This window comes from Cryptomeria japonica, chromosome 3, assembly GCF_030272615.1.
Source record: "Cryptomeria japonica chromosome 3, Sugi_1.0, whole genome shotgun sequence".
NCBI classification, from domain to species: domain Eukaryota; kingdom Viridiplantae; phylum Streptophyta; class Pinopsida; order Cupressales; family Cupressaceae; genus Cryptomeria; species Cryptomeria japonica.
This window is the reverse complement of record NC_081407.1, coordinates 985,879,483-985,951,571: the sequence shown is the minus strand read 5'-3', so window position 1 is coordinate 985,951,571 and position 72,089 is coordinate 985,879,483. Positions and strand designations below refer to the sequence as shown.

The window sequence follows — 72,089 nt, the reverse complement described above, 5'->3', positions numbered from 1 at the left end:
AGTACATGCACCATAATTGATCTTCATTTTCTTGGATGCAGGATTTAATTGGGGTGAACTCTTCTATTTTTGGCTTTATTAATTTCACCTTAAAATTATCCATATCTGATTGGATAAAGCATATTTTCTCAATAGGTTTGATATCATCAATACTATGAGAAGAACGAGGCTCTCTTTCTATTTTTACTTCATGTCCATTTATTGGTATGGTGGCATATGACAAATCCAATTGGACATGTCCACCTATCAGATTTGACCATTGTTTAGATAACAACATCCCATAATTTGGGGGAACATCTACTACTGCGATATCTGTCTTGTAAGAGGCTTCGGGGCATGCTGCCAACTTGAATTCTATATCTCTCTTGACACCCACTACTGGAACGGATCTGTTATCCATATCATAGCATTTACCAAATGTAGTGTCTACACCCATTCCAAATTCTCTCATAACTCCAACGTGCATAACATTTATTGCTGCCCCTGAATCTATCATGCAATTCTTAATCCTTTTGTTATTAATTTCCAAAGTTAAATAAAAAGGGTCTACTTGAGTAGGAATTTTTGTTAATGTAGATCCTAAATATATAATTGGGGCTGGATCAACCTCACTACTTTTGTTCTTATCATCACGTTTGTGCTCTCTTACTTTCTCCTCCGGGATATTTGTAATCATCTTCAAAGTCTTTTCTCTATATTCAGGGAACATCATTTCAAGTAGAGGAACAAAAACCTTCATTTGTGTCAGGGCATTAGCAATGTTAAATGATGTGGTGGTAGGTACCATTCGGACTTTTATCACCTCATCCTTTTCACTCCTTTGCAATTTTGTAGCTTTATGATCCTTCTCTTTAGTTTTTCTAGAATCTTCTTCTTGGATCTTTTTTGGCTTAGTTGTTTGCTTGGGTACTTTGTTATTTTCTTTCATGAACATGCCGGAGGGATTTCTTTGTTCAGGATTTATAGTTCTATTTCTTAGATTATAAGTCATCTCGACTTGTAATAAAAATTTTGGCTTTTTTTTGATGAAAACTGTTTGGGTATTTTTTTAATGAAACCGGACATTGTAATAAAACCCTAAAAAGGCCGACTTTGTTTTTGCCCTGAAAACGCATGTTATAAGCAGCTAGGATGCTTAAGGCATTGTAATGTTGATGTGCTATTTTTGCTAGATGATAAGAAAGATTGGATGGCTGTGTATGGTGGACGTAACCCATTTTGGGTGAACCACGTTAAATCTCTGTGTTATCTGTGTCCTGTTTTATTTCTTTATCTTTTGTATTTAAATCTGCATATAATTGTTAGTTCATATTTGCTTCGAATCTGCTTGAAACCCTAACAATTGGTATTAGAGCAAGGTTTTCTGTAAATTGGCAGGACTCTCAGATTTGAGTGGGAGCAATGGAGGATTCCAAATTCAAGGTTGAAAAGTTTAACGGCCAGAATTATCAGTTATGGAAAATGCAGATGGAGGATTACCTGTATCAAAAGGATTTGTGGCCGCCATTGGAAGGAAAGGCAAAGAAAGAGACCACAATGTCAGATGAAGAGTGGGACATTTTAGATAGAAAGACATTGGGATCCATTCGATTGTGCCTTGCACAGTTTGTAGCATTCAATATAACATAAGCAAAAACGACTGTAGATTTGATGGCGACATTGGCAAAGTTGTATGAGAAACCCTTGGCTTTGAATAAGGTATTTCTTATGAAGCGTTTGTTTAATTTGAAAATGAGTGAGGGAGGATCTGTAGCAAAGAACTTAAATGAATTTAATACAATTACCTATCAACTATCTTCGGTAACAATTACCTTTGTAGAAGAGGTTAGGGCTCTCTTGATTTTATGTTCTTTGCTAGAAAGCTGGAATAGCTTGGTTATGGTTGTAAGTAACTCTGTCTCTGGTAAAAATACTTTGGTATTTGATGATATTATTGGTGTTATCCTAAGAGAGGAAATGCGAAGGAAAAGCACAGGTGAGACTCCAACATCATCAGGTAGTGTTTTGAATGTGGAGAATAGAGGAAGATCAAAGGAAAGAGGAAAAGGCCCTGGGAATGAGAAGTCGCGAGGGAAGTCAAAGAAAGGACACTCTCAATCTAGAGGAAAGAAAGATTGCTGGTACTACGAAAAGCCTGGTCATATAAAGAAAGACTGTTGGTCTCGAAAAAACAAAGAAGGAGACAAAAATGAAAATGACAGTAAGGAAGCTAATATTGCAAGTAATACTTTACAAGATGCTTTAATCTTATGTTTGGATAATGTTAATGATCCTTGGGTAATAGATTCTGGGGCTTCATTTCATGCTACACCCCATAGAAAATATTTTCTAGATTATGTTCAAGGTGATTTTGGACAGGTATATTTGGGTGATGATGAGCCCTGTCAAATTGTTGGAAAATGAAAGATAAATATCAAGTTGCAGAATGGAAATGAATGGTTTCTGCAGGAGGTAAGACATGTTCCTAACTTAAGAAGAAATTTAATTTCTGCAGGGCAACTAGGTAGTGAAGGTTGCATAGTTACCTTCTCAAACAGTATCTGGAAGGTCAGTAAAGGATCATTAGTAGTAGCTAAAGGTGCAAAGGTCGACACATTATATCTGTGTACTGGTAACACTTACTCTACCTTAGCTGCTACAAATAAAGTTACTGTAGGGACAACAACAATAGATGTTGCAAGAATAGATTCGATAATGTGGCACCATAGGCTTGGGCACATGAGTGAGAAAGGGATGAAAATCCTTCACTCCAAAAATCTATTGCCAGGACTAAAGAAGATTGATTTAGAGTTCTGTGAAAACTGTGTTTATGGCAAACAGAAAAGAGTTAGATTTCTCAAGGTTGGGAAAGAGAAGAAGAGTGAGAAGTTAGAGCTTGTGCATTCAGATGTATGGGGACCGACTTAGGTATCATCTCTTGGTGGCTCTTGTTATTATGTTATTTTTATTGATGACAACCAGAAAAACATGGGTATATTTCCTAAAACAAAAATCAGATGTTTTTGAAACTTTTAAGAAATGGAAAGCTTTGGTTGAGAATGAGACAGGAAAAAAAGTTGAAGTGTCTCAGATCGGATAATGGAGGTGAGTATTGCAACAAAGCATTTGAAGATTACTGCTCCTTAAATGGGATTAGAAAGTAGAAGACAGTTCTAGGAACTCCATAGGAAAATGGTGTGTAAGAGAGAATGAATAGGACTATCATGGAACACGCGAGGAGCATGAGATTGCATGCTAGATTGCCCTTACATTTTTGGGCAGATGTTGTACATACTGATGTCTATTTAATAAATAGAGGACCTTCAACCCCTTTGGATGGTGGTATTCTAGAGGAGGCATGGACTGGTAAAAAGGTAAATTATTCTTTTCTGAAAACCTTTGGTTGTGAAGCTTTTGTCCATGTTGATAAAGAAAACAGAAGCAAGCTTGATGCTAAATCTTAGAAATGTACCTTCATTGGATATGGGATAGATGAATATGGCTATCGGTTATGAGATTTTGAAAATAAGAAAATAACTAGAAGTAGAGATGTTATATTCAATAAGAAGGTTATGTATAAAGAACAGATGCAGGAAAATAAGCATGAATAGGACAAGCAAGAATATGTGGTGTTGGATGAGATTCCTAAAAATGAAATGCCATAGGTACCCGATGCTTAGCAACAACAGAATGTCCCACAAACTCCTGCAAGTGTTAGACGTTCTACGAGGTCAAGTAGACCCCTTGAAAGATTTTCTCCTTCTTTGTATTATATATTATTAACTGATTCTGGTGAACCAGAAGAATATGAAGAAGCAATGCAGGTGGATGCCAAACAACAGTGGGAGCTAGGCATGAAAGAGGAGATGGACTCCTTGATGAAAAATAAGACTTGGGACTTAGTCCCTTTACCTGCAGAAAAAAGAGCCTTGCCTAACAAATGGGTTTATCGGCTGAAGGAGGAGGAAGGAGGTTAGAAAAGATATAAGGCCAGACTTGTGGTAAAAGGTTTTGCACAGAAAAAGGGTATAGATTATGATGAAATATTTTCTCCAGTTGTAAAAATGACTTCAATTAGAACTGTACTTAGTCTTGTGGCTGCATATGATTTACATCTTGAACAATTAGATGTGAAAACAACTTTTCTCCATGGAGATTTGGAGGAAATTTACATGTTACAACCACAGGGATATGAGGTCAAAGGTAAGGAGAACTTGGTGTGAAGGTTGAAGAAAAGTTTGTATGGCCTAAAGCAAGCACCCCGACAATGGTATTTAAAATTTGATAGTTTCATGGCTGAACACGATTATCGTAGATGTCATTTTGATCATTGTGTATATTTTAAGAGATTGGATAATGGCAATTATATTATCCTATTGCTTTATGTTGATGACATGCTTGTTGTTGGTTCTAACATGGAACACATAAATGATCTTAAACAGAAATTAGCCAGGTCATTTGCTATGAAGGATTTGGGTGCAGCTAAGCGAATTCTGCGTATGAGGATTACACAGGACAGAAAAAATAGAACCTTGAATTTGTCCCAAAGTGAATATATAAAGAAGGTGTTGAAAATATTTAACATGCAGGATGCAAAAGCAGTTAGTACACCTTTGGCTAGTCATTTCAAATTGACTAAGGAGATGTGCCCAAAGGCACAGGAAGAAGTAAAGAAAATGTCTAACATCCCGTATTCATCAACTGTTGGCAGTCTGATGTATGCAATGGTATGCACAAGGCCAGATATTGCACATGCAGTGGGAGTTGTGAGCAGGTTTATGAGTAATCCGGGTATGGAACATTGGAATGCTATGAAATGGATCCTTCGGTATTTGAAAGGAACCACTACGAAGGCAATATGTTTCAAAGGATCTAATGCTACTCTGAGTGGATTTGTTGACTCTGATCTGGTAGGTGATATTGATTCACAGAGGAGCACTACAGAGTATGTTTTTGCTATAGGGGGAACTGCAGTCAGTTGGATTTCTAGGCTACAAAAGGTTGTTGCACTTTCAACCACTGAAGCTGAGTATGTTGCTACTACAGAAGCCAACAAGGAGATGATTTGGTTGCAATGTTTTCTAGAGGAATCGGGTCAGACACAGGAGGATCACCCATTGTATACTGATAGCCAGAGTTCCATTCATCTTGCAAAGAACTTTGCTTTTCATTCAAGGACAAAGCACATTCAGCTCAGGTACCACTTCATCCGGACTGTTTTGGAGGAGGGTCAGTTACAGCTTGAGAAGATTTACACAAGTGAGAATCCTACCGATATGTTCACGAAGGCAGTTCTATAAGAGAAGCTGATTTCTTCATCAGTTTCTGTTGGTCTTCTTGATTGATAATTGTGGAATTTATACCAGTCGAGTCCTAGTGTTTTATCTAGCAGATGTTGCATGTACAGTGGTGTCGTGTAGTATCAGTCTCCAAGTGGGAGATTGTTCGGTGTGGAGCCTGATCAGTCTCCAAGTGGGAGATTGTTGAAATATGGTGACTGATCAGCAAAGTACTGTACACTCAGCACGTATCCTTGCTGGGGTCTGGGGTCGAGCCAGGCCTCGGGCAGGGGTTTGGGGGTGGGAGCCCCTGAGAAATTTTTTTTTTGGGTATTTTTTTGATGAAAACCGACATTGTAATAAAACCCTAAAAAGGCCGACTTTGTTTTTGCCCTAAAAATGCATGTTATAAGCGGGTGGGATGCTTAAGGCATTATAAGGTTGATAAACTATTTTTACTAGATAATAAGAAAGATTGGACGGTTGTGTGGTGGATGTAACCCATTCTGGGTGAACCACGTTAAATCTCTGTGTTATCTATGTCCTATTTTATTTCTTTATCTTTTGTATTTAAATCTGCATATAATTGTTACTTCATATTTGCTTCGGATCTGCTTGAAACCCTAACAATTAGCAATGTTAAATGATGTGGTGGTAGGTACCATTGGGACTTTTATCACCTCATCCTTTTCACTCCTTTGTAATTTTGTAGCTTTATGATCCTTCTCTTTAGTTTTTCTAGAATCTTCTTCTTGGATCTTTTTTGGCTTAGTTGTTTGCTTGGGTACTTTGTTATTTTCTTTCATGAACATGCCATAGGGATTTCCTTGTTTAGGATTTATAGTTCTATTTCTTAGATTATAAGTCATCTTGTCTTGTTCAACTGCAGCTGTTGTAATTCTTTCTCTTTCCTCTTTAGTAGGGATCCTGAGCTTGACTTCATCTTCCTCATCTAAAAATATCTGTTGTACACAATACTGTTGACTGATTCATTTGGAATTTATATCATATTCCCCTTCCTCTTTAGATGAGTTGTATTCTTCAAATGATAACATGTTTATAGTTTGATCATTGATAACATGTTTATAGTTTGATCATTGACATACCCTTCATAGATTTCTTCTTCTTCCTATAAATTCTTCGCTACTATACATTGAGAAGGATAATGGGGCATGTCACAAGAAAAATACCATATACTATCATCTATCATATGATTCACAAGTCTCTTCAAAGGATTTGGGGGCTGCATAATGTTTGCCAGATGCTTTTCCACCGGTTTTCCATCCTTCCATGTAGTATTGTAAGGCATATCGTGTAATCTGGGTCTATCAGGATGGAAGAACTGCTGCTTTTAGTTTTGTTTACCTTCATAGATAAATCTTTTAAAGCACTCAATACTTTATCCATCTTGTCTTCCTCCTTAGTTTGCTTGGGATCTCTTGGATTAAACAATCTGGTATCATCTCTGTTCCCAACCCTTCCAACAACTTTCCTGTTATTCTCTATGGTTATAACAACCTTCATTACCTCTTGAAGAGTTGTAGGGTTTTTTCACCTGAGTTCATAATTTGTTTTGCTATCAAAAGCATTTATGTAATAAAGGATACTCACTTCAGGTATTGGTTTTATCCTATTAGGAATTATGCTCATAACTTTGTTAAATCTTTTGTTGAACTCAACCACTGTTTCATTTTGTTCCTTCTTGATACTTATGATTTCGTGTAATGCAAACTCGGGGCTATTACGATCCCCATACTATTCAAGGAAAATCCTTTTAAATTCTGCAATGTTTCTTATCAAAGCATCAGGTAATGTTCTAAACCACTTCCTTGCATATTCTATCAGTGATTCCATGAACAACTTCATTTTGACATCTTCATAAGAAAGGAAAAAATCCTCCATAACTGTATCAAAGGCTTTGCAGTGCGCTTCTCCAGTGATAGCATTACTACATGTGAATTTTGGAATTGAAGTTCTGACTTCATTTGGAATGGAGTGAGGACAAACCATCATTCCCAAGAAATCAAATTGTCTGATATGTTCTGTATTAACCAATCCAAAGCCTACTTGGAAGTAATTCCCATAGTTTTGGTTCGCATTGTTCTATGGATAAGTAAAAGAGGAAAATTGATTATGAGGCTGATACTAATTTTGATAGGAGAAGTTGTTAAAATGATTATACTGTTGTTCATAAGGTATGTTATTATTAACATGTGTGAAATTGTTCATCCTTTGGCTGTGTGTATGATATAAGGGATTGTCATGTGTTTTGAAATTTTCACCCCTTGTATTTGCTTCACCTTTGGGATTTTTCTCTTGTTTCAACCCTTAGGTTGTATTAGTATTTGTAAATGTTTTTTTCTATTTATTTAAATCATTATCAATGTCGTCTTCATCAATTTTGATGCCTAATTTAGCACACAATTCCAAAGCTTCTCGTGACCTCCTAGTATTTTTCGTTTCCTCAGCCACCTCATAAAGCTATTTCAAAAGTCCTGTAAGACGTTCTGGTGCATCTATTCCCCTTGAGCTAGATGAACTTGTTGAGTTTGTTCTTGAGTTTGAGTGGTGGTTTTGAAAACCAGGAGGAACTTTATTTTTTCCTTTTTCTGCTTTGTTCACAACTGCTAGATCTTCACTTCCTTGGCACACAGGAATTGTATTGTTCTGTTTATTCCAAGATGAATGCAGATTAGTTTCAGAGTAATATTGGTTATATCTCTCATACATGAAATCATCCATTGATATGTTTAGTGATTCTTTCTTTTGATTGTTAAGGATTCTTTTCTTCTTGAATGCCAGCTGAACAATAGGATGGCCTTGTGTTAATGACCTTCTTCCGTACATAAAATTTCTTATTTCAGAGTTGCCACCTTTCTTCTTGAAAGGAAATTGTATTTTGTGTATAAGTTCTTTTCCACAACAAAGCTTTTCTTAAATGAATGTTCTCCCCAACAGAGTTGCCAATTTGTCGTCTTCATCAATTTTGATGCCTAATTTAGCACACAATTCCAAAGCTTCTCGTGACCTCCTAGTATTTTTCGTTTCCTCAGCCACCTCATAAAGCTATTTCAAAAGTCCTGTAAGATGTTCTGGTGCATCTATTCCCCTTGAGATAGATGAACTTGTTGAGTTTGTTCTTGAGTTTGAGTGGTGGTTTTGAAAACCAGGAGGAACTTTATTTTTTCCTTTTTGTGCTTTGTTCACAACTGCTAGATCTTCACTTCCTTGGCACGCAGGAATTGTATTGTTCTGTTTATTCCAAGATGAATGCAGATTAGTTTCAGAGTAATATTGGTTATATCTCTCATACATGAAATCATCCATTGATATGTTTAGTGATTCTTTCTTTTGATTGTTAAGGATTCTTTTCTTCTTGAATGCCAGCTGAACAATAGGATGGCCTTGTGTTAATGACCTTCTTCCGTACATAAAATTTCTTATTTCAGAGTTGCCACCTTTCTTCTTGAAAGGAAATTGTATTTTGTGTATAAGTTCTTTTCCACAACAAAGCTTTTCTTAAATGAATGTTCTCCCCAACAGAGTTGCCAATTTGTTGGATCTGAAATCAACAGATTGGATAGGTTCTAAGGATATGCCAATTCCTATTGTTAAACCCTCCAATTGACTTGGACAACTTATAGAGTGAACCTATTAGGTTGCTAACTCTCTCACTTTAGGTTCTGTAGGACCTAGGCGGGTGTACCTCTTCAATAGTAACTTTTGATGACTAATGCTTTTATAGTAGATTAATTATCTCAACTTAGTTTACCTTATCTCAAAATGGCATAGGTTCTCAAGACAAGTTATTTTTTATGACTTATTTTAGATTGTAGTTGTGGAAGCTATTCAATCTTTGTGCTTGAAATACTTACACTAGTGTTAACTAGTTTTTTGTATTCTACTTAACTAATCCTATTGTTTAAAGGTATAATGTGATTGGTTTTGATATAAGTTGTTGTTGATAAATGATCAATGCCTTTCCCTTTATATGGGCCATAGAGTCCTATACTTCACCAAGACTTTATGTATGACTCTATGAGACAATTTTTAAATCTACCCCTTTGGTAAATTTGTCAGTTACTTTCCTTCAAAAAAGATTCTTAAACTATTTTATTTTTATAATTTGCTTGAATGAATTTAACCCTTACTTTAAGAAACCATTCAAGAAAGAATTACCAGGAACAATTACAATTCATAAAAGATTTGTGCTCATAATTTCCAATTCCTCTTTCTTGATTTGTTTACTTTTTTAAAAGATTTATGACAATTTTTATTTATTTTTCAAATTAATTCCTCTTTTTGATGATTTGATGGCAAATTGATTTATTTAATTAAATATGCAAAAGATATTTAATTAAAATAAATAAGATAATTGTTTTAAAATGATTTATTTGGAATGATTTAATTAATTAAATATTTAATTAATATTGGTTGATTAATTTGCCATGTGACATTGATGATTTTAGAAATTAATTGTGTGCTCAAGATTGATTTAATTGCCTTTGGTTAGGACCTTGGTGATGTTGTCGAGATTGGGGGCCCATGGTTTAGATGACCATTTTTAGGGTATTACATTTGCCCCTCTTTGAATTAATGTGCGAGCAGCGCGTTGGTTCAAAGAATATTTGATGTCTAGGAGATACCAATTCTGAACTTGATTGATCACGAACTAGATTCAAAGCGATGCGTTAAGCTTGATTCAAAGCGACGAAGTTAAATGAAGTCTGATTAAAGCGATACTGATCCCGAACTTGATTGAACTTAGGAATGATAGAAAACAAAAGATACCGAACTTGAACTTGATTGATCAAGAAGCGGATCTTACTGATCTAGAACTTGATTGATCTAGACACAATGAGTGATGATAAAAAAATCGATCTTGAACTTGATTGATCAAGACACGATGAAGATAAATTGTCCAGCTTGATCAAGAAACGATGAAACTGAACACCTGCTTAGATTTAGTGTGATCAAAGAAACTCTTTAAACCCTTGATTGAGTTTAAACGAATAATCAACTTGATGAAAAGCAATGAAACTGATTAACGTTAAGAGATTGATTCAGATAAAAGACAAATATCAGCTTGATTTGAAGCGATGAAACTGATATGCCGCCCCTAAAAATTGATTTGATTCAGATAATCGAGAGATCTCCACTTGATATAAAGTGATGAAGTTGAGATGCCCCTAGCGATGAGGTCTTGTTTGATTTTCTTTAGTTGAAAAAAAGGTTTGTTTGCTCGACTTTCGATGAAGTTTTAAAAAATTTCTTGACATTTGAGGTTGTAAGGTCACGAGTATGCCCCCTCAGGAGCGAAATCGAAAGATAGCTAGTGTACATGATGATAGGCAATTTTTTAGCGATGATAAGTTGTTTTGAGCACAAATTGATTCAGAGGAATTTTTGAAAATTTTGGCGTTGATTGATAAGAAATTGAGCGCAAAGTTGATTTGTAGAAATTAAATTGAGATTCAACGTTGATTCATGAGAAATTGAGCGCAATTAGAAGAGAGAATGAGTTTGTGATGAAAGCGCTAAGTGGTCAACATCATGAAATTTCGATGAGAGAATTGACTTCAGATTTCGATTTCGATCTCGAAAATGGACTCAAGACAGTCGATATACGAGCTCTTGATTTGATTTCATCGTACTTGTGTTGATTGATTATGAGATGTTGTTCTATATGCTTTATTCTATATGTATGCATATCTTTTCAGTAGGGATGAATGAATGCAAATGGAATATTGGTGTTTATTTTTGTTTCTTTTTATATGCAAATAAATGAATATGAATGAGTAATGAGTAATGCAAATTTTTCATTTTTCTATGCAATAAGATGCATGCAAATGAGTAATAACGAAATGTATGAATCTATATAAGATTCTTATGGATGCAACTAAACATCTCAAAACACAAGTACTCGATCGGAGAAATGGTGAAGAAGAAACCACTTAGCTGAGAAATGATGATGCTTCAAACTCTCATTCAGAAGATAAAGAGATTATTGTTATCATACCGAAATCACTCTAAATTCACAAAATGCAGAATGACAAGCAAAATGAGATGCAAAATGAAATGCAACCTAATCCTAGTCACTGGATTTGAACAGCTTAATTTTCATCATTGAGCATTTTACAAACATAGCAGGAAGATTAGAGTTCCTTTCTTTTCATGTGCAATATTAATTATCTTGTCCGCAATGACCCTTTTTTCGTTCATATCCTTGGAAAGATTTCGCAGGGACCTAGATTGCATGATAAAGAAATTCCCTCAAAACAGACAAAGAAATGATGGGAACCTCTCTGTAGCATTCAAATAAGAAGAGTCGAGGTATGTGTGGTGATTCCACCTTAATGTGAAGGCACTTATCACAGACACCTAGGTGATTAGATGTTTTCAGATCATCGGAATCATTCCTATAGGCAGAAAACAAAGAAGATATTATGTCCCCAATCCTCGCTCCTCTTAGTCAAGATAGACTTCCTCGAGTTACTCAGAGGGATAATAATTGAAAACCAATATAAAAGACAACACACAAAGAAAATTTTCATTCATAGCTCAAACTTATTCGCATTATGTGAACCGGTATGAGGACATAATGACATTGGATGTTGTCATTGATGTCAATATGTTGAAGAGGTGAGAACCGGCATATGAGAGAACTGGCATAACACTGTGAACCGACATTTGTGCCAAAGTGAAGCGGTGTGCTTGTTCAAGGTGAACCGGCATATGGTTATGGGAACCGACACATGGAAGCGTTGTATGACTACCGGTTGGTAGTCTCAACTTTAGGGTTTCCGGTTGAAGTGCTTCAAGCCTGTGTGGCTCAATCGGTGACACTATGTGATGAGTTAGCATGATAACAAAGAACAGATCGTGTTCCCACGTAAGCCTTGTGCGCGTGAAGGATCTTGCATGAAGAAGATTGTTCCTATCTACCTCGGGAATGTGAGAAGTCTGTAAAATGATGATAACGTGTGATGGGTTATCAGCTGCCACAAAATCAGTGGAAATGGATGATGGAGAATGTCTTGAGATTGGATCAAGAACTGTTGCATTTAATGTAGTGTGCTCAATGGTCAGGATTTAACCATTTGAATTCCTTAACCTAACAGGTTTAGGGTTTAGGATTTATGCTACTGACCTATCTGTTTTCCTATAAGGTCGATGTTGTGTCTTTTTCAGAGGTTGTTGGCAAAAGTTGTGTGTGTGTATCCAAGAGAAGGGATACATGATTCTTGGCAGACCAAAAGGAGAGAAGTGATACCTGCAGAGTGTAAGTGCAGAAGGTGAAGAGGAGCTTAAGTGGATCTGCATTGGCATTGAGTGTTGTTACCAGATCATTGTAATACCTGTTGATCTCTAACCATCTCAATAGTTGGAAAATCCCTTAATAGGGTAGCCTTAACCGGCGTGTTGTACATCCTTTAATAGGGTAATTCAAAGCTATTGAGTTCAAAACCCTTTAGCTATTGAGTTCTTGAAATCCTCTAACAAGGTAACCTTTAACAGGGTTTAACCCTTACCCGAGTATTGTAGCCATCCCTTAACCGGGTGATCTCTAACAGGATCGGTTCCTAGCAGAACCTATTGTAATGTCTCTAACCGGACAAGGCTCCTAACAGGGCGGACTTCTAAAAGAGTTCAAAAATAGCTTGTGGGTATTCATCCCCACCGTGGTTTTTCCTAGTTGGGTTTCCACGTGAAAAATATGTGTGTCATGTGAGATGCTTTTATCTTGTGATGCTTTGCTATTGTCTGTCAAGCATATGATGGTTCTGTGTTTTATGCCTATCAATAAAACATGTTGAACTAGCTGTTATTATGATCTGATGATAGATTACCTATTTATGCATAAGGGTGAAATGGTAGTTTAGTCTTGAGTTGAGTGAAAAGCTAAGTGAGTAACCGGTTAATGCTTGTCTCAGTTATTCGTAGCTTTACCAGTTGCACTTTGTTTCAAACCGGTGTCACTGTTTGCCAGTCATTTGAAGTGTCTATTGTCAAACTGGTTTAGGATTGTATTTTTGGTTGTACTGATTCACCCCCCCCCTCTCAGTACCGGTTTGGTACTATTTGATCATCATTGAGTTATCAATTGGTATTGGAGCATCCTCCAGGTCCTCTGTGCTATAAGCTTAGCCGCTTGAGGTAAAGATCCTAGTCTAATGATGAAGAGGGAAGGTCCAAAGTTTAACAGAGAAAATTTCAGTATATGGAAAGACAGAATGAAGATACACATCAGAAGCATGGGTGCTCAACACTGGAGCTATGTTGAGAATGCCTATGTTGCTCCTACTGGTACTCTCACTGATGATCAAAAGAGAGAGATGCAGGAGAATGGGCAAGTCATGGAAGCCCTAATTAGTAGTTTATCTGACATTGAGTTTATTCATGTTCAGGATAAGGTAAATCCCAAAGAGGTATGGGATATTCTTGAAAATATCTATGGCGGTGATGAGCATGTAAACCAGGCCAAGGAAGAAAGCCTTAGAGGGAAGTTTGAAGATATGTGGATGGTTGAAGGTGAGACCATTCAACAGTATGGAATAAGAATCAAAACCGTTGTTGGAGATATCAAGAGTGCAGGTGGTAAAATAGAAGATTCTACTGTGGTTAGCAAAGCCTTGAGATCCCTATTGCCGGTCTATGCAATAAGGGTTGCTACTATTCAGGAGCTAAGATCAATAGACAAGACTAAGGTATCCCAAGACTCCATTATTGCAAAGTTGATAGCCTATGGGCTAAATAGTTTTGATGACAGTGTTCAAAAGACTGAATCAGCTTTTAAAGCTTCTGTAGTACCATCTAGAAAAGGAAAAGAAGCTAGCACTAGTGGTGAACCAAGACAGGGCAGAGAAATGGATGATGAGGAGATTTTGATGGCATTTGAAGCTCTCCTTTCTAGGAAACTTCCAAAAGGAACTGACAAATATAGAGGTAAGCTACCTTTGAAATGCTTTTCTTGTAATCGGATAGGACATATTGGTGTAAACTGTCCTAATGGCAACAACAAGGACAAAACGGAAAGGTTCAAGAAATTCAAAGGAGGAAATAGGAGAAACTGTTTTGTGGCAGTTGATGAAGGTGTCACAGATGATGAATCAGAGGATGAAGAAAATGAAGATATTGTGTTTGTTGCTATCAAAGAAGATGTGTCAGACAAGAAGGCTCTTGTCTCCCAGTTTGATAATTCCAATGAGTGGATCATTGACAATGGCTGTTCTCACCATATGACTGGTGACCGAAGCAAGTTTCTATCCTTGGAGGAGTATGATGGTGGTGTGGTTCGCTTTGGCAATGATGCACCATGCATGGTCAAAGGCAGAGGGTCCATCTCTCTGAATGGAAAGAGTAGTGCTAACAATGTGTATTGGGTTGATGGTCTTAGACACAACCTTCTGAGTGTTGCCAAGCTGAGTGACAGTGGCCTCACTCTAGAATTCAAGAACGGAGTTTGCAGAATCAAAGGAAAGAATGGTGAATTGGTGGCCACTGGCATGCAGACCAAAGGTAACCTATTTCATCCAAATGCAAATATAAGTACATGTCTTATGGCTAAATTTGATGATAGATGGATATGGCATAGGAGACTCTGCCATGTAAACTTTGATAACATTGTGAAGGCTAGTAAGATCAAGGTAGTTAGAGGGTTGTCGGTGCTAAGCAAACCAGATAATACCTTGTGCAGAGAGTGTCAATTGGGGAAAATGTCTTCCTCAACCTTTAAAGGTAAATCTTTCACTGCTGACAACTTGCTTGATCTTGTGCATACTGATTTGTGTGGTCCTATGAAAACTAGAAGTGTGCAGGGTGATAGGTACTTCATGATTCTCACTGATGACTGCTCAAGGATGATGTGGGTCACATTATTGAAAGACAAGTCTGAAGCCTTTGTAAAGTTCAAAGCCTTCAGAGCTTTAGTGGAGAAGGAAAGTGATAAAAGGATCAAGTGCCTGAGAACTGATCAAGGAGGAGAATTCACTTCCGGTGAATTCAACAAGTACTGTAAAGAACATGGCATCAAGAAGCAACTATCTGCTCCCTGGACTCCACAATAGAATGGCCTAGCAGAGAGGAATAATCAGAATGTGGTTGAAGCAGCTAGAACCATGTTGATTTAAGGAAAGGTAGCTCACACCTTTTGGAGAGAAGTGGTGAGCACTATAGTCTACATAATGAACCGGGTACTCATCAAGAAAGGTAAGGATAAAACTCCTTATGAGTATTGGACCCGTAAGACACCTGTGGTTAGCTACTTTAGAGTGTTTGGTAGCAAATGTTACATCAAGAGGAGTGAACACTAGAGAAAATTTGATGCGAAATGTGATGAGGGAATATTCCTAAGATATTCTACCAAGAGCAAAGCTCTCAAGTGTTTCAACAATAGGACTCAGAGAATTATGGAAAGCATCAATGTAAGAGTTGATGAAACCTCTGAGAAAACTAAGGAAATCGACAGTGAGCAAGCGATAAACGAATTGGTTGCAACCTTTTGGGAACCGATTGACAACCAACCGAGTACCAGTAACAATGTTCCTACACCAGCAAATGTAGATGCTGATATTGATGGAGATGAGGATGAAGAAGAAAAGGAAGAGGAATCTATCAAGACCATTCCTCGGTATGTTAAGCTGAATCATGATCCTAAGCAGATCATAGGAGATAAGGATGCAGGAATCCTTACAAGAAGAAAGGTCAGAGAAAACTCATGTATGATCTCTGAATTTGAGCCTAAAACAGTCAAAGAGGCACATAAAGATGAAGATTGGATCAAGGCAATGGAAGAGGAACTTGAACATATAGAGAAAAATGGTACATGGTCTTTGGTACCCAGACCAGAGCATAAAAATGTCATTGGTACCAAATGGGTCTTCAGAAATAAGCTGAATGAGGATGGCACAGTGATTAGAAACAAAGCCAGATTGGTATGCAAAGGATATGCTCAAGAAGAAGGAGAAGACTATGGAGAAACCTTTGCTCCTGTAGCTAGATTGGAAGTTCGTATGCTCCTTGAATATGCAACTTTTAAATATTTCAAATTATATCAAATGGATGTTAAATCTGCATTCCTAAATGGTGTACTTGAAGAGGAGGTGTATATTGAGCAACTAGATGGGTTTGCCCTATTTGAAGACAGTGACATGGTATGTAGGCTACATAAGGCCTTATATGGACTAAAGAAGGCACCTAGAGCATGGTATGAACGTCTGCATTCCCATCTTGTGAAGATTGGATTTGAGAGAACAAGTGAAGATAATAATATCTACTTGAAGTCTGAAGGAGATCAGATCCTGATCTGTGAGGTATTTGTTGATGACATTATCTTTGGTGGAGATGACAAGATGAGTCATGAGTTTGCAGATGAGATGAAGAAAGAGTTTGACATGTCACTCATAGGGGAGATTAAATTCTTCATTGGACTGCAGATCCAGGAGATGAAGGATGAAATCTTTATCACTCAGTCCAAGAATGTCAAAGAGGTGTTGAAGACCTTTGGCATGGAAGATAGCAAACCGGTTGGTACTCCGATGGTGACCGGTTGTAAACTATCTAAAGAAGACGACTCAGAATTGATTGATGAGAAGGAATACTGATCAATGATTGGTAAGTTGCATTATGTAGTGCATAGCAGACCGGATATTGCACATGCAGTTGGCATTACTGCAAGATTCCAGAAAAGCCCAAGAGAATCTCACATGGTTGTAGTCAAGCGGATTCTTAGGTATCTGAAGGGAACTGTTGACTATGGATTGTGGTATCCTTATAGCAAGGATTTCAACTTGAAAATATACACAAATGCTGATTGGGCAGGCAATATAGATGATCAGAAAAGCACAACCGGTGGTGCATTCTTTCTTGGTGGTAGACTGGTCTCATGGATGAGTAAGAAGCAAAGTTGTATCTCTCGGTCTACAGCGGAAGCAAAGTATGTTGCAGCTTTCATGAACTGCACTCAGACAATTTGGATGAAGCATGTATTAAATGGCTTCAAAGTTCCTGTATCTGAACTGGTAAGTATATTTTGTGACAATACTAGTGCAATTAATATCTCCAAGAATTCGGTTTTACATTCTAGAACCAAGCACTTTGAGCTTAAGTATCATTTCTTAATGGAAAAGGTTCAGAACAAGAGATTGCACTGGAACATGTTTCCAGTAAGGAGCAGTTAGCAGACATATTCACCAAGCCTCTCCCAAAGACTACATTTATGTACTTAAGAGGTGAATTAGGGGTGTTGCCCCTTCAGGAGGTAAACTAAAAGCATATGCTCCACATCAGTCAGGTATTGCATAGTCAAATTTATTTTGGATTGATGTGTTGAAGGATGCTATTCCTCAGGGGGAGCAACATAATGGAATAGGGAAGCTTGTGCCTCCACTTTGGCATTGTTGTCAAAGGGGGAGAAGATGTGAAGCAGAGAAGATATCTGCAGAATTTGAGGGAGAAGATGTGAAACGGAGAGATATCTTTGTATATTGCCATCAATGCCAAAGGGGGAGTTTGTTGGCATTATGTGAACCGGTATGAGGACATAATGACATTGTATGTTGTCATTGATGTCAATATGCTAAAGAGGCGAGAACTGACATATGAGAGAACTAATATAACACTGTGAACCGACATTTGTGTCAAAGTGAAGCGGTGTGCTTGTTCAAGGTGAACCGGCATATGGTTATGGGAACTGGCACATGGAAGCATTGTATGACTACTGGTTGGTAGTCTCAACTTTAGGGTTTCCAGTTGAAGTGCTTCAAGCCTGTGTGACTCAACTGGTGACTCTATGTGATGAGTTAGCATGATAACAAAGAACAGATCATGTTGCCACGTAAGCCTTGTGTGCATGAAGGATCTTGCATGAAGAAGATTGTTCCTATCTACCTCGGGAATGTGAGAAGTCTGTAAAATAGTGATAACGTGTGATGGGTTATCAGCTGCCACAAAATCAGTAGAAATGGATGATGGAGAATGTCTTGAGATTGGATCAAGAACTGTTGCATTTAATGCAGTGTGCTCAACGGTCAGGATTGAACCATTTGAATTCCTTAACCTAACAGGTTTAGGGTTTAGGGTTTATGCTACCGACCTATCTATTTTCCTATAAGGTCGATGTTGTTTCTTTTTCTGAGGTTGTTGGCAGAAGTTGTGTGTGTGTATCCAAGAGAAGGGATGCGTGATTCTTGGCAGACCAAAAGGAGAGAAGTGATACCTTCAAAGTGTAAGTGCAAAAGGTGAAGAGGAGCTTAAGCGGATCTGCATTGGCATTGAGTGCTGTTACCAGATCATTGTAATACCTGTTGATCTCTAACCATTTCAATAGTTGGAAAATCCCTTAACAGGGTAGCCTTAACCGGCTTGCTGTAAATCCTTTAATAGGGTAATTCAAAGCTATTGAGTTCGAAATCCTTTAGCTATTGAGTTCTTGAAATCCTCTAATAAGGTAACCTTTAACAGGGTTTAACCCTTAACCGGGTATTGTAGCCATTCCTTAACCAGGTGATCTCTAACAGGATCGGTTCCTAGCAGAACCTATTGTAATGTCTCTAACCGGACAAGGCTCCTAATAGAGCGGACTTCTAAAAGAGTTCAAAAAAAGCTTGTGGGTATTCATCCCCACCGTGGTTTCTCCTAGTTGGGTTTCCACGTGAAAAATATGTGTGTCATGTGTGATGCTTTTATCTTGTGATGCTTTGCTATTGTCTGTCAAGCATATGATGGTTCTGTGTTTTATGCCTGTCAATAAAACATGTTGAACTAGTTGTTATTATGATCTGATGATAGATTACCTATTTATGCATAAGGGTGAAATGATAGTTTAGTCTTGAGTTGAGTGAAAAGCTAAGTGAGTAACTGGTTAATGCTTGTCTCAGTTATTCTTAGCTTTACCAGTTGCACTCTGTTTCCAACCGGTGTCACTGCTTGCCAGTCATTTGAAGTGTCTGCTATCAAACCGGTTTAGGATTGTATTTTTGGCTGTATTGATTCACCCACCCCCTCTCAGTACCGGTTTGGTACTATTTGGTCATCATTGAGTTATCAAAACTGTTTAGTGAGTGTTTTCCGGTATGTTGTTTTGCTTGTTAACTCAATGATAAAACTCTTCAGTATTCAAGAGACAGGTAACTGACTCAGAGTGGACGACCAGGTTTCACTGATGTAAGGTTGACTTGGTTGATACTGCTTAGGACATGTAATGTGTTCTTGTCAATTACCTAAGACTAGGACAATGATAGGTTTCGAGCCATGAGGGTTCCAACGAACCAGGATGTCACGAAAGTGACCAAAAGATATGTACAAGCAAAAGCAAAGATGCATGAAAGCAGGAATGCCAATGTTGCATTGATAGATGGAGCGCTTGAGTACAAGAGGTGCCTGTTTGCCAGGTTTTCACTTGCTTGATAGAGATACATATATTTTTTACCAAGGTGCCTGTTTACCAGGTTTTCACCAGGGCATTTTCTTTGTCTTTTCTTTTTTTCTTTTTCTTTCTTTTTTTTTGAATTTCTTTAGGACTTTTTCTGATTTTTAGGATTTCTTTAGGACTTTTTCTGATTTTTAGAATTTTTGATGTTTGCTCCTAGTGTCTAGCAAGGCAAAAGGGATTTTGAGCACATGAGTGGATAAGCGAATGATGGTGGAAGCTTTCAAGGATTATCTCACAACGTTAATCTAAGCACAGGGACCTGATATAGAAATATAAACCAAGGATTTTAGCGATGTAAAGCAAGGATATAGTGTAATGAAACTATATGGTCCAAAGAAGTGGCCATGTCAAGAGGTTTGTGGAAAACATGTTTTTGCATTTTGTCCATAGTGTTGATCAAGATCAAGGGATAGATTTGGATAGGAGGCATATATGACAAGCAAGATCAAATGAGAGTAATGAAGGATGTAAGCGAGCAATGGAGAGGAGCTAAAGAGTCTGAATCAAGTGTAATAGATAGGACACATGAAGCCTACAAAGATCCTTAACCTTGTCAAGATCAAAGGTGGAAAAGGGATATGAATGTAGATAGAGCGGATGAGGGATAATGGAGGATGAAGGATAATGGAGGAAGAAGGATAATAGATGGATGTACATGGATGGAACTTGCCCCTAGTGTAAAGTGAAAAAGGACAATGGATTACACATGATGCATGTTTGCTAGGTTTTCATCATGGTACTTGCCCAAGGCGCCACAAGAAGTGGTTTTCACTTGTGGATGAAATTTTTTCTCTTTACTTTTTTTTTGTGATTTTTGTTTTTCATCATTTTTTTTTTGGAAGATAATGGAGGCATGATAGGGGATGGAAGAGGGACCCCAATGCCTCACTGCTTTAGATGGTACCCTTAGAATATGAGTTGCAATAGACCATGGATATGAAGGTATGCTCAAAGATGTTGGCAGGATAATGAAATGAAACTAAGGCAAGGATTTATGCAAAGGATTGGATAAGAGGGATGGAAGGGTGAAAAAAAGGTGTTGGATAATGGATGGGGTGTTGGAAGAATTGTGTATGGGTAGATGGAAATGCTGGAAAGATCAACATTGGCACACATCTTGAGGGATGATGGACATATGGAGGAGAAGTGAATCTGAAATTTTGAGATTTGGATGGAGGAAAGGTTACAGATTTTGGGGCATAAGAACCCAAAATGGATGAAGGAGGTGATGGAGGAATAGACTTGGAAGGTTTGGATGGAAGAACAACAATTTTGGATATCAATTTTGATTTTTCTTTAGATTGTTGTGCTTCAAGCAGCCGCTTAGGGATCCACATGGTTTTTGATTTTTCATGCTTTTGTAGTTCCTTAGAGCGCATTGCTTGTACAATTGCCTTAGGAACCCATATAAATTTTGACTTTTCTTCTTTCTTTGTGGGCCTTTGTGGTGTTTTGTATTTTTCTTTTTCTTTTTGGATCATATTTCACTTTGTTTTGACATGTCGATTAGATTGGACATGTTGATCCTTGAATACATGTGGATTACATGACTTATGACTTTTATGCTTGGCATCCAAATTTATTGGAGGGAGATGTGTGGGTAGATAGGAATGATATGGAGGTCTTTTAGATGGATGGAAGGTACTTGAAGATGTGTGCCTTTGTTGATCCTGCATAAGGGGTGGAGGGATATAGGGACCTAGAATGGATGGAAGAGGTGAAGGGGAAAGCATATATTTGGATTTAACTAGAGAAATATAGGATTTATGAGGGATACCAACATCTTGGGAAATTTCCCTAAGGCCATGACCTTTAACATTTTCTTTAATATGGAGGGGTTCTTGCTTGTGTAGATCTATCCCTTTGCCTTTATAAATATTTTGACTTGTAGGATACACTTTTCTTTGGAAAGAAGGCACGAGTCCATTATGAGATGGAGGTGGAAAGTAGGGAATGATAGGATCATGAGAGGGATTTGTAGGCATGATGGATCCTTGAGGTGAATATGAAGGATTATGACAAGGAGATGAAGAGATACTTTGATCTTGACATGGAAGAGGACCATTGGATAGGGTGTTTGACTCTTCATTTTGAATAGGATTGTTTGAAAAGGTGTAAGAGGCATCATGATCTTGTTTAGGAAGTGGATTTGGAAGGATGCTTTGTTCTTGAGATGGAAGGGGGTCATCTTGGAAGAGATAGAAAGGTATAAGGGGATCATAATGGGATTCTAGTGAAATAGGATCTTTTTTATTCATTAGATGGGATTGAGGAGTTTTGGTGTCTTGATCTTGATTTATGGTAGGACTTATTTTTACATTTTCCAGATTATCCTCTTGACATGAAGCCATTTCTAAGGAAGAGGTAGTGTTTTGCATAGGCGTAGGGGATTCTTGGAAGCTCTCCATATTTTGGCATGATGGGGAAGCATTTTGAGTGGGACTCTCTAGAGTGGGTATTGTAAATAGGAAAATGTGGAATCATCAAAGCAACATAAACATTAGCCTAGTTCAATCACGAAAACTCAATTGCAATGATAACAATCCTAATTACACTCAATGAAAACATGAAAACAAGACATTCAAGATTGAAAATTAAGCAAACCAAATGCAGATGTCTTCTTCATGTGGCTCCATTGTCCTTCTTTCTCCTTCAAATAGCTTTGTTTGTGGATCTCACCTACTAGTGCATAAGCATGATGTGAAAGCAAGTAGACAAGACGATAGCGCAAGAATACTAGACGTGATTGATTCGACCAGGGACCTTGATTGAAGAAATTCATCCAATTTATAGACAAATTGGAGAAAAGACAAGATTAGCATGAATTTGATTCAAATGGAAATTGCAAATCAAGAATGACAAACGTGACAAAATTATGACAAATTTGCACTTTCTATGCAAAATTGATTGATCGATAATTTTGACAAAATTATGACAAATTTCTATGTCAAAATTGATTGATTGACAATTATGACAAATTATGACAAATTTGCTATGTCATTCCCATGAAATTAGGAGAAATATAGGAGAAAATTGAAATTAGATGAATAAGAAATTAGGAAATTAGACATGAGGAAATTAGGAATTAGGAAATTAGACATGAGGAAATTAGGAATTAGGAAAATTAGAAAATTAGGAAATTAGGAATTAAGTGAATTAATTAACAATTTTTCATTTATTAATTAATTCACAAAGAGGGAGGAATTAGTTAGCCAATTAAATAAACATTTAATTGTGACAAGAAGACTTAGGATAAATAAATAAATTATTTAACCTAGAGGGAGAAATGACAAACAAGGTTAAATGAATAAATCATGAAACCCTAGAAGATGAATTAGAAATGTAAAGATGACAATTAGGTCTTGATTGAAGGATCGATTTGATCATGATTTTGACTTGATAAAAGACCAATGCTGATAAATGATTTGGTTGATAAATGCGCCAATTGACGAGGAACAATGACTAATTGATCCAAATTGACATGATTGAGAAAGATGACAATCGATGACAAATCGATCGCAAAATGACAAAATTGACAAGAAGACAAGGATCGATGACAAAATAGATTGCAAAACGACAAGATTGAAAATGACCACGATCGATGACAAATCGATCGCAAGACGACAAGATTGAAAATGACAAGGATCGATGACAAATCGATCGCATGATGATAAGATTGAAAACGACAACGATCGATGACAAATCGATCGCAAGATGACAAGATTGACCAGAGGACAAGGATCGATGACGAATCGATTGCATGATGATAAGATTGAAAATGACAATGATCGATGACAAATCGATCACAAGATGACAAGATTGATATGAGGACAAAACCCTAATTAGGATTGACGATGTCCAAAATGAAATCGAATTGACGATGTCAAAATATGACAAATGAGCACGCACATTGATGCGACAGGATAAGATCGACCAAAATCATGACTGAAGATTGCTATCAACAAGACCAAATTTGAAAGTGAGACAAATGAAGAATGCGGAAGAAAGACTCGATGCTCACAAATGATAAAGACCAAGTGCGAATCATAGGAGAAATGTTAATGCGACGCAAAAACCCTAAAATAAGGCAATGCGCAAATGTTAAAGTATGATTCCGCAAGCGTTGACCAGTTTTAGATGTCTACAGGTACATTTGGAATTGGAGTGCATAATGGCATAGGATCTAAGATTTTTAAATCTTTAGAGGAACTTGTATCAATATTGGCATTAACTTGGATTTCCATAAGAGATAGCCTTTGAGGGTCAACATGAGAAGTTTCATTGTTTGAAGGAGATGGTATGGATTTTTGCTGAGAAGTCTTAGGAGATGAAGGAATCATGGAAGGGATGGAGGCTACATATGGAGCCTTGCTAGACATAGGTTCATGATTTTGATCATGATTAGAAGTAGTTCCTTCTTTTTCTTTAGGTGAGTCATTAGGATCTTCAATTTCAATGACACCATTATCAATGAGATCTTAAATCTTATGTTTTAATTCTATGCAATGCAAAGTCTTATGTTCATTTTGTCTATGATATGCACAATACTTACTCAAAAATTCCCATCCCCATGTGGTCTTTTTAGGTAATATGATAAGATTGTTCTTAAGAAGCTCTTCCAAAGCTGACTCAATAGATTGTCCCAAAGGCGTAAACTGTCTATCTAGGGAATATTTGGAGGAAATGTCTTTATGTATTGGTGAAGGTGTCTTGTGAGCTTGTTTGAGATTTGGTCTTTGATTGTCAATTATTTGTTGGTATTTTCTTGTCAAATCACATAATCGTTTTAGCATTTCTTGAAGTTTCTCACACTTGATATCATACATTTGTTTTTCAAATGGAGTCATTGATTTATTTTGTTGGATTTCCATGTCTTATATTTCTTCCTTGATATCTTGAAGTATTTGAGAAAAGGTAGCCATGGGAATTGGAGCTAAGGTATCCATGAGATTCTTACTTTTGTCAAAAAAAATTAGAAGAGCTTCTGGTTTGAACATGCATTTACAACCGATGGGATCGAGAGATATATGTGTTGCAGAAGTCTAGATCAAATTGTAGCTAGTTATTCGTTTAACGTAGTGATTGAGAGAAGTTACTAAGATCTGGTCTGGTTTCAAGAATGATCTATCCTGTGTAAGACATTATCTAAGTTAACTTAGGTTTGATAAGATGTTATTTGAACTTGCTGAGAGATGATCGACAAAATTGTGCAATGCAATGACAGGGGTACACTATCAAGGTTGTTTATGCTCAGGAGGATGATAACCAGTTTTAGGCTTGTTGTAGACTATTTTAGACAATTTTGACTGACAAGATCAAGAATTCATATGATAGAGGATTGGATAGAGACAAGATTCTGACAAACAAAGTTTCAATGATTGACGACTACCATTTTTTGATGAGGATTGATGTTTCAATGATTGACAGAGACCAGTTTGGACACAAATAGAGTTTATCATTGAATTGTTTGATATTGTTTCATTTGTTTTCTCCAGTTTTAGTATTTCATTTTTCAATTTCAGGGATGAAAACACAGAAAACATGCAAGATATATAATAATTCAATCACAACACGCTAACCCTATGGAAGTTGTCTTAGAGAAGAAAACCTTTGCTTGCTGACTTAGGTACACACCCAATAGCTAATCAGAATATGGCCGTTGAGTCTCACGCAATGGATTTTCAACACCGTATTAGCCGACTCCAAATACTAATGGGGGCACGATATGGCAAGTGTCTTGGGAGAGTTACTATCTCTCTTGCACAAAGATTATCAACCTTTCGGAGGTGAATCAGGTAGCTTCTATCTTATAGTTCTTAGTCAGGAATTCTGTTTGAAATTACCCCTTGAAGTCACACAAGCATGATTGAGGCCTATAGCCCAACAAGGTACCGAAACAAGATGTAGTCACGTAAACATGATTGAGACCGCGAGGCCCTACAAAATGCTCAATATGAGAGATCTCAAAGAGAAAACTCAAATAATCCCATCCTCTGAGACTTTAATCACCAGAGGCCTATTTATTATAGTGAGTTGGAATGCTCAGGTCCAGCTGTACTCACTTGGGCCGTTCTCACAGGGTGATTACTTTTTCCCACTGTGACAGGCCCGCTAAAGGTACACAAATCTCAAAACTTAGAAAAAAGCTTCGAGGGTCTAGATTTCTGATTGTCTGTAAAAGACAAGAGCATACTCTCATACCTCTCAAATTTTTCTGAAAACACAAAAGACAGATTTGTTCTTTAACCAGATAGCAATTCAAGTACCTAAGAAAAAACTAAATGAATACACAATGTTTAGTCGATTCTCCTTAGGCAACCTGCAAAACCAATATGTCAGTAGTCATTTTCTTCTTGATTCTTTAGCAGACGTATGTTTGATTGATAGATACTTTGACAAGCATCCTGGAAACATTAAAAGCCCAAAATTAGTTTCCAAAATAACATAAAAAATAATTATCAAAAGAAAATTCTAGCATGCAAACTGTAAATTAAACTAATCTAACAAGAATTTCCATTTTTTATGACTATCCTAGTTATGATAGTTTTGATAGTACTACACTCTATCATTTATAACTTTTTCACTAGAGATAATTTAGCAAATCTCTTCGGTGGAAATGTTTAATACTTGGTTGTACAAAACATATTAACATTTTGTTTAGATCCAACGGATAAATAAAAAATTATGCCCTCTGAAACGAGACCATTTTTGACTGTTATAGAAAAATAAGTAAAATGATAGTCCTGCACTCTGCCAATCATAACTTTCAAACCCAAAACTCTTTAGGAAAATCCCTTCGGTGAACCTGTAGAAAAATTGATTTTAAACACTATATAAAAAATTGGTTGAGATCCAATGGTTCAATAAAAAGTTATTCTCTCCAAACCGAGACCATTTTTTACTGTCACAGAAGAATAAGTAAAATGATAGCCCTACACTCTGTAAATCATAACTTTCAAACCAAAACTCTTTAGGAAAATCCCTTTGGTGAACCTATAGAAAACTTTATTTTAAACAACATATAAAACATTGGTTGAGATCCAACGGTTTAATAAAAATTTATTCTCTCCAAACCGAGACCATTTTTTACTGTCACAGAAAACAATAAAAAAGAAAGTTTTTTATTTGCAAATTTAACACATGTTTATTAGTTATAAAAACCAAACATTAAATTTGTTCAAGAAACATTAGAAATCTTGTAGTTGTGGGTTCAAGCCCCACGGTGGGCACCAAAAATGTGTGTGTGAAAAGTGGACTTGTATCTTTATGTGCAATACACAACACTTCAATTAAGTCATTACATGCATGGTTAGACAGATATAATCAATGAATAATAAAACCATAACAAATCAACCCATTGCCTTCTAGTAGATGCGAGTTTAGATTGCTCTCAGATTGTTAAGCTATCCAGTGACTAGACAACACCTAAATGAAGGATTTAATCTATATGAGCATGATTTCAAGCTAGATGGATGCAAGATTAATCTAACATGATTTAAGCAATAAATGAGATAAATGATCTAAATATGTATGCAATAACTAATATGAAATATCTCAATGCAAACTCTTAATGAACCTAGAGCAAAAATGGCATAATAACAATATATTCTCCAGGATTTTTGAATGAGAGATGAGAGCCTGAATTTATAGAAAATTCAGAAAGAAACCAATGGCTGAGATCAAATGATGATGAGTGGTCAAGATTTTCCAAGAGGAAAAACAATCCAGGTGAATTGATGTGATTGGATGCTTTTCTTAGTTTTAAAGGAAATTGAACTAAAATTAAGATAAAATCAGGAAAAAAGTGATTTATTCTCTATTTCATTCAATTTTAATATTTAATTGTTTTAATTGCTTTCTTTGAGATTATCTATCAATTTTTAATTTGTTTTTTTCAAGATTATCTCCAATTGATTTCTTTTCTCAAATTTTAATTCTTTTTTGTCAATTAATTCCTTTTTTGATTTATTTCCTTTTTTAAAGATTTGTGCTCATAATTTCCAATTCCTCTTTCTTGATTTGTTTGCTTTTTTTGAAGATTTATGACAATTTTTATTTATTTTTCAAATTAATTCCTCTTTTTGATGATTTGATGGCAAATTGATTTATTTAATTAAATATGCAAAATATATTTAATTAAAATAAATAAGATAATTGTTTTAAAATGATTTAATTAATTAAATAAATATTTAATTAATATTGGCTGATTAATTTGCCATGTGACATTGATGATTTTAGAAATTAATTATGTGCTCAAGATTGATTTAATTGCCTTTGGTTAGGACCTTGGTGATGTTGTCGAGATTGGGGGCCCATGGTTTAGATGACCATTTTTAGGGTATTACAGAGACTATTGCTCCAATCCAACCTCACAAGTAAAACACTAAATTACAAGGATTTAGGGCACCAACCGAAGGAGCACCAACCCCTTCACCAAGCTCCAACTTGGTGATGTATATTGAAATACAATTTAGATATAGTTATGGCTTCTTGTTGCAAATGAATTCTGCAACTCTTTGGTCAAATAGATCTCTGACGGTTAACAATCTTCTCTTCTTTACGGGATCTCACAATGTCAATTGTGAGATCACTCTCTTTGATTCTTGGCCTCTGTGTGTGTGTGTGTGTGTGTGTGTGTCTCTCTCTCTCTCTCTCTCTCTCTCTCTCTCTCTCTCTTTGTCTCTGTCTCTGTCTGTCTGTCTGTTTGTCTGTCTGTCTGTCTGTCTGTCTGTCTCTCACGTAGTCTCACAACTCATTGTGTTACACTTGGATGTTGCCTTGCTCAACCACTCCTCACTGGTTTTCTCGACTGTTCGACCTGCAACGGTTATACCAGTACTCAATCACTGTCGGTTAAACCCTCTCACTGGTTTGCTTGTTGACTTACTCTGCAACTTTCTTAGAATAAATTCTAAGGAAGATGATTCTTCTCTACACTCAACCTCTCTTTACTCTTCTTCTTCTCCTCAAGCATCATCCTTTTCTATTTCAAGATCATGGATTCCCACCAAGAATGCATTCAAACACTGCCCTGTTAGGTTTTCCTTTTCTAGCTCAATCCGAATCCCCTTTGATTCGATCTTCTTTTTAGGGATATGATCTTTATGACAACATTCAATCACCAACAAAAATTTGCATTCCAATGTGCATTTTCTAAATCTGGAGATCTGCACCATGTTTTTCTGCTTTTCTCTGTCACTCACCATTGATGGCTTTGCTGTTTCCTTCACCTAATAGGTATGAAGATCAAATCTTCTTGTAGGATCAGTGCAGTAGTTTTTATAGATTGTTGTGTCGATGCACACTCCACCGACTTGTGCAATACCTCCACCTGACATCCAGCTGTCATGCTTGTCGACATCCACCTTTTCTTAGATTCCTATGTCGGTTTGACATACTTTGTCATCCAAGGTTGACTACTAGTTTAGTTTATCTTATTGGTATGACCATCAACCATCCTTTCTATTCTGTTCACTGGTTGTTGTGCCTTCTTAACACCCAAACAACCTTCATCCCAGTTTATGCCTTACCGGTAAGCCTTCTTTACAAATAGATGACACAAGTCACATTTACCAGTATCCTTTCTTCTGTCTGCACACTCTCATGTGTATTGCCATCATACCGGTCACCTTGCCAAACCGGTTGACATCAATGACAACTTACCAAATTGCCAACAATCTCTCCCTTTGGCATTGATGTCAACTTACTGCAAGACACTTCATAACGGTACATTTCTCCCCCTTTGACACAATGACAAAGGGTAATGTACTCTCCCCCTTAGATCCATACCGAGCTCCCCCTTAGACTAGTATGAGCTCCCCTCGAACCACATAAATCCTTCCTTTCTCAAGTGCATAGATGACACAACTCCCAACTTGTGTCTTAGGTACTCAAAGGTGCTTACCGGTAATGGTTTAGTGAAAATGTCTGCTACTTGTTCTATAGTAGGAACATAATCCATGCTTGCTTCTTGTCCTTCAACCTTCTCTTTGACAAATTGATACTTGATAGCAATGTGCTTTGTTCTGGAATGCATCACCGGATTCTTTTCTATGTTGATTGCACTTGAATTATCACACTGGATGAGAATAGGATCTGTGATGTCCACTTGTATGTCTTTGAGGGTCTACTTCATCCAAAGCACCTGAGAGCATCATGTAGCAACAACAATGTATTCCACTTTAGCAGTTGATAGGGAGACTGAGTCTCGCTTCTTGCTATGTCATGAGACCGACTGGTCACCTAGAAAGAATGTACCACCACTTGTACTCTTCTGGTCATCAATGCAACCTTCCCAATCAGTATCAGTATATGCTTCCAAGATGAATTCCCCTTGTTTAGGGTACTGTAATCCATAACTGAGTGTCCCTTGTAGGTACCTAAAGATTCTGCTTACAACATTCATATGTGACTGCTTAGGTGCAGCTTGAAATCTGGCCACCATGCATACTGCTTGTACTATATTCAGTCTAGAAGTAGTTAGATACAATAGACTGTGTATCACAGATCTATACAATGTCTGATCCACCACCGATGATTCATCATTCTTGCTTAATTTACTTCTGGTTACCATGGGGTTACTTACCGATTTGCAATCCTCCAGTTGAAATTTCTTCAACATTTCCTTTGCATACTTGATTTATGAGATAAAGATTCCCTTATCTTGTTGTAGTATCTGTAAACCAAGGAATTATGTCAATTCACCAAGCATTGACATCTCAAATTCTGACTGCATCTGATCATCAATTCTTTGCAGAGGGTGTCCTTGTTGCCTCCAAAGATAATGTCATCTACATACACAACCACAATGATCATGTGGCTTCCATCTTTCTTTATGTACAAATTGTTGTCAGCACTCCCCTTTTTGAATCCCTGCTCCTTCAGGTATTGATCTAACCTTGAATACCATGCTCTAGGAGATTGCTTTAAACCATACATGGCTTTCTTCAACCGGTACACAAATGTTTCATCATCATGTAGTAGAAACCCTTCTGGTTGCTCCATGTACACTTCTTCTTCCAAATTTCCATTCAGGAAGGCAAATTTTACATCCATTTGATATACTTTATAACCCTTGTAGGTAAAGAAGGCTAGAAACATTCTAATTGCTTCTAATCTAGCTACCGGTGCAAATATTTCTTGAAATTTAATTCCCTCTACCTGAGAGTATCCTTTGCACACTAGTCTAGCTTTATGCCTAACAATTGTTCCTTCTTCATTCATCTTATTCTGGTAGACCCATTTAGTGCCAATGATGTTATTATCTTCCGGTCTAGGGACTAATTCCCAAGTCTTGTTCTTCTCAATTTGTTGCAGTTCTTCTTCCATGGCATCCATCCATTCTTGTCTTTTGTTGGCCTCATTGAATGTTTTAGGTTCTACTTCAGTCATGAGGGAGAAGTTGACTTGTTCATCATTCCGGGCAAGTCTTCTTCTAGTTTGCACACCATCACTCTTATTTCCTAGAATTTCCTCTTCCGGGTGATTCAAACTGCACATACCTATTGGGAGCCTTCTTGGATACTTCTTCCGGTTCATTATCTGACTGAGCTTCCTCACCTTCATCACCAGAATCATCATACCAGTTAACCAATGGGTGACTACCTTTGTTCATATCCTCATCAACTTTTACATGCACACTCTCAATAGTCTTTTGTTGTAACATTTGTAAGCCTTTCTATTAGATGAGTAACCAAGGAAGATTCCTTCATCACTCCTAGAGTCAAAACTACCTAGACCATCCATACCTCTCTTGATAAAGAACTTACTTCCAAATACTTTGAAATATTTGACTGATGGCTTCCGGTCATACCACAACTCATAAGGTGTCATTCCGTTGTTTGTTCTTAATTGAACCCGGTTCAAGGTATATGCAGAAGTATGAACAACTTCCTTCCAATATGTGTCTGGTAGACTAGCCTCATTTAACATGGTTTTGGCCATCTCCTTAACTGTCCTATTCTTCCTTTCTACCACACCATTTTGCTGTGGTGTCTTAGGGGCTGAGTATTGCCTTCTAATTCCATGTTTTTCACAATAATCTTCAAATTCATTTGATGTAAGCTCTCCACCCCGGTCTGATCTTAGGCATTTTAACTTGCACCCACTTTCTTTCTCCACCATCTTCCTAAAGATCTTGAATCTGTCAAATGCTTGTGACTTATCTTGCAGGAAGGTGACCCATGTCATTCTTAAGTAATCATCAATAAAAAGCATAAAATATCTTTCACTGACTAGAGCTCTTGTCCTAGTTGTACCATACAGATCTATATGCACAATCTCAAGTGGTCTGGAGGTGTTGTGCTCTTCTATCCTGAAACTCACTTTAGTTTGCTTTTCTTTCACACATTCATCACAAAATGTGCTTACCAGTTTGATGATGGGTGGAATATTCCTCACACACCCCTTTCTACTTACTGCAACTAGGTTATCAAAGTTTATGTGGCCTAATCTTTGGTGCCACAACCAACTTTCATCAACCTATCCTAACATGCATTGGGACTCATAGCATTCCTTCAGATTGTAAACATTGCCATATGTTCTCTTTCCTTCGGCCACAACCTGACCGATACTGTCTTTCTTTATCTGACAACCGGTTGAGTCAAAGGTGAATTTATAACCTTTGTCACACATCTGACTCACACTCAACAGATTGTTCTTTAGGCCTTCCACATAATATACATCGTGTGCCTTCATTTTTCCATCGATACTTAGACTACATTTTCCCTTTATTTTGATGGAAGAGTTGTCTCCAAATCTTACTAAACCACCATTCTGGTCTTCAAGTTTGATAAATTTCTTTTTATCATCGGTCATGTGGTTGGAACAACCACTATCTACAACCTACATATTTTTCCTTTCAGCATGTAAGGTAGTCTGCACTATCAGACTTGATTTTGCCTTTTCCTTTTCTTTCTCAATCCATACCGCTTTGGTTTCCTTCTTCTTGTCAGTTGCTATTTTGAGCTCTAGATCAGCTGCCAATTTTGGATCAAGATTTGTCTTTTTCTATTTGATCTTCCGGTTTTTACAAATTTTTTCTATATGTCCATACTCTTGACAATTATAACATTTCACATTTTCATTTAAGGGTAAATCCTTAAAATTATTGTAGGGCACCGCTTTATTCTTCCTACATTCAAAACTCCTATGACCATATCCATTGCACTGATAACAAACAACATTTATATCCCCAAGTGCATTAAAAGGATTTCTACTTTCATAACTCATAGAGGGCTTATTGGTTAATCTACAGTTAGCTATTCAATGCCCAAATTTGTTACATCGGTAACAGTAACCATGAAAGTTTGAAACATACTGGTTAGGTTGCCTTGGTCCTACAAAGGACTGCTTCACTGGGGGTCTTCTCTTCATGTTGTTGACTCTGGTGAATCCTTCAAGGTCAACCCTTTCATTTCTCCTTGAATCTGCATGTTGGTACAAAGAGTGTGGCCTCCGGTTCATGGCTTGTGCATACTGGTTTATGTGGTGTTTTCCAGCAACATCTGCATATATCTTTTTATCGGTATCCTTGCCTATAGTGAATGTCTTCTTTTCTTCACCTTCATTTGAAGAGGTGAACTTTATTTCTTTACTGGATGTGTCTTTGCTATTTGAACTTTGACCTTCTTCAAAGCCTAAGCCACCGATATCTTTGGATTGCTTCTGTTTTCTCAACATCTTGTCTAAGGCTTCGGTGTTGTCTTCATATTTGCTCGTTTTGTTTCTTCCTTACTTTCTTCAAGCTCCTTTTTGAGCTACACTATTTCTGCTTCCAGATCTTGATGCTCCTTTTCCTTCTCTATCAAATCATAGGATGTAACTTCACATATTCTCTTGGTTTCTTCCAGCTACAGTTTCAAGTCAGATATGACTTGACTGGACTCATCTAGGGATTTCTTCAAGAGACCTTGTTCATCTACTGCATCATGCTTGAACTTCTTGAGTTCTTTTCTTATTTTACTCAGTTCCTCAAGAGCACTTATAAGCTCTCCTTCCAAATCCACTTCAACCTCAATATCCTCCTCTTCCTCATCTTCACCAACCGGTTCATAAAGTGCCATAAAGAGATTAACTTTTATGTCATTCTCATGGCAGTCATCTTTTGATGCACTTTCTTCATCTGTGGCATCATCTTCAATAGTATAGAGGTTGTTCTGCTTCTGGTAGCCTCTCCTTCCTTGTCGGTAGACATTTATTTCTTTATCTTTTCCACCAGATCTGCTAAGACCTCTTGACTCATCTCCACCGATTTCATTATAAGGACATTTTGCAGCAAAGTGTCCAACTTTACCACAGTTAAAACATTTTAGTTGTATCTTTCCTTTATACTTACCGGATCCTCTTCTGAGCTTTCTAACAAAGTTTTCCACCTCTGCATCAGAGTCTTCAATGGATCCTTTATGAGCAGCTACTTCTTTGCCCTTGCGGGTGGTGTTGAATGCTACCTCTTTCCTTAAGGAAGCATCACCAATTGTTCTCATTTCATAGGTTGTTAGTGAGCCAAATAGCTCATCCATTGAAAAGACCTTCAAATCCTTGGCTTCTTCTATGGCAAACACCTTTGTATCATACTTAGGTGTAAGAGACCTAAGTACCTTCTTGATAAGGATCTCATCTACAATATCTTCTTCAAGTCCTTTGATAGTATTCACAACTTCATCAAATCTGTGAAGGAAGACTGTAATATTTTCATCATCCTTCATCTTGATGCCTTCAAGTTGGCCCCTTAGTGCTTGTAGCTTGACCTCTTTGACTTTTGCATCTCCTTCAAATAACCTCTGCATTTTATCCTAGGTCTCCTTGGCAGATGCACAGTGCATGACCTTGACAAACTCATTATCAGACAACCCACTCAAAATAACATGTTTGGCCTTTGCATTGTTCTCATACTCCTTCTTGGCATTCGGATCAGTGGGAGGAACACTAGGGACAACATACCCACTCTTGACAAACATCCACACATCAAAACCAAGGGAGGAGATATAGGTCTCCATTCTTCTGCTCCAAAAGGCATAGTTGGATCCATCAAACATGGGGGCTTTTGAGGAAGCAGACTCATTTCTTTCTATTGTGTTCTAAGTCCAGAATCTACCCAAGGTTTGTAAATAACCGAGAACCTAAGCTCTGATACCAATTGTTGAACACACAATACCACTGAGAGGGGGGTGAATCAGTGGTTCCTAAACTCTTTACTTTTAAGGCAACTTCAAAATATCGATTGTTATCTTAAGCACAAAACAATCAAACCAGTAAAGCAAATGAGGAAACCAAAAAGGACAATCACACAAATACAACTCACAACACCAGATGTACGAGGAAAACCCAATATGGGAAAAACCTCAGTGATAAATGCTACTGGAGACTACTGCTCCAATCCAGCCTCACAAGTAAAACACTGAATTACAAGGATTTAGGGCACCAACCGAAGGAGCACCAACCCCTGCACCAAGCTCCAACTTGGTGATGTATATTGAAATACAATTTAGATATAGTTATGGCTTCTTGTTGTAAATGAATTCTGCAACTCTTTGGTCAAATAGATCTCTGTTGGTTAACAATCTTCTCTTCTTTACGGGATCTCACACTGTCAATTATGAGATCACTCTCTTTGATTCTTGGCCTCTCTTCTCTCTCTCTCTCTCTCTCACAGTCTCACAACTCACCGTGTCACACTTAGATGCTGCCTTGCTCAACCACTCCTCACTGGTTTTCTCAACTGTTAGACCTGCAACAATTATACCAGTACTCAATCACTGCCGGTTAAACCCTCTCACCGGTTTTCTTGTTGACTTACTTTGCAACTTTCGTAGAATAAATTCTAAGGAAGATGATTATTCTTTGCACTCAAGCTCTCTTCACTCTTCTTCTTCTCCTCAAGCATCATCCTTTTCTGTTTTGAGATCATGGATTCCCACCAAGAATGCATTCAAACACTGTCATGTTAGGTTTTCCTTTTCCAACTCAATCTGAATCCCCTTTGATTCGATCTTCTTTTCAAGGATATGATCTTTATGACAACATTCAATCACCAACAAAAATTTGCATTCCAATGTGCTTTTTCTAAATCTAGAGATCTACACCATGCTTTTCTTCTTTTCTCAGTCACTCGCCATTAATGGCTTTGCTGTTTCCTTCACCTAATAGGCACAAAGATCAAATCTTCTTGCAGGATCAGTGCAGTAGTTTTTCCAACTTGCCTTCCTTGAGCCGCAATCTTCTGGCATCCTTCGTGACTTGTGGATTCCTCATTAAAGCCGACCTGCTCATAGATTGTTGTGTCGATGCACACTCCACCGACTTGTGCAATACCTCTGTCTGGCATCCAGTTGTCATGCTTGTCGACATCCACCTTTTCTTGGATTCCTATGTCGGTTTGACATAATTTGTCGTCCAAGGTTGACTACCGGTTTAGCTTATCTTACTAGTATGACCATCAACCATCCTTTCTGTTCTGTTCACCGATTGTTGTGTCTTCATAACACCCAAAAAACTTCATCCCGATTTATGCCTTACTGGTAAGCCTTCTTTACAGATAGATGACACAAGTCACATTTACCGGTAGCCTTTCTTGTGTCTGCATACTCTCATGTGTATTGCCATCATACTGGACACCTTGGCAAACCGGTTGGCATCAATGACAACTTAATGCCAAATTGCCAACAGCTTAAGCTACTCCAGGGTAAACCACTTTCCTTGTTGAGCAATCTGCCCTGCTCGAACCACTTTGTACAAATAGATCTGCTGATGTTTAAGTATTTTCACCATGGTGTCCACAATCTGATCACATTGGAATGGAGAAGCTGCATATGGATTCAATTCTGTAGTGGAAATTGTTTCTGCCACATCTGCAACATCTAATAGTGGGGGAAAATATGGCTTCAAGATTTCCACATTGAAGACTAGACGAAGACCCAGAAAGGGGGGTAAATTGAGCTCAAAAGCGTTATCACCAACTTGCTTGATGATTGTGTATGGCGCATAACGCAGAGGAAGAAGCTTCCTATTGGTACCCTCTAATCGTTCCTTTTGGATATGCAACCACACCTTGTCCCCGACTTGAAAATTATGAGGAGTAAGATGCTCATCCCGTCTCTCCTTATATTTCTTATTGGTATGCTTTAAGATTTCATGAACTTGTTGTTGCAGATGATGAATTCTATCAATGAACTGTGCTGCCTTATCTTCCTCCTTACCAACATGTGGAACCATATCAGGTTGAATAAGTGGTATGGCAACATCCATGGGTGAAAGTGGTTGATAACCAAGACGAACCTCAAATGGGCTGTGACCAGTCGAACTGTGAATTGCCCTGTTGTAGCTATGTTGAACATATGGAAGACTTTCATCCCATGTGCGGGGATGTTTTGAGTGATACATGTGTAGGATGTGAATGATCATATGATTCACTACCTCTGTTTGGCCATCTGTTTGAGGATGGAAGGCACTAGACTTTGTTAATTTTGTGTCCATATTATCTCATAATGTAGACTACAACTTACTAAGAAACCTGCTATCCCTATCTGAAATAATGGTATTCAGCAAACCAAAATGAACCCAAATGTGTTTAAAGAAAAGCTTTGCAGTGTCCTCTGCAAAAACTATCTTTTTACAAGCCACTATTACTGCCATTTTTGAGAACCCATCTACCACAACTTACACACAATCGTGGCCTCTTTTTGTGGCAGGAAGACCAGACATAAAGTCCATAGAAACTGAATGCCAAGGTTTTTCAGGAATAGGAAGTGGTGAATATAGTCCAAGTTTACGATTGACGAGCTTAGAAATAACACATGCAGTACAAGCTTGAATATATGAAATGACATCATTTCTCAACTTTGGTCAATAAAAATACCTCTGAAGTATAGAAGTAGTCTCACCTATGTTAAAATGACTAGCAACCTTACTATAGTGAGCTTCCCATATCATCTTTTTGCATTTTGCATTGGGCACATAGATTTGGCCAAGGTGACAAAGCATTCCATCCTACAAATAGAAGTCATTCACTTGATTTCCCTTCACCAATTGATTACAAACATCTACAAACTCAACATCATTCTCATACAAGCGAGCCCGGACTTCAGTTTGATGACCACATGAGTCCAATACCATACTTATAGCTGTAATCACAGGCCTGCTCAAACAATCTGCTACTTTTTTAGTGCTTTCCTTCTTGTGATGAATATTGAGATGAAATTGTTGAAGATAGGCTGACCATCGTTGATGTCAATCATTCTGCAACTTCCCTTGTGTTTACAAAAATTGAAGAGGTTTGTGGTATGTGTGGATGACAGTCTCCTTACCCAAAATATAATGTTTCCACTGCTTACAAGCTTGAACGATAGCATATAGTTCCTTGTTGTAAGTGGCATACTGGCAAACTGTATCAAAAACCGTCTCACTATGATATGCAACTGGGTGACCATGCTGCATGAGGACTGCTCCTAGGGCATACTCTGATGCATCAGTTTGTATTTCAAATGAATGTTGCAGGTCAGGAAGAGATAAAACTGGTGCAGGACATAACCTTCATTTTAACTCCTCGAATGCTTCTTGTTGAGAACCTGTCCATTTGAACTTTGCTTGTGTTCCCCCCGCAATGACTGATTTAAAGGCCAAGACAAATGGGAAAACCCCAACACAAATCTGCGATAAAAGTTTGCCAACTTGAGGAAACTTCGTAACTCTATGAGATTTCTAGGAGATGGCCAGTCCTTAATCACTTGTATCTTCTCAGGATCAACATGGACACCCTCACTGTCAATATCATACCCTAAGTATCTAATACTCTGCATACCAAAGGAGCACTTTTCTTTGTTTGCATAAAGCCCATGATCTTGTAAGTTGAGATATTTTTTTCCACATGTTGCAAATGTTCCTCCCAAGTTTTGCTGAAGATGAGTATGTCATCCAGATATACCACCACAAAAGAATCAGTGAACGGTCTGATTACATCATTCATCATTCTCATGAATGTCACTAGGGCATTTGTTAGGCCAAAAGGCATCACTAGCAATTCAAAAAATCTCTCTTTAGATTTGAAAGTTGTCTTCCATACATCAACTGAGTCAATTGGTACTTGATGGTATCCCGATTTCAAATCAATTTTTGTGAAGAATCGGGCCCCTCTAAGATGGTCCAAAAGGTCATCTATCCGGGGAAGTGGATACCTATTTTTGACTGAAATTTTGTTCAAGGGTCTATAGTCAATACAAAGTCTCCAAGTTCCATCCTTTTTCTTTGCCAAAACAATGGGACTGCCACAGGGTAATGCACTTGGACGAATATGTCCCTTCTCAATCAATTCTTGTATTTGCCTCTTAATTTCATTGTTTTCTAATATTGATCTACGGTACACTAGTTCATTAGGCAATGGAGTTCTCGGTATCAAATCAATAGTGTGCCTCACTTGGCATTGTGAAGGTACCCCAGGTGGTAACTTAAATAGATTCTCATATTTTATCAAAATTTGATCCATTGATCTTTTCTATAGTGTTGTGGTGTTTGTGATGGCATGGGAATTATATATTGATTTCCTTTCTTCTTCAGAATGAATCATCAATAATATGAATGTTCCCATTCTGGAAACCAACCTCCTACATTGCTTAGCACTAATCAAAGATGTAGAGTATGCAGGTCTTACCTCTAGTATTTGGTATTTCTGCTCACCTAATCTGATTGTCACACTGCGAGGTCTAGACTCATAAACACCATGGTGCTGGTACATATATGGTTGTCCCAACAGAACATCACAAACATCTAGAGGATCTACATCACAGATTACCTCATCTTTGAAAGGATTTATAGAGTATGAAAGGCGACACTGCTGGTGCACTTGAATATCTCTCCCTTGACTTACCCATCCCATTGAATAGGGTTGCGGTTGTGCCGTTGTTTTTAGATTCAATCTCTTCATAGTCTCTGCTGATATTAGGTTCTTTTGACTTCCACTATCAACAATAAAGTGCAGGGCTTTTCCTCTGACCCACATCCGTGAGTGGAACAATATTTCCTCATCCTCCTGAGGCAATATCTTTGTAGTAGCTACTATTGCATGTGGATCAACCTCAATGACCTGTTCATGACTTTCTTCTGTGCAAGATTCTGCCACCTTAGGTTCTGCCTTGTCCTGTGCGTTTCCATCATTAAAGTCTTTATGATTATGCAATATTTTGTGTTGAGAGGGACTTTTATGGAATTCACACCACATACCATTCTCTTGTGCCTTCTTCATACCCCAAGCCTTTTTCGGTGGTGAATTGGGAGAAGATTCCTTGGAGGTTTGTTTCCATGCAATTTTGCCACCTTCACCCTTCCATTTGTTGTTTGCAAAGTTATCCCTCCTCCCTTTTTGTTTGAATTTCTCCTCAATTTTTGTAGCAAATTTATATGCACTAGGTAAAGTCTCTATGTTCAGGAATTCCATTTCAGTTTGGATATACCTATGGAGCCCTCTTTGATATTTCAGAACTCGGTGCTTCTCACAATCTTTGATGCCAAGTTTTGCTGCTAAAGCATGAAACATATTAGTATATTCATTAATAGTTTGGTCCTTTTTTTGTCAAAGCAATTGCCATTGCATATATTTCTATTCATATGTATCTACAGGAAAATATTCTTCCTTTACGTGGTCCATGAATTCTCCCCATGTGGGTTTTTGATAAAAAATAAAAGTACTGCGAGTTTCTTCTACCTTGGAAGCTAACTTTGTTTCCCACGAATCTTTCACATGATTTCTAGCTTTGAGAAGAGCAAAAGTTATTTTCTCTTCATTTGAGAACTGGTTGACAGAGAAATACCTTTCCAGTTTTGAAACCCAATCATCAACAACATTCGCATCAATCTTTCCTTGAAACGTTGGTATATTGAAATTCACTTGCACCTTGAATGGTGTATACCCTGTGAATGGTGGGTTTGCTTGTGACCCACGACTTTCCAACATTTGCTTGAACCGCTCCATCATTTCTTCACGTTGTTTTGTTAAGGCATCTGCAACCAACGCTTTAATGTCATCGTCGGTCTACAACTTAGCCATCTGCGATTGTGTGCGTCTCAAAGGAAGGTATTCTTAAGGATTTCTTATTTCTAACCCATATGTTGATCGCGTGTGATATGACATACATGAGCGAACTTGCTCTGATACCACTGATCCGAATTATGGATTCGGATGACAACACCCGAGTGAGAATCTGTGGTATTGTGGATTTGCTTACACAAACAAGGTAAACACAAAATTGAAGTAAGCCAAAAAGTAATCCATTCAATTCGAAAATCCAACATATAACAATTCATTAGATTCCAAGGGTCACCAAAACCCATTGAGAATCGAAACTCAACAGTCATATTTGTTTATTACGTAATAAAATCCAAAACTACGAAATTTTCAAAAAAACTATATCAAATTTTGTCCTTACTTTGACTAGATATAACTTTCTACTTAGGACTCGAAATTGCGAGCCGTTTAACTCGTTGGAAAGGTCTCCAAGAGTTGAAGGCGAAGTCTTGAAAGAACTGCCTATAACAATGTTCTAAATGACCGGCCAAAGTTTCAAGGGCTGAAAATGCCCCGAAGGCCTTCAAAAAACCCAATTACTAACATGTAGAAAAAACTAACTTTGTTTCTAATCACATTCTCTTATTACAATAGTCTAACGTAAATACTAACCATTCATAACACTTATTACTACCATTGTTTTTTTTTTCCATAAATAAATTATTATTTAAATTATCCTCTATATCTTGTATTTTTTGTCTCGTCGATATTCCTAAATAAAGATTCTTGTCTTTATTCCATGTGTAAGCAATCCTTCTCGATGGTGTCAAATGTTGACGTGGATTTTTGGAATGGCTAAAGATACAATTGTTTTTCATCATCTGCGCAAATTTTATCTTAAAAAAGTTGATCGAATTTTACGATTAATATGGATTCATTTATTCGATGGTAAAACTAATTAATAAGACAATCAATATATAGAGAAAATTAATACGGCAATCAAATTCAAAATTAATATAATAATAATAATAATAACGAGCTTCCTTCTGCGTAGCCTTTGTCTCCACAAAATTACGGACTTTATACGAAAATAGTAAAAACTATGGACCAAGTACACTTAAACAACAATATTAAAAAGTCACTAATAATTTCGGTGAATTGATATGCCATGCCAATATGGCAATCGCGACAATGCTCAGGCCCTCTTCACAACGCATATTTATTCAACATTATCTTTTATTATTATTTTTAAAAAAGATATATATATTGATTAAAATAAAAAAATAAACGTTATCTTTTATCTTCAAAGAAAGATTATCTTTTATTTTAATTAAATGAACATTATCTAGGCTCTCTATAATTCTTAATTGAATATTAAAAAAATAAACGTTTATCCACAATAGACGTCAAATACTAACTGCCTGCTAAATATCTAAAATCCAACATTGCATTCCTATCCTTTGAAAACGTGGTACAAAAAAAGACAAAATGTGAGTCGCCTGGTTAAACCATTTCATGCACAGTGACCATTTATACGTGTTGAATAACTACGGTCCTCCATTTCACTTCCCGACGAAACCCTTCGCATCGCTGCGCTTTCTGTCTTTTGACAGATCTTTATAGAATTAGAATCATCGTTCGCCAATTATTGGCTGCAAAAATTGCTTAGTCGTGTACGTACGCGGCTCACGGAACTGTGAACGACGTGAGTTTGCAGAAAATATCAGCTGGAAACTATCCCCAAAAAAGCCGTCTGTTGACGGAAGCTAGAAGCGTCCCGGCATACGGACACCAGCGCATTTGACATGTCATTGGCACGCAACGGGCTCTACAATAATTGGTTTCTCTTGTCGAATTAGGAATTTTTATTTGCTATAACTGTAATTGGCGTCTTGCGATTAATTATTTGGCAGTGATGGAGAATGAGAGGGAGGATTACAGGAGGAGCCTGCTGAGAAGTGATGAAGGGCGGAGGCGGAACTTTTGGTCGACTGTTCAAGCCCAGGCAATGGCGATGGGGTTAACCCGGAGGAATGTGGCTGTTGTTTCGGGGCCTGTGGCGTGTGTTTTGGTGTTAAGGTTTGCGGACATGGGGGACAAAAGCGGAGCCATGCTGGGAGCGCTGTGCTGGATTTTCATCTGGTGGATGACGGAGGCGGTGCCCATCGCGATCACATCGTTGGCGCCTCTCTATCTATTTCCGCTGATGGGCATACGGAAGGCGGATTCCGTTGCCAAATCGTACATGAACGACGTGATAGCGCTGGTGATCGGGAGCTTCATTCTGGCGATTGCAGTGGAGGAGTATGGTATTCACAAGCGCCTCGCACTTCATATGTTGGTTGCCTTCACAGGAAAGAAGGTAAGTCCGCCCCTCCTTTTGCTCGGTTTCTGCGGAGCCACGGCGTTTGTGAGCATGTGGATGCACAATGTCGCAGCCGCCGTGATGATGATGCCTGTCGCCACAGGTGTTCTGGCCCGCATAATGGGCGCCCAGGGCTCTTCTTCTTCTTCTTCTTCTTCTTTCGAGAAAGACAATAAGGGGTGCGAGGAAGATGGGTTAGTTCAACAAGAAATTGTTCATCGGGATTTGGTTATGTTCTGCAAGGCGGTTGTGCTGGGTGTGACATACGCTGCGGCCATTGGAGGGATGTCCACGCTGACGGGAACTGGTGTGAATTTGATTCTGGTGGGGATGTGGCAGAGCTATTTCCCTTCGGCCGAGCCCATTACTTTTATGGAGTGGTTTCTCTTCGCTTTTCCCATGGCTTTTGTGCTATTTCTCTGCCTCTGGGTCATTCTCTGTGTCTTGTACTGCTCTAAAACTTGTGCGAAATCTTTATCTGCTTTCCTCGACAAAGCCCATCTCAAGATGGAGCTCGAAAGCCTAGGCAAGTTTTAATTTTATTCCTTTCAATGTCCAGGTAAGCTTAATTTTTTCTCTTCCTGTTTATTTCATTTGCGGATTTCATTGGCGATGGGATTTACATTGACAGGGCCAATGTGTTTTGCGGAAAAGATGGTTCTCTCTCTCTTCTCGGTAGGTGAAAAATTACATTATCATGCCTGGAATTTCTCGATTTTGTAGCGTAGGATAAACTTGTGTGCAATTGCATGATTTTGATGTGGGTGTTTTCAGGTTCTGATAGTATTGTGGATGACCAAGAGCATAACAGACGATTTTCCGGGATGGGGAGATCTTTTTGGTGGATATCCCGGTGATGGAACTGCTAGCGTAATAAACCCTCTTCTCTATATTCCACGCTTTGATTTGCTTTAATAAAACCCTTTCCTAACGAAACGGAAATCTGGCATCCATGAGAATGAACAGGTGATGGTTGCAACACTCCTGTTTATCATTCCGAGCAGGAAAGCTCCGGGTGAAAAGCTGATGGATTGGAATAAGTGCAAGAAGTTGCCCTGGAACATCATTCTGCTGCTTGGTGCAGGTATAACTTTTGTTGCCACTTCAGTAATACTCTTTTTCTTTTTCTTCTGCAACTGTTTATCTCTGCTTTAATTACAAAAAGTGGTTTCCATCGTAACAAGCTAACATGCTGACCTGTAATTTCGTTCTCCAGTGGTCAGTGGTCATTACTTTGAATGATTATCTCTAGTTTATTTATTTATTTATTATCAAATGTTAGCTTTACTATTTCGGCTGGTTATTCTTAAAATAATTATATATTATGTTTTAATAAAAATAATTTTATAAAAATCATTTAAGCCAATCTAAACAATTCAAAAGTTTTAGATTATCGTCCTGGCACCACGCTGTGTCCATCCTTGTGTCCTAATCAATTACCCGTGGACCATTTATTGTGTATTATTCTGAACAATAAAGAGAAGTAGTTTGTACTAAATGCATTAGTGTGAAAACGACAAATTTGCATTTTATAAGTCGAGAATCAAAATACAATTGCATTATTGTGAAAAGGACAAACATGCTTTAAATAAATATTGTAGTTGTGTTTTCACCTTATTATTAAATATTTAAATTTTTTTTTTCAAAATCTTAAATTCTTTTAGCATTTATTTATTTTCATTAGTTTGTAGTTATTTTCTCATTTCAACTCTCTAATTATTTATTTTATTCTAATGATAGATTATGTAGTATGATCCAAAACATTAATGATAAATAATATCACACTGTATTTTATAAATTGGGAATCAAAATACAAAATACCAAATGGGTTTGGTTTGATCAACACATAAAAAACAGCATAATTGTTTTAAAGTGGGAAATACGGGTGGTGCAGGGTTTGCTATAGCAGATGGTGTGAGGAAGAGTGGATTGGCAGCTTTGATGTCAAGGAATTTGGACTTTCTAGAATCAGTGCCATATCTTGCAATAGCCCCTGTAGTAGTTGTGTTATCCAGCACAATCACAGAGTTTACATCTAACAATGCAACGACAACATTGTTTGTGCCATTACTAATACAAGTGGCATTGTCTATGAATCTTCATCCCCTGCTTCTGATGATTCCTGCTGCCATTGGAGCTCAATATGCATTTTTGCTGCCCACTGGAACTCCTTCCAATGCCGTTGGCTTTACAACGGGATACCTTGAGATGAGTGACATGTTCAAGGTTGGAATTCCCCTCAAAATTGCAGGGATCGCCACGATATCCTTCTTCATGCCCTCCCTTGGTACGTACGTATGTATGTCTGCAATTTCACCTCCTTTTTCTGATTTTTTAAGAGGTAAAATTGACATGAGTTTGAATGATCATTTGTAGGAGCCTACGTGTTTGGGACCAAGACACCCGTGACATAGAGAGATTGGTCAAAACCTTTTTTCTTCTATGAAGTGGGACCGCCAAGGAATTGCATGTTTTTCCATCAACTTCTTGCGTCGCCATCATGGTGTTACATTAGAGTTCAAACCAAATAAGAAATGTAAATATGTAACATTTAAAAGGGAATGGACACTCAATATTTGTGGGAAAGAGGAAGTATGATCCAAGACCAAAATTGGGTTATAGTGGGTTAATTTTGATGGCCATCTGATTTTTTTTAACACATTAAATATATTATATTGTAAAGTTTAATTGAATCAATTTAAGGGAGGTGATAAAGGTTCAATATTTTATATATTTCTTAGTTTTTTAAGAGTAAAATTTGTGAAGGAGAATGAATTTTTGTATAAGGATTAAAGATTGTATAATTGATGATAAATTTCTAATAGAAAATCTCTTTAGAATGGATATTAGAATTTTAATATATTTTTGTTAATTTTGATTTTTTAAATATATTTAGATATAGCAAAAATTTACACAAAGATACATTTGGTTGGTTCATAATGACTAGTGAAATAGATAGTAGTTGATTGAATTTGAATTTAAATTTTGGGAATTTGGAGGTCAAATATATAGGCTTGGGATCATTCTTGCACCTATAAGAATGAACCATATAATGTGGTGGTAAAATTAGTGCATGATATAAATGTTTGATCACGGTGAGTGCAATAAATAAAGTATATAAGAAAAAAGTGTGTAGATATTAATAAGGCATGGATAATTGTACATCAATGTGTGTACAAGGATAGGTGAAGGTTATGAGAATGAACCCAACTTTACACAAGATTGCACAATTTGTTGATAGGTAATTTCCTTAATACATTATCTAAAAATGGACAAAAAACTAAATGAGAAATGACATGGGTAAGTAAATTTTACCATTACATTTTACCCCCCACATTAAGGTACATGTGAATCCAAGAATGATCATATATCTCAAAGGTTGTAGCACTCATAAACATGCATGCGGAGGACATATTAAGATATAAACCTTGGATACATGGGTCCACATAAAGTAATGGGCCTCATGTTCATTTCATCAAGTTAGTCTATCTAAATTAGCATGTGTGCCCCATAGGAATGGAATGTTGTAATGCTAGTCTTAATCAATAGTCTCTACATAGGACCTATCACTAATTGAAAGCTTGAAATAAGATTTTTAGTGACAACATATATGCCAATACAATTAGTTACATCCCTAGGGTGTCTAGTGTGTTTTCTAAACACACTCCTTTTGATTAATCAATTCTAACATAGGTGGATTCCTTGGACCCTTTTCAACATATTTCTCTAAGCTTTAGATCCCTCCTAAGTTTGTGGGCGCCTTCTTCAAATCATGGATCCCCTATGGTCCATGTGCCTTAATAGAATTGTGACTCTCATATTGCTTAGGAGAACTTTCTCTTAACTTTTAATACCTTATGTCATCCATAACCCTTTGTTCTCAAATATTGACCAAATCTTTAGCCTCTTATAAGAGTTTTCAATATCACCATCATTAAATATTTATTTTACCTAAAAACCTTACGTTTACATGGGTTCTACTCTCTTTTTTCTTTTTATATTGAACAAAGTAGATTACAAAGATTAATAACTAAGGGAGAGGGACCTATAATGGTGTGGGGTCCAATAGTTGGGAAAAAATATTCTGTTAGTGGGGCACAAGTAGTCTATTAGTGGAACACAAAAAGTGTCAAAAAGTGTCATGTCAATACTTATCCCTAAAATGATTTTCAATAAATTTGAAAAAACAACCAATGATGTCCACCAATAAACATGACCTAGTGCACAATTATTGATCTTCTTTTTGGGACCATTTGGACACCTTGACAAAAAAACATATGATGTGGCATCATATTTGACCATATAAACTTAAAACCCATTTTTTTAAAGTAAGGGACTTGGCATGTAAACGACTGTACAAAATTTCAAAACAAATTGAAATATTTAAAATCGATTTTGAGAGATGCAAACATAACCCTCACCACCGTAAGGGACCCTCTCCCTTGACGATTAATTCCTTACACTGACTTGTAGATGAAACTTAAAGGTGAACAATTCATCATGCAATGTCAAGGTGTCCCCACCTCTTTGCTCATCTCCCTTCCCTTTATAATTATTTTGCTACAACCACAATCTTCACACATGCTAATTGTTAATCTTTATAAAATATTTAATGGTGCCAAAATTACTAATCACATTTAGGCCACAAGCTTCGAAGGGAAGCTCCAAGCGATAAATATTGATTTAAATAATTTTATATATTAGATGTCAAATACAAAATTCATACTTTAAAATTACTTATTGATTTAAGTAATTTTATATATTAGATGTCAAATACAAGTTGCCTACTTAAAAATTACTCATTTAAATTCCAGCGTTGCATTTCGATCCTTAGTATATAAAGACGAAAATGTCGTAAGTGCCACGGTGCCACAGATATTTTCTCATCCTTTCTTTAGAGTCCAGTGGGTCCACCTTGCCTAATTGACACGTGTTTGACAAATGTGTGATATTTGGATGACTGGACCCCACTCTTCCATTTCACTCGCCCACCAAACCTAACCTCCGCTCTGGGTAGGATTACAATTATCGTTGTCTTTAAATTATTGGCCTTTTTAAAATGCTTTTACGTGCCTAACGGAGCAGTGAACGTTGTCAGTATTCATTATAAATTATATGAATTGGTATTTATTATTTATTAAAATACATAGTTATTTCATTAAAATTATTTTATTTATTGTAGTTAAATGAACATGCTCGTATACACACAAATATAATAGTTTTAAAAGTTATTAAACTTTTTATAATGAAAGCAATTAAATTTATTTGTTTTGTATTTTTATTGATTATTATGTTAGCTATTTACTAGTTCTTGTGAATATATTTCTATCATCGTAATATTCTATTCCCTATTATCATTATAGCTATGTTTCTTAGTGTAAAAGAATATTTTTTGTGATAATTTATTTTAGTAATAATATTTAAAAATGCTATTGAATAGTTCATAGTACAAATATTTATAATTATGTCAACTAATATTTAGGGGAAGAGCACTAGTTTTATCGTCCATGTTTCAATAATTGTTCATTCCTTGCACATCCAACCCCCCAATTACTAACTTTAAAGAAACTGAGAGAAAAAAAGAAAAAAAAGCTTATTAATAAATTTATAGCTACCCCATTTTTTTAGTATTTTTGGACCATAGTCGACCAATTTGTGCACCATTATTGGTACCCGTGTTGCTAAAAATAGTGTCAATAATAAATAACAAACACATAAATGAGACAACAAATGAAATTAAGAAGCAAATGGAAAACTAAATAAAAGCAAACCAATGGCTTCCTTTAAGATGTCCCATCCTCCTCTATTTTTTTGAGGACCTTGAAGGTGGTATGTGGGTGGCTCTCAGCAAGCAATGACCTCCAAAGTGTCAACTCAAAAGTTGAGTGGCTATGTGATCATGATTATGGAAATGCTCAAGACTAGGATGATTTGATGCAAGATTAAGCTAAGATGAGTATGCTAAATGCTTGAAAGAAATGCAAGATTATAATGATTATGAAAACTATGCTAAACTTGGTAGAATTTCTCTAATTATCAACTATGCTAACAATGCTCAAGATATGTAATTGCCTATAATAACTATGCAAAAAGCTAGAATGCAAGGGATCCTTATTGCTCCAAAATGAGGGATATTTATAGGAATTCCTAGGCCAAGGCTGAGGTGGCAAGAATCAGCGGTCGGGATTCGACTTGGAGATATCAACGGTTGAGATTGGAGAAGTTGGAGAAGAGGTTGGAGGGAGGGAAACATGTCATCTCTATGGTGACAAGTGTCAAGGAACACTTCTCATGAGAGGGCAAATGTCCAAGGGGAGAGGACATGTGGCCAAAGAGCCATGTGTCCTCATGAGAGTGCTAACACTCCAAATGGGTTAGAAAGAGGTTAGGGTTAGGAGGTTAGGAAAGGAAAGGGTTAGTTAAATCCAGGGTTGAATGGATGGGTTAGGTTAGGGGTTGGTTATGCTAGGTGGTTAGGACACATATGCCCAATTTGAATTTAGAAATTCAAATAAAATGGAATATGATAATTAAACTCAACAAATCATGAATTTGTTAATTTAATCATGGGATTAGAAGAATTGAATAAAAAATGGGAGGAATAATTAATTAATTTAGATTAATTAATCAAAGTGGGGATATGATGTGAACTATATAAATAAATCTTATTTCTAGATTTATTTACAAGTAGATGAATTATGGGGAATTAATTAAATCATTGCGAATTTAACTAATTGGGAAAGGTTATTAATTAAATAAATGAGTATTTAATCAATTATCTTCAAACCATTTTTACGTGGATACATTTTTCCCCTCTTTGAAACGATGCGTGACGACACATTGGTTCAAAGAAAAATCTCGATTTCATGCGGATACAATTCGATATGATTCCCCAGACGATGATTGATAGATAGCGATGCGAGGATGCCCCCTCAGGAGATCAATTGAGAAAATTGATGATTTTGTTTGATGTTTAGATTCAATGCAAAATTGATTTCCTGATAAATATATTTGATTTATGCAACTTTGGTTGATGAAAATGTCAGTTCTCGGATTACTTTGATGTTTTGCTTGATTTGATGATGATAGAGTTTGATTGACCTCATGATTGATGAGGGTCAATGATGTAAACTCGAAGCTTTGATGATCTGATAGGATGAGTTTGATTGACTTCATGATTGATGAGCACCAATGATGTAAACTCAAGATTGGATAAACTAGATGCGTCAACTCATGTGATGAATGAGCATCACTGATGGGTGCTCAAAGAGATTGATGGAAATCTCAAGTGAGCGGATAGGATAGCCGATTGATTGATCCAAGCGATTGATTGGATAAAGAACTGACATTTTGTTGATATCACGTTGTAGGAGGGTCTAGATGTGTTGGTTCATCCAAGGGGAGTAGGAGGGTTAACGAGTTCTACAGCCTTTGGGGATAGCGATGCATAGATTCATGGGATTTGATTTTGTTGATTTATACGCTTTTTTATGAGACATTGATAATTCCTGTGATGTATTTTTGAGATGTATCTCATATATTTTTGTGATATCACTATACATTGGACCTTGATTATTTCTGATGATATGAGATGCAGTCGCTTTCTATTTGAGTTATATGGTTTATGATGTTATGGATGCACCTATTTACATGATGATGCATTTACTTTCTATATGATTATGTATTTGATCTATGAGATCTTTATTTATGATGATATGCAATGCATGATGGATTTTATTATGATGATGTATATTGATTCTAATGTGGATATGTGATGATATGTGATGATGCATATATGCTTATGATGATTGCAAATGCTTTATGTACTATGTGATGTATGTGCGATGAAATGCCTTCTATTTTATGATGTTTTTTGTGATTTTACTATGTATTTTGATATGAGATGGGTGAATGCAATGCAAATGATGATGTTTATTTTACATGATTGATATGAATGTTTTATGCAATGAATGATCTAACTAAATGAATGAATGATTGGATGACCTACATGAATGATTTATTATTGTACAATGCTTAAATTCAATGCAATTAAATGAATAAAACTTAACATGCAAGATGGATGAACTGGTTATTTTTGTTAATGTTCAATGTACTCAATCACTCAATAAGAGAGATAACACCTATTTGAAGCTTTTGGCCTTGGAATAGATGAACTCTTATGATCCCATGCAAAATTGTTGGTGTAAATAAATATTCATTATGGATATTATTACACTTTACTTAAGTTAACTTAGGATAATGCATCTCTTCGTAGTTTGGATTTGAGACACTTAGGGAAGTATGCACATAGGGATATAGCTTGTAGGAGAAATTCCACCTTTTGTGGTCTTATTTTGTTGTTACATTCCACATTCAGTGGGTCATCCACCTCTTGTGGAATATTATATTATTTCTCCTACCTACCCCTAGTATTTCCTACCTACCCTTGTTTCTCATTGAGCCACATGTCATGATTGTGTGCTCGTACATCCATATGGCCTTGCCTATATAAAGCAGACTTATATTCATTGTATTGGTTAATCCAGTTGATCATTTGCATATTGATGAGAATATAGTTTGTTCTTGTCATTCTTTTGTCTCTCTTCTATACTTTTCATTGTGCCTTTGATCTTGGCAAAATCTCACATGGTATCAGAGCCATTGGGGCTTCATTGATTGGATTTTGGAGACATCTTGGAAGACTTCTATTTTTGGATCTAAGGAACAATGCTTTTTGGAGGCATCTTAGAGCGTTTTCGACCTCACCATTGCATCCGGGAGGCCGTTTCCATAAAAATCGAGTATAAACTCAACCTATTTTGGCGAAAATCAAAATTTGGGTGTTGGAGGAAATTTTTGCCCAATTTGGGCGGCATGGTATGGAATTTTCGAATCTCAAAAAAAAAAAAATTCTGAAATTTTTTTTCCACTTTTGAAAAATATAATTTTTTTTTTTTGAGGGTCCGTACCTTCTGCCTAGTCAGTAGCGCACAGTCAGCACCCAGTCAACAGCGCACTGTCAGTGCCCCAATCAGCAATGCATAGTCAGCCGCTTAGTCAGCGCCTAGTTAGCATTTTTTGACAAAAATTTAACCCCTCTCCATTGAGCAGTTTGAATTTTTGGGTCAACTTTGGAGGCCCATAACTTGCTCAATTTTGCTCCTTTATGGGTGCAATTTATTTATTTATTTTGGGCTAATTTTTCGTGCTCTTCCCAGTGGTGTGGTTATTTTTTGATTTTGGTGCATAGGTTTTTTTGGAATTTTTGGATTCTCTCAGCTGTACTTATCCAATCCTCAATTTTGCAACTTCAAAGGCTTCGTTTGAGCTCACACAACCTCCTTTTCAGGTGCCATTTGTTTTGAAAGTGCATGTTTTTTCATCTACTTTCATAATCTATGATCAGATTTTAGAGATTTTGAGTGGAAATTGCACTTTTAGATATTGGTCTTATTTGGCCTACTTGGTACATGTAATTTGCTTGGATTTTAGTTTAGATCTCTTGCATTATTTGTTTGAGTCTTCTTTGGCCTTATTAAGGTAGTTGTAAAATTGAAATCAAAATTCCACTTTGCCATTTTTTCCAAGTGGCCCATTGTACACGCACTAAGTATAAAGTGCCAAATCATCATTTTGGGGGGTGGTTTGATGGGGTTCTCCTAGTTTTCTTAACACTTCACCTAGTTGGTGTTGCTCAATTCCACCAACTCACCAGACCTAGTTGCTCTCTAGACCACCAAGTCCTTCTCAGTCTCTTCTAGGGCTTGACTCTTTACCTTTCCAAGGTGTTTGCTTCAAGTGTTTTGGCTAGGAACCCTACCGATTCACAGTGCTTTCCATGTGCTCATTATGGCTTCTTGGCTTCAAGTTGTCAAATTGACCTCCTACCATTGTGAGATGATGCAGAGGTGTGGAGGTGTCTTCCTTTATGTTTTGAATGCATTTAGGGTCCATTTGAGGTTTGCAATCATTAGGTTTCTTACTGATTTCAAAATCTTGCCTAGAAAAGGGCTACAAGGAATTAGCCCAATTAGGCCTCCTAAAACCGGTTTTTTAGGGCTTGAGTGAAAATGGTCCAAAAGACCCCCTAGCAAGTTTGGTTTTCCTTCAATGGTTCATTTAACCTCAAGAAATTTTTGTTGTTTTGGCTTCTTATTCCACCGTACAATATGTTAACCCCAAAATGAGGGTTTTGAAGGGTTTATAGGCCTTCTAGCTGGCAGTGAATGGCCAAGTTGGGGTTTGAGCATTAAATGAACTTGCCAAGGCTTCTCCTTGAATTGGAATCTATGTCCCAACTCCATGGACCCCTCCAAAATCCTAGATAGTGATTTGGTATTCACCCTTGCACTTTGCACCACATTTTCACCTTATTTCCTCTAGCCGGGTTGCTCCTGGACCCACCTAGAATAAGGTGACAGTCATATTGAAACTCTTCTCTAGCATCTGCCCTTGGATATGTACACTGTACAGGTGGTTTCCCTTCATGTCCTAACAAGCCGTGATGGCATCACGTGTGGAGTTCATGGGGCAACCATTTTTACATGAAACTGCCATATACAAGCCAAAACTGGCTATTTGCAAACTAAAGCAAGGAAACACTAATGAAAACTATCTACAAAACTTGAAATTGAACCAACAACACTGTAACACAATAGAGAAATTCAATCCATTGCTGGATCAATGGATTCAATCCATTTTCAATTACAAAATGAGTAAAATCAAGCCAAAATGCTGCCAACTAGTCTGAAAATGAGTAGTTTCAGATTGTTGAACTTACGTAACACATTCTCCGACCTTGGTAACTGTGTAAGAGAGGGTACTTATAGATTTTCCCACATGTGGAGTCATCCTAGGGCGTTGGACAATCCCTAATTCCATCGCTGACCAATTCAGGACAAAAGTTGTCATGACAACATTTTGCAACTTTGCAACTTTGCACTTTTGCACTTTTTGGTCTTTCCAACCTATGATACCTATTCTAAGTCATCACAAATGACTTTTAAAACATTCCTAAGACTAATTTAACCCTCCCTAATGCCTATACCAAGTTTTTACATTTTTGACCATCAAGAAGGTCAATTACCTACTCAAACCTGTGAGATTTTGCCAAGATCAAGAGCTCAATGAAAAGTACAATAGAGAGACAAAATATAGGATAAGAATAAACTGTATTCTCATCAATAGATAAATGATCAATTGTTCCATTTTCATACAATGTAGATGAGCCTACTTATATAGGCAAGGCTTATGGATATGTGAGCACACAAACATGACATGTGGCTCAATAAGAAACAAGGGTAGGTAGGAAATAGGTGTGGGTAGGTAGGATAAACAATATAATAGTCCACATGAGGTGGATCACCCACTGAATGTGGAGTGTAACAACAAGATCAACACTATAAAAGGTGGAAATTCTCCTACACACACTATCCCAATGTGGCACAAACACCCAAGTGTCTCATACCCAAACTACTATGAAATGCATTCCTAAGTAAACTTAAGTAAAGTGTAATAAAATCCATGATGAATAATTATTTACACCAACACCCCCCTTAAGTGTAACTTAGGGGACTGCACTTAAGTCTACAATGCAACTAAGCAATGCAAGATGGGTCCCGGCTACTAGGCCATGTTAGGTACCCATGTACAAATGCAAATGCATGAAAACCAATGCAAGGAAATCTCTCACAAAGTGGGGAAAAGAGAGAAAAACCCAATGGGAAAAAACCCTCCCCCAAAAGAGAGATGAAAACTAGATACAAAGAACTCTCATAGAAGTATGTGAAGGACAAAACCCCATGTGAGGAAAAAGTCCCCCCCATATGAGAGAAGAAGAGAAGCTAGGAAGCCCCCCCTTAATGTGGAATCTGCACCAATGATAAAAGCTCGATGTATGAAGAAACTGCTCCATGAACATCGAACAATATTCCTCCCCTTAGGAAGAAACAAAACCAAAGGTGTATCCATGAAGTCTCCCCAATCATGAAGGGAAGATGTATGAAGAAAACTCATGATGAAAGGAATCTCTGAAAAATGCTCAAGTGTCCCCATGTCGATGCTGAAAGATACCCCCTCCAAAGGTGGTAAACTGTGCCACACTGCTCAAAAAGGCACTCCAAGATCTAGTGGAGATGGATGTAGAACATGTCCCAAAGACTCACATGTCTCCTCAAAAGATAAAGAGACCTCCTCCAACTATTGTACATAAGTATCCACAATCATGTCAACCTTGAAAGAATGATCATGTGGAGAATGAACAAGAGGGTCAGAGTGTTCCCTCGCAACAATCGAAGAAGGATCACCTTCATCAAAGAGAAGATGAATGTCATCAATGATGTCTCCCAAATCTGCAATGTAGGATTCCATAAACAAACTTGAAATGTCTGTCAAGTAACCATCCCATGAATCTGAAGCTGGAAGATAATGAATATCCTGCTGCACTGAATCACATGAAGGCAAAACTGTCGCACTATCTGCATCATCAGGTGCAATAGGTGATGTGATATCAATATGAGGAGATGAAATACAAGGCTCAAGAACGAGGTTACATGTGAGAATCCCCATGTTCAAGTGTCCAAAGTTTTCCTAAAAAACTGAACCATCACAAGAAGTGTGATCATCATGCGTAGAACCATCAAATGTGAAATCATCATCATTAACAAAATCTGAAAAGGAGTATAACCGAGATGCATGATCAACCACCCCAGTCGCAATGATATCTCTAGTCTCCAAGTCTCTAATGAAAACTGACTCAGGTGTGAAGTCCACAACTCTCTTAGTTGCGCCATGTGTGATTTGATAGATAGAAAGGAGACTGTTTGTCAAGTGGGGTACACACAACACATTATTGAAGGAGTTATCCCCAATGACAATAGATCCTTTCCCAATCACATCCATGTATGTATGATTGCCCATCAATATCTACGGCACATCGCAAGGCTCAAATGTAGAGAACATAGACTATGAAGATGCCATATGATGAGAAGCCCCTGAATCTAGAAGCCATCTCTCTGAATCATGACTGATAGTAGCACATAGAGCTTTTCCTTTTCTTGTCCCAAAAGAGTGAGTCTTCCCACTTGTAGAAGCCATGGATGCTTGCCCTTTTCCTTTTGAATGTGAGGAAGTGGAAGTTGATGAATCATCCTTCTTGTAGACATTAGGCAAATCAATGTTATGCTTTTTGATGATATGTGTGAGCTCATCAATCTTCTTAGAATGGCAACGATGCTCCTCATGACCAAACTTTTTACAATAGGCACAAGTAGGTCTCTCCCTCTTTGGTGAGTTATCCCTCTTGGAAGAGGATGAATCTCCTTGTTGTGGAGAAGATGGTTCTTTGTCCTTAGGCTTTAATTTCCATTTCTTCTTGTTTGAGTTGTCCTTTCCTTGATTTCCTTTGTTCCCTTGATTTGCCACTAATGCTTGAGACTTAGAAGCCTTAAGAATGCCCATGCTTATCAACTTAGTTTGTTCCATCATCAACATTTCATTGAAAGCATCAAATGTAGGCATTGTGTAGCTTGAACCCATTGTCATCCTATGGGTTTGGAAACTAGAAACAAATGCTGCATATTCTTGTGGAAGCTTGCCTATCAAGTTGAATATCAATTGAGTATCCTTCTTATCAATGCCACAATCTTTGAGTTGTGCCCTCAACTCATTTGCCTTAGTGACATAATCTTGTATAGTATCAAAGTTCTTGGGATCCAACATTTTGAGATCACTATCAATTTGATATCCCCTAATCTCATCAACTTGACCATACAAGTCTTGAAACTTTTGCCAAGCATCCTTGATTAGAGTACATTTCTCAATATGAAAAATGAGATCCTTTGATATATACTTTCTTAAGGTACCAATTGCCATGATATTTTTAGTGAGCCAATCCAAGTGACCAATTGGAACAACCTTAGGATCAGCGGGAGCAACAATAGTTCCATCAATATAATGAGTTAGTCCTTTTTCCATAAGTTTACTCCATGCATCAATTTTTCAAGTAGCATAATTATGAGGAGTTAAAAGAGGAAACTTAGAAGAACCCATAGCAGAAAAAAGAAAGGAACACAAGAGCACAAAAGCACAAGAGACACCCTCCCAAATTCACTCAATCAAAGTACCCCCCCAAAAATGATGATTTTGACACTTTATATGTAGTGAGTGTACAATAGGCCACTTGCAAACAATGGCAAGGTGGAATTTTGATTTTGTTTTACAACTGCCCCAATAGGTTGAGAACTTCAAAGAAAAAGATCAGAAAGATAGATCTATGCAATACAAATGCCAAATTGGCCAAATAAGACCATATGATAAAAGTACAATTTATACCCACAATTGCTGAAAAATGATAGCATATTATGAGAGTAGACAAAAAATAATGCACTTTAAAAAAAAACGACACCTGAAAAGGAGTTCGTATGAGCCCGAACGGAGACCTGGAAGTTGCAGAAACGGGGATTGGATAGATACAGTCACCAAAAACTAAGAATTATGAAAAATCTGTCCATAAAAATCAAAAAATAATTCCACCTCATGAAAGTACACGAAATTCTATCCCATTTCAAAAAAAATTGCACAAAAAAAGGAGCAAAAATGAGCAAGATATGGCCATTTGAAGTTGAACTACAAAATCAAAAAGCTCAATGAGAGGGGCCTGCAAATTTTTTGAAAAAATGATGATGTCAACAGACTGTGGGGTTAAATTTGACGGCCGTATGACTATCGCCCAAACTTCATGGCTGACTGGGCGCTGACTATGCAAGTGATTTGGCAGGTGATGTGGCGCTGATTGTGCACTGTTGACTGGGCAGAAGGTATGGATCCCAAAAATAATTTCCAAATTTTTTTTTTTCAAAAAAATTTTTCAAACTAGAAAATAATTTTCAGAAAATTTTTATTTTTTCTTTTTTGAAAAAAAAATCCGAAAATTCTGTACCGTACCGCTCAAATTGGGTAGAAAATTTCCTCCACACCCAAAAATCGATTTTTGCCAAAATAGATCGAATTTATACTCGATTTTTATGGAAACGGCCTCCCGGATTCAATGGTGATGTTGAAAATGCTCTAAGATGCCTCCAAAAAATGCAGTCCCTCAGATCCGAAAATAGAAGCCTTCCACGATGTCTCCAAAAACCAATCAATGAAGGCCCAATGGCTCTGATACCATGTGAGATTTTGCCAAGATCAAGAGCTCAATGAAAAGTACAACAGAGAGACAAAATATAGGATAAGAATAAATTGTATTCTCATCAATAGATAAATGTTCAATTGTTCCATTTTCATACAATGTAGATGAGCCTACTTATATAGGCAAGGCTTATGGATATGTGAGCACACAAACATGACATGTGGCTCAATAAGAAATAAGGGTAGGTAGGAAATAGGTGTGGGTAGGTAGGAGAAACAATATAATAGTCCACATGAGGTGGATCACCCACTGAATGTGGAGTGTAACAACAAGATCAACACCATAAAAGGTGGAAATTCTCCTACACACACTATCCCAATGTGGCACAAACACCCAAGTGTCTCATACCCAAACTACTATGAAATGCATTTCCTAAGTAAACTTAAGTAAAGTGTAATAATATCCATGATGAATAATTATTTACACCAACAAAACCCACTATTTACACAAAAATGCAAACCTAAGAAGAATGAACTTAACCTAGGCCTACATTGACTCAAAACACTAACTCTTGGACCCTCCTGAAGTCCTTATTCACTACTAACTTGGCTAGGGTCAGTACAAGCCAAAATTTAAAAAAACTAGATAGTCTAAGTCCTAGGTGGCCCTGCACCATTCTCCCAAACAAAAGAAAATCATGTCACCTCCTTGGGAATCAGATTCTGATCAATTCCAAGCTTCTTAAACTCTGGCTCAAGCACCCATGTAGCTTCATAATCATCCATGCCCTACCATTTGATTAGGTTCTCCCAATAGGCTTGATGCCTTGTCTTCTTGGCGATCCTTGAACTCAACACCTTCTCGGCCTTTGGAATTGGTTTGGCTGGTAACTGAAGGTTGGTCACATCATCTGATACCTCTGAGTGACTACAATCTAAACCTTGAATTGGTCTCTTGTATGCAACTAAGTCTGCTATGTTGAAAACTAGTGAGAATCCTATGTCACTAGGTAGATCCACCTTGTATGCATTTTCTCCATACTTGGCTATAATGGCACATGGACATATCCTTCTCATTTACAACTTGTTTGGCATTCCTTGCTGTAGCCTTGCTTTGTTTAGGTGCACAATGACAAGATCTCCCACTTGAAATTGGAGGTTCTTCCTTCTTTCATCAACTTTTTGTTTGATTTTGCTTGTGTTCTCCTTCAATGCTTGCTTGATTGATTCATGGACCTCCTTCATTGATTGAGCAAAGCCCTTTGCATATCCACTTCTTGCTGCTGCACTTCCTAAGTCTCTCAACTCCAAAATGCCTCTTGGGTGCACACCATAGACCACTTCAAAAGGGTTCTTGCCGGTTGTCCTATTCATGGTGTCATTATATGCATATTTAGCTTGTGAGAGTACTTGATCCCAAGTTTGACCATATTCCTTAGTAAGGCACCTTAATAAGTTTCCCAAGCTTCTATTCACCACTTCGGTCTGCCCATCTATTTGAGGATGGTAGGCTGATCCAAAAGAGAGGTTGGTGCCAAGGTTTTGCCATAGTGTCTTCCAAAAATAACTCATAAACTTTGAGTCTCTATCTGAAACAATGCTCATGGGTAAACCATGTATCCTCACTACCTCTTTGAAGAACAATTGATCTATTTGGCATGCATCATGACTAGTCTTGCAAGGCACAAAGTGAGCCATTTTGCTAAATCTATCCATAATGACATAAATGTTGAATATCCCTACTTTGTCCTTGGTAGACCTACTACAAAGTCCATAATAATGCATTCCCAAGGTCTATTTGGTATGGGAGGAGGTTGGTATAAACCAACATTTATAGAAGTACCTTTGGCTTTTTGGCAAACTATGCAAGTCTCCACATATTTCTTCACATATTGATTCATCCTTGGCCAATAGTAGTACCTCTGAACCAAATCTTGAGTCTTATTGACTCCAAAATGTCCACTAAGGCTTCCATTATGCTTCTCTTGAATAAGGTTTTCTCTCATTGAGCCTCTAGGCACACAAAGCTGCCCACCTTTAAACAATAGCCCATTTTGCAAAGTAAAATCAGAATACTCACTATGGAAGTGATTTTGATACTCCTTACACACCTTGTAGGCATTTGAGAAGTCTTCTTCCTCCACGTACAAGTCTCTAAAACTATCCACACCTATGCTTCTCAATTGGATTTCTTGGACTGTCAAAAGCCTCCTACTTAATGCATCAGCTACCCGGTTTAACTGCCCTTTCTTGTGCTTAATGGTGAATGTATAGGCCTGCATATACTCCACCCATTTCATGTGTATGACTGAGTTTGTCTTGTGAGTTTAGGAAACTTAATGATTGGTTGTCCGTATAGACTACAAATTCTTTATGAAGGAGATAGTGTCTCCACTTCCTCAAAGCCTGCACTAAAGCATATAAATCAAGATCATAAGAGGAGTATTTCCTCTTGGCATCACTTAGCTTCTCACTATGGAAAGCTACTAGTCTTTCTTCTTGGCTTAGGACAACACCTACTGCAACATTGCTTGCATCATACTCTACTATGAAAAGTTTCTCAAAACTAGGCAACACTAGCACCGGTTGAGTAGCTATCTTCTCCTTCAAGGTTTCAAAACCTTTGTTTGCTTCTTCACCCCACTGAAACTTTGCCTTTATTCCACCTCTAATGGTTTCTAGCATTGGTGCACATATAGCACTAAATTGCCTAATGAACTTCCTGTAGTACTAAGCTAGTCCATGGAAGCTTCTCACCTCTGTTGCTGACTTAGGAGTGGGCCAATTTACAATGGCTTCTACCTTGCTGGGATCCATCGTGAGGTTTCCTTGAGACAACACAAACCCAAGGTAAACCAACTTCTGCTTAACGAACTCACACTTATCCAGGTTCATGGTTAGCTTTTCATCATACAATCTTTGTAATACATCTTGCAAATGACTAATGTGATCTTCCATATCTTTACTGAAAATGAGAATATCATCTAGATATACCACCACAAATTTACCTATGAAGTCCTTCATCACCTTATTCATGAGTCTCATGAAGGTTCTTGGAGCATTGGATAAGCCAAATGACATTACAAGCCACTCATAAAGACCCTCAGTAGTCTTAAATGCAGTTTTCCATTGATCACCCTCCTTAATACTAATTTGGTGATATCCACTTTTAAGGTCAATCTTGGTAAAGTACTTGGCTTCCCCTAAACAATCCATTAGGTCTTCAATTCTAGGAATAGGGAACCTATATCTGATGGTAATCCTATTTATGGCTCTAGAATCAGTACACAATCTCCAAGTACCACCTTTCTTTGGTGCTAACATGGTAAGGACAACACAAGGGGTAACACTTTTCCTAATTAGGCCTTGGTCTAAGAGCTCTTGGATTTGCTTGGCAATCTCAACGTTTTGTTGAGGAGTCATTTTATAAGCTGCCTTATTAGGCAAAGATGCTTTGGGAATGAAGTCTATTTGATGGCTTATGGTTCTTTTAGGAGGTAAGGTGGCTAGTTGTCCATCACTTACTATGCCTTTGAATTTCTTCAACAAATCTTGCACCTCTAATGGCAAATCTGGTTGGTCTTTCTTGTCTTCCTCTTTGGGCTTCATTACTAGTGCAAACCCTATACCTTCACCTTCCTCAAGTGTCTTTAAGAACTGTTTTTCACTCACCAAAAGAACATTAGGACTTGCTGCCCTCTTGTCACCTTCTTCAAGGATAGACTGAATCTTGAATGTGACTCCATCTTTCTTGAATGAGTATGCATTCTTGGCTCCATCATGGATAGCTTGTCTATCAAATTGCCATGGTCTTCCTAATAGAAGATGGCATGCATCCATGGGTAGGAGATCACATAACACCTTGTCCTTATACCTCCCAATGGTGAAATTCACCCATGCTTGCTAATTGACTAGTACATGTTGGCCTTTGTTCAACCAAGTGACTCTATAAGGATTGTTGTGAGGTATCATTTGCAATTTGAGCTTACTCACTACCTCTTCTGACACAATATTGTCCATAGACCCTAAATCAATGATCACTTTGCACACCTTGTCCATAATCTTGCATTTGATCCTAAATAAGGACCTTCTTTGGCTTGGCTCTTCTCTGTCCGGTTCTTTGATCAAAGTTCTCCTTATCATCAAGTTATCAACTACCTCTGACTCTAAGGCAACCTCTGAAGTCTTGCTTCTTGAAGACTCTTCTTGAAGATAGTTCACTCTTCTTTCACTACCATGTGATGATGATCCCTTCTCTGGACACCTATATGCTGGATGACCAAGTTGGTTGCAATGGTAACAGTTCATTGTTGCAAAATATGAGGAACCTCTACCTTGGCCACTAGATCTTCCTTTGAACCCACTGTTGGGTCCCCTTCCTCTATTGAATCCTCCTCTATTAGTGCCACTCTCTCACTGCTCAGTGAGTTTAGACTCTCCTTGTGTTCTTTGTTCAGAACTTCTTCCTCCAAAGCCTCCTCTATGGCCTCTATTGTCTTTTCCTCTACCCCTGCCCCTATTGCTACTTGAGTCATGTCTTCTTTTCAGTTTTTCCTCCACCTTAAGGGCAAGTTGATAGGTTTGATGGACTATTTCTGGGCTCATTAAACTGATTTCTTCTTGGATGTTCCACCGTAGACCATTTAGGTACCTAGCAACCTTGAGACTCTCTTCTTCCACCGCATGAGATCTAAGGCTAAGTTTGTGAAACTCCTTCGTATAGCTACTGACATCAAGGTCTTTTTATCTTTAGTTTTGCCTCTTCCTATGAATTTTCACTTCATAGTCATCAGAGAGATAGACTTCTTTGATTTTGACTAACATCCCTTTCCAAGAAGAGATGGGCGCTTTCCCCATTTTCTTCCTTTCATCTTGCACAAATTTCCACCATGTGAGAGCAGCTCCACTCATCCTTGACTTGGCTACTTTGACTCTCTGGGATTCAGTTATGCATTCACATTCAAAATGGTTCTCCATGCCTTCTATCCATTCTAGGACTACTTTTGCCTCCATCTTACTAGTGAACAACAACAATTCTTCCAGAGATTTACCACTCAAGACCTTCAATTCCTTTAGGAAAGGTTCTTGCTCTAGGATAGGATCAGATTCAGGTATTTTGTCTATCTCTAACACTTCTTTACCCTTCCCTTCTGCTCGTACCTTTACCAACACTTCATTTGCCTTGGTTTCTACCTCACCAAGCTTACTCTCCAATTCTAGCAACTTCTCCTTCAGGAGTCTATTCTCTTCCTCCTGATCATCCACTTTCTTTGCCAATTTTGCATTGGTCACCATTTTGTTATCTCCTACAGATTCCACTGAGGATATGTACTCACCTAGCCCAAATCTTATAGGCTCTGATACCAATTTGATGGGGTTCTCCTAGTTTGCTTAACACTTCACCAAGTTGATGTTGCTTAATTCCACCAACTCACCAGGCCTAGTTGCTCTCTAGAGCACCAAGTCCTTCTCAGTCTCTTCTAGGGCTTGACTCTTTACCTTTCCAAGGTGTTTTCTTCAAGTGTTTTGGCTAGGAACCCTACCAATTCATAGTGCTTTCCATGTGCTCAATTATGGCTTCTTGGCTTCAAGTTGTCAAATTGACCTCCTACCATTGTGAGATGATGAAGAGGTGTGGAGGTGTCTTCTTTTATGTTTTGAATGCATTTAGGGTCCATTTGAGATTTTCAATCATTAGGTTTCTTACCGATTTCAAAATCTTGCCTAGAAAAGGGCTACAAGGAATTAGCCCAATTAGGCCTCCTAAAACCAGTTTTTTAGGGCTTGAGTGAAAACGGTCCAAAAGACCCCCTAGAAATTTTGGTTTTCCTTCAATGGCTCATCTAACCTTAATATATTTTTTGTTGTTTTGGCTTCTTATTCCACCGTACAATATGCTGACCCCAAAATGAGGGTTTTGAAGGGTTTCTAGGCCTTCTAGCCGACAGTGAATGGTCAAGTTGGGGTTTGAGAATTAAATGAACTTGTCAAAGATTCTCCTTGCATTGAAAACTCTATCCCAACTCCATGGACCCCTCCAAAATCCTAGATAGTGATTTGGTATTCACCCCTGCACTTTGCACCACATTTTCACCGTATTTCCTCTAGCCGGGTTGCTCCTGGACTCGCCTAGAATAAGGTGACAGTCATATTGAAAATCTTCTCCAGAATCTACCCCTACATATGTACACTATACATGTGGTTTCCCTTCATGTCCCAACAAGCCGTGATGGCAGCACGTGCGAAGTTCATGGGGCAACCATTTTTACATGAAATTGCTATATACAAGCCAAAACTGACTGTTTGCAAACTAAAGCAAGGAAACACTAATGAAAACTATATACAAAATTTAAATTGAACCAAAAAAATTGTAACACACTAGAGAAACTCAATCCATTGTTGGATCAATGGATTCAATCCATTTTCAATTACAAAATGAGTAAAATCAAGCCAAAATGCTGCCAACTAGTCTGAAAATGAGTAGTTTCAGATTGTTGAACTTAAATAACACATTCTCCAACCTTGGTCACCATGCAAGAGAGGGTACTTATATCTTTTCCCACGTGTGGAGTCATCCTAGGGCGTTGGACAATCACTAACTCCATCGCTAACCAACTTAGGACAAAAGTTGTCATGACAACTTTTTGCAACTTTGCACTTTTGCACTTTTTGGTCTTTCCAACCTGTGAGACCTATTCTAAGTCATCACACATGACTTTTAAAACATTCCTAAGACTAATTTAACCCTCCCTAATGCCTATACCAATTTTTTACATTTTTGACCATCAAGAAGGTCAATTACCTACTCAAACCCACTATTTACACAAAAATGCAAACCTAAGAAGAATGAACTCAACCTAGGCCTACGTCGACTCAAAACACTAACTCTTGCATAGAGTCCTTATTCACTATTGACATGGCTAGGGTCAGTACAAGCCAAAATTGAAAAAACTAGATAGTCTAAGTCCTAGGTGCCCTTGTACCAGGGTTCTTTGATTGAGTGAATTTTGGGAGGTGTCTTGTGTGATTGTGCTTCTCTTTCCTTGTGCTCTTTCATTTTTGTTGCAATGATTCCTCATAAATTTCCACCTTTAACTCCACCTATTTATGCATCATGGAAAATTAAAGTATGGAGAAAATTAATGGAAAAAGGTCTCATGCATTACATAGATGGAACAATAGCAGCACCACCTGATCCTAAGGCTGATCCTAATGCTCAGGTAGAATGGCTCACTAAGAATTGCATGGCTCTTGGAACTTTGTGTAAGTATGTATCAGATGACCTCATCTTTCATATTGAGAAGTGTACTACAATCAAAGATGCTTGGGATATGTTTGAAAAATTGTATGGTCAAGTTGATGAAATCAAAGGTTACAAGATTGACAATGAGCTCACCAACTTGGATCCCAAGAGTTTTGATACAATCTAAGATTATGTCACCAAAGCAAATGAGCTAAGAGAAAAGATTAAGGATTGTGGAATTGACAAAAAGGATGCTTAGTCGATATTCGAATTGTTGGACAAGCTTGCACCAGAATATGCATCATTTGTGTCTAGCTTCCAAACTCATCATTTGACAGTGGGGAGTTCCTATGTTATGCCTTCATTTGATGCTTTCACAGAAATGTTGATATTGGAAAAATCTAAGTTGTTGAACATTGGGATTCTCAAGTCTTCAAAGTCCAAGGCTTTGGTGGCTAATCAAGGGAGTCAAGGCAAAGATTCCAACAAGAATAAGAAGAACTTTAAATCAAAGCCACAACAGGAAAAAGGACAATCATCCTCTCCATCACAAGGTGATTTTTCATCTTTTTCTAAGAAGGGGACTCCACCTAAGAAGGATAAACCAACTTGTGTATATTGCAAGAAGTATGGTCATGATGAGCATCGATGCCACACCAAGCAAGTTGATGAGTTGACAAATCTTCTTAAGAAAAATAACATCAACTTGCCATCCGCCTACACAAATAAGGATTCATATCCTTCCTCTTCCTCACAGTCTAAGAGAAAAGGGCAAGCATTTGTGGCTACAACAGGTTCTTCACAATAGTGGATACTTGACTCGGGTGCCTCTCATCACATGGGTTCTACAAAGGAGCAGTTTTCTTCATTGGAGCCATCTAAGGTACCTCACATTTACATAGGTGATGATACACAAGTAGAGGTTGAAGGGAAATGTTCAGTTGGCATGGATGATGGAACATTTGAGAATGTTCTCTATGTTCCTAACTTGTCTACCAACCTCCTCTCTATCTACCAAATCACTCACTATGGGAATGGGAAAAAGGTTGAGTTTACACTTGATCCAGTTGTTGTAAAGGAACTTGATGATGATGCCTTGGTAGCAGTGGGACAAGTCAATGACAACTCAAGGCTTAATTCATTCTCCCACTTTGTACCAAGTTCTCCTTCTAGGGCCTTGCTTACTCATTTAAATTTAGAAAGTAAGCTATGGCATGAACGGTTTGGTCACCTCAACAACCACTATCTTCAACAACTCAACACTAAAGACATGGTCACAGGTCTACCTCGAATTAGTTTTTCAGAGGGTGTATGTTCAGGTTGTTCCATGGGCAAGCATCCTGAGGAGAAGTTTGATAAGGGGAAAGCTTGGAGAGATTTGGAAGTTCTTCAACTTGTTCACAATGATATAGCAGGTCCATTTCCAGCACCTTCATTTAGCAAGGCCCACTATGTCCTCACCTTCATTGATGATTACTCCCGCTTCACTTGGGTCTACTTTCTCATTCATAAGAGTGAAGTATTTAACAGATTTCAAGACTTCAAGACTCGTGTGGAGAAGCAATCTGGGATAGTGGTCAAGATTATTCGTACAGATAATGGAAGGGAATATTTGAACAAAAGACTTGAGGATTTTTGTACATTTGAGGGGATTGATCTTCAACATTCTGTTGCATACACTCCATAGGAATAATGGAGTTACATAATGCAAGAATATAACTCTCAAAGAAATGGGCTAGTTGTATGATACATGCACGTTCTCTTGATCCTGCCTTTTGGACAGAGGTTATCAGTTATGCCACACACATCCAGAATCGGGTTCCTCACAAAGATTTGCAAGATATTACTCCTTTTGAGGCTTGGGCTAGTAGGAAACCGATTGTGAGACATTTCAGAGTCTTTGGGTGTCCAACATGGGCTCGCACACTTCCGTAGAAATGCAAGGCATTGGAACGTTAGAGTAGGCTTTGCATTTTTGTTGGATATCCTGAGGGTGTTAAGGCATATAGATTGATGGATCCTAAGACACATGAGATGTTTATTGAGAGGAGTGTTCACTTTGAGGAAAGCTCTCCTAGCTTAGCCTCTCTGCCTCCTCCACCTTCCTCCATTGTGGATAGTGATGCCAGTGATTTAGATGATGAGACTCCTTCAACTCCAACTCATAGGGTTACACCTCCGCACTTGGTCCACATGTAGTTGAGGAGCCTCATTCTCCACCTCCACCTAGACCTCATTGGGCTCGAGAGACACTTGAGTCCATAGTTCTCTTGTTGGGGATCCTTCAGATACATAGAGGAATCGATCACAACATCAAGATCTTCCACATGCATTCATTGCTATTGCTTCCAATCCATTGATATTTTAGGAAGCATCAGGGGTTCTTGAGTGGGACCAAGCTATGGAGGAAGAGTATAGTTCCTTGATGAGGAACAACACATGGGATTCAGTCCATCTCCCTAAGGGGAGAAAGATGGTTCGATGTAAGTGGATCTATCGAACCAAGTTTGCAGTGGATGGTAGTGTGGATAAGTATAAGGTTCATCTTGTTGTGAAAGGTTTCTCTCAGGTTCTAGGTGTTGACTATACTGAGACCTTTACGCCCATAGCCAAGATGAACTCCATTCGATTGACACTTGCTATAGCTGCAGCTCATGGTTGGGCTATACATCAGATGAATGTGAAGAGTGCTTTTCTTCATGGTGATCTTGATGAGGAGATTTATATAGAGCAGCCACAGGGTTTCATCCAGGATACTTCCTTGATTTGTAGACTAAGGAAATCTCTCTATGGCCTTAAGAAGGCCCATAGGGCTTGGTATGCCAAGATGGATTCCTTTCTTCTCTCAGCAGGGTTCACCAGGTGTCATTCCAATCTGAATGTCTACATTTTGTGATAGGATGAATCTCACTTGATACTTGTGCTCTATGTTGATGATTTGATCATCACAAGGAGCACCACATCCATCATTAGCAGGGTCAAATCTGCTTTGCATCACAGATTTGCTATGACTGACTTGGGTCTTTTGCACTACTTTCTCGGGATAGATATTTCACAGTCACCTTTCGGGATTACACTATCGCAACCCAAGTATGCTCTTGATCTACTTGTATGCTTTCATATGACTGATTGTAAGCCTTCCCCGACTCCCTTTCTTTCAGGAGTCAAGCTTGAGGCTCAGTGTTCTTCTCCACTAGTTGATGCCACATTGTATCATTAGCTTGTGGGAAGTCTCATCTACTTGAGTCATACACGCCCTGATATTTCATTTGTAGTTGGCATGGTTTCCCACTCCATGCAGGAACCACATGAGCTTCATTGGAAAGACCCCAAACACATCCTTCATTACATCCAAGGTACACATCACTATGAAATTCACTATGCAGTAGGCACAGGACTTCACTTGGTTGGTTACACAGACTCCGATTGGGCTGGTGATCTTGATGATCATAAGTCTACTTCAGGTTACAATTTTCACCTTGGTTCAGGCTCCATTTGTTGACAAAGCAAGAAACAACATGCTATTGCTCTTTCTTTGACTAGGGCTGAGTATCGAGGAGCTATTAACGCACTGATTGAGACCATTTGGCTTCAGCAGATTCTCACAAAGTTTGGGTTCACCACTCCATGGCCGACAATTCTACATTGCGACAATCAGAGTGCTATTGTAATCTCAAAGAACCTGGTCCAGCACCAACGGACCAAACACATTGAGATTCATATGCACTATATCCGAGAGCTGATTTAGGAAAAGGTCATTGATTTGCAGTATTGTCCTACAACGGAGTAGCTTGCAGACATATTCACCAAACCTTTCACCGAGAGTAAGTTCCAGCAGTTGTGAGCTCTCTTGGTGGTGCGAGATGTCTCATTGGGGGAGTCATCTGACTTCTCCTTCCTCTCTTATAGGGGGATTTTTTCCTCTTTGAGGTTTTGTCCTTCTTCTTTGAGAGTCTTTGTGTACATTCATCTCTCTTTTTTGGGGGGGAGTTTTTTCCCACAGGGTTTTCTCCGTTTGTGAGAGATTGCATTGCATAGTTTTTCTTGCATTTGCATATTGTACATGGGTACCTATCATGGCCTAGTAGCCGGGACCCATCTTGCATTGTTGACTTGACTCTTCATTCCCCTAAGTTGCACTTAAGGGGGGTGTTGGTGTAAATAAATATTCATTATGGATATTATTACACTTTACTGAAGTTAACTTAGGATAATGCATCTCTTCGTAGTTTGGATTTGAGACACTTAGGGAAGTGTGCACATAGGGATATAGCTTGTAGGAGAAATTCCACCTTTTGTGGTCTTAGTTTGCTGTTACACTCCACATTCGGCGGGTCATCCACCTCTTGTAGAATATTATATTATTTCTCCTACCTACCCCTAGTATTTCTTACCTACCCTTGTTTCTCATTGAGCCACATGTCATGATTGTGTGCTCGTACATCCATATGACCTTGCCTATATAAGCAGGCGTTTATTCATTGTGTTGGTTAATCCAGTTGATCATTTGCATATTGATGAGAATACAGTTTGTTCTTGTCATTCTTTTGTCTCTTTTTATACTTTTCATTGTGCCCTTGATCTTGGCAAAATCTCACAAAAATGAAATGCAATCTACTTTAAACATGCAAATGCTAATGAAATGCAATGTTGCGATCAAACTTATCACTTTGGTCATTGCTTTTTGTCATCATTGAGCCTTTAAAATATGGGAAGTGAGTGCAAACATTGATGGTGTAATTGAACCATGATGAATTGAGCACTACTTTCTTGGGTTTTGATATTGCAAGTTAGCACAAGTATCAAGGTATAATTGAACCAAGATGACCTAAGTGTTGCTTGCGTAAACAAACAGAATTAACCATTCCTATTTGTAAATCCGAAACGTCCTCAATGATTCCTGCGGATCATGTCTTGATACTTGAGTTTACATATTATTAATGCTTAATTCACAAACAAAAAAAAAAAAATCATGTTCTTTCCTCATTCCTCTAGTCTGAGACATCCTGGAGTCACTAAGGAAACATGATAACGAAAAATCAAGAATATCACAAGTGAACAATCATTCTAAATTATTTAAACCATTATTCAGAAGATATCATCCATTGATATGTGTTTGAATTTTGGGTTTGATGGTTGATGTTGTTAGTTTATGATCTTGTGTTCAACATTGGATGTGTCTCAATTTTTGTTGTACAAGTGTTGTCTTAATGTTGTTTTTGTTGTCTTCTTTGTTTAATCTCAAACGTGGATTCTTCCCCTAGCTAGATTCAGGATTTTGCCCCTAGTCTAGAAATGAATTTATTATGGATATACACGATGATCCAAGCCATGGTAAGATGACAGTGCCTGATTATGTATAGAATTCTTTTTATGATGGATATATACAAATGCAACGAATGGATGCAGAAATAAAGCATGAACTCATAGATAGAAGAGACGAGTTGACATATAGCGCCTATTGCCATGTTTTCACCATCTTTTTTTAAATTGCATTTTTCCCATATTTGATTTTATTTATTTTTCACTATTTTTGTTGTTTTTGTATTTTCTGCTTCTTTACTTTTTTTTTGGATTTTCTGCTTTTTCACTTTTTTTTGTTTTTATTCTCTTTTTCAGACATAAAACCTTTTCAGACGCATTGTGTTGATAGGTTCTTCAAACCACTCGCCTTCTGGTGTTGACAATTTGTAGGTTCTAGATCCATATGCAACAACCATGACAAAAGGACCTAACCAGTTTGGTTCAAACCTCCTCTTTTTGTCTCTATCTTGCTGGTTGCATGGATTTTCTCTCAAGACTAGATCTCTAAACTAAAATACTCTCAACTTGACCTGGTGATTGTAGCTTCTCGCCATCCTTTGTTGATATGCTTTTAAGTGATCAGAAGCATTTTGGCGATGCTCTTGTAGCAACTCTAGTTCTTGTAACCTGGATGCTCTTTGCCCCTCATCTGGAATGAGTCCCTTTAATGACACCCGTAGAGAAGGTATCTTTGCTTCAATTGGTAGGATTGCTTCTGACCCATACATAAGGCAATACAGATTTGTCCCAGTGGGTGTATGGATGCTAGTGTGATAAGCCCATAGAGTGAGATTCAACTTCAAACATGCTAGTCCCTACTAGCTTCATTGATTGTCTTCTTCAAAAATTTTAGGATTGTTTTGTTAGATGCCTCAGATTGACCATTCCCTTGAGGATAGTAGGGTGTTGATAATCTATGTTGGATTTGGAATCGCTCACAAAGTTCTTGCACATCTGGATTCTTAAAAGGTCTTCCATTATCAATGATAATAGAGATGGGAATTTTGTAGTGATAGATGATATAGTTGAGGATAAAATAAGCTATCTACTTTCCTATCACTGTTGTTAGAGGAACTGCTTCAATCCATTTAGTAAAGTACTTTGTAGCAGTCAAAATGAACTTGCATCCATTTGAAGATGAAGGGTGAATCTTTCCTACCAGGTCTAGACCCCATTGAGAAAATGACCATGATCTTGCCAAAGGATGTAGCTCTTGCATTGGTGCATGTATTTGATTGTCGTGAATCTAACATTGTTTACATTTCTTGGCATATGTGAAGGAATCCCTTTCCATAGTGGGCCAATAATAACCCAAGCGTATGAGTTTATTGGCTAGCGTAAGACCACTTGAATGTGTGCCACAAATA

General features: G+C 37.7%; 1 protein-coding gene across 1 annotated transcript; it reads left to right on the top strand.

The window, feature by feature from the left end:
- Positions 1–42,506: 42,506 nt before the first annotated feature.
- On the top strand, positions 42,507–45,774 carry LOC131071700 (tonoplast dicarboxylate transporter). Its single transcript, XM_058007649.2, has 6 exons — positions 42,507–43,572; positions 43,678–43,721; positions 43,821–43,916; positions 44,013–44,130; positions 44,941–45,333; positions 45,423–45,774. The coding sequence occupies exons 1-6, from the start codon at positions 42,597–42,599 to the stop codon at positions 45,458–45,460; spliced, it is 1,665 nt and encodes a 554-aa protein (XP_057863632.2). The 5' UTR covers positions 42,507–42,596; the 3' UTR covers positions 45,461–45,774.
- The last annotated feature ends 26,315 nt before the right edge of the window (positions 45,775–72,089 follow it).

Bases quoted from the DNA above. Each gene is read 5' to 3' on its own strand.
- LOC131071700 (XM_058007649.2), top strand. From the start codon at position 42,597: ATGGAGAATGAGAGGGAGGATTACAGGAGGAGCCTGCTGAGAAGTGAT. The intron at 43,917-44,012 runs GTAATAAACCCT...GAGAATGAACAG, and splicing joins CCGGTGATGGAACTGCTAGC to GTGATGGTTGCAACACTCCT. The intron at 44,131-44,940 runs GTATAACTTTTG...CGGGTGGTGCAG, and splicing joins CATTCTGCTGCTTGGTGCAG to GGTTTGCTATAGCAGATGGT.